The 72,089-nt window shown below is 36.4% G+C and overlaps 1 protein-coding gene and 2 long non-coding RNA genes across 4 annotated transcripts; 2 read left to right on the top strand and 1 right to left on the bottom strand.

The window, feature by feature from the left end:
• Window positions 1–19,622: 19,622 nt before the first annotated feature.
• On the bottom strand, window positions 19,623–21,820 carry LOC135157172 (uncharacterized). The gene is made up of 3 exons (XR_010296224.1): window positions 21,722–21,820; window positions 21,383–21,484; window positions 19,623–19,838 (listed from the first exon to the last, which is right to left on the bottom strand). It is a non-coding gene; the product is annotated as an uncharacterized LOC135157172 (long non-coding RNA).
• A 15,563-nt stretch (window positions 21,821–37,383) lies between these two features.
• LOC135157183 (antizyme inhibitor 2-like) lies at window positions 37,384–52,240 on the top strand. 2 transcript variants are annotated; one of them, XM_064112050.1, is made up of 4 exons: window positions 37,384–37,891; window positions 44,974–45,070; window positions 47,514–47,590; window positions 51,096–52,240. In XM_064112050.1, the coding sequence occupies exons 1-4, from the start codon at window positions 37,763–37,765 to the stop codon at window positions 51,303–51,305; spliced, it is 513 nt and encodes a 170-aa protein (XP_063968120.1). In that variant the 5' UTR covers window positions 37,384–37,762; the 3' UTR covers window positions 51,306–52,240. The 2 variants fall into 2 exon arrangements, with proteins under 2 accessions (XP_063968120.1, XP_063968121.1); XM_064112051.1 differs by having other exon boundaries at window positions 47,514–47,603.
• A 6,422-nt stretch (window positions 52,241–58,662) lies between these two features.
• On the top strand, window positions 58,663–62,068 carry LOC135157223 (uncharacterized). Its single transcript, XR_010296258.1, has 3 exons — window positions 58,663–60,051; window positions 61,348–61,450; window positions 62,007–62,068. It is a non-coding gene; the product is annotated as an uncharacterized LOC135157223 (long non-coding RNA).
• The last annotated feature ends 10,021 nt before the right edge of the window (window positions 62,069–72,089 follow it).

Here is a 72,089-nt window from a genome sequence, read left to right as displayed (position 1 = left end):
CCATGCGCAATGCAACGGGCTTGCAAAAGTTGGGATGAGATTAACATGCTTTATCCGCGGTCATGTTACCGCACATTTTGGTAAATTACATATTTGGTAATCACTTGTATAATTTCTTGGTAGCTTTGTTTTTTGAAAGACTAGGAAAACAATTGACCGGCTAAAGCTATTAGCTAGCTTACGCACCACTAACCTGGTCGTTTAACTTTGGACCTCACGGCTGCCCATAAAAATTACCCGAAACTCACGCGCAACTATACAAGGCCTTTTATAACAAGACATTATTTGTGACTATTGTGAGGAAAAGTGATATTCAAGGAATATGAATATTGAAAAGCAAAAAGGAAAATGAACAGCATTAAACTTAACTGGATAAAATGTACACATGATTCAACGTTGCTCTGTGAATGTTAGAAAAATATGCGAGTTACTTACAATAAGTATATAGTAATTAAATCCATGAAACAGTAAATTCAGTAAACGAACTATCAATAAACATAATAAACATAAAGTATTGATTAATAAAAAGCATTTAGTAAACCAGATTGTTTTAATCTTTTATACAGTTCAATTTACAAGTTAGCATAAATTATATGTATAGATTCGATCGGTGCCTCCCAATAAATAAAACAGCGCGAATATTTTGCAATAACGTAGACAAAAAAAAACCAGAATTTTCACTTGAGTAATTGTTTATTGTTGCTCTTTTGCTTCAACAAAGAAGTCAAACATGAACTATTTTACAACATCCTAAGCTAAAACAATATTAAACACACACACATTCAAATTTACCAAAACACATCTACATGTATAATCTTCTTGCTATTAATGAATATTCATGTACTGCATGAATGAGGCGTTTTTTTACAAAAAGGTATGTTTTACGATAACCGTTTTCCCCCATTTACTGTGCACTATCCTAATGAGTGCCAAACTTGCGCGAAAAGAAATTAATAATTTCTCCCGTCAAAATTAGCTATTCATATCTAATGCATGAATGTAGACATGGTAGACCACAGTTTACACCAGAGTTCATCCGGGCTATAAGGTCTCGAACCTGAGTAGACCTAACCTATTTATTTATTTATTTATTTTATTTATTTATTTATTTATTCATTTCCTTTTTTAAGGGTGGCCCAATCAGCACAAACTCTGATTTTCGTTGGGACCCTTTTAAATACAAAGTAGATGTACACACAAATATATATATACACTGTAATAAATGAAGTGCTGACTTAGCACTTACAGTGCTTGTTTAGTGATTGCACTACGAGTGCTGATTTTCTAGTTTAAAGTAGTACTAGAAAATCAGCACTTCATTTTTACAGTGTATATATTTATGCATATGCACACACACACACTTTTTTTTGTTTTGAATACTGTTTTTATTCTGATTTCATGAACAAATAGTTACATAACATTTCAATTTAACATTTCAAATCACATATAATACTTTACATTTCATATTTTCACTTTTTTCACTAACTTAATATAATAATAAATCATATATCTTAAAAGAAATCAGCTATTATAAAAATGCTTAAACACCAAACTTCCCCCTCCCTCCCCCACCCCACCCCGCCTCAACACACACCCCCACACACACTTACATACACACCCTCACACACACACACACACACACATATATATATATATATATATATATATATATATATATATATATATATATATATATATATATATATATATATAAAGCAAACTTAAAACTACAAACTTATATATTTATGTATACATAGACTAATTGAAAATGTTACTGAATAAAATACAAAGTTTGATAATACACGTTTACAGCCTAATCAAATTAATATTTTATTCTCTAACGAGTGTGCTATGCTTGATCTTACTGTTTACATGAATATAAGCATGGTAAGTGATTAGCCGCATCAGTGCTTTTGTATAAGATTTGGAGTTGAAAAAAAAAGAATTTGTAAAATTATTTTTTATCGTCGTCATCTTAAGGCCACCGCACACCTTACGACTGTTCGCGATCCGATTTTGGAACGAATCGCATTTTGCTTATTTTCTGAAAATGTGAATGGAACATATCATTTTATTTGAGGTTGAAATCAATTGAAAGAATACTAATATAACCATTTTGAAAGATTGCAAGCTTTTATTTTTGAGTGTACGGATTTAGCGAGACTTGGATACATGAGCGAACACCCCTATCGTTATTTCATATTAATAATTATACTCTTTTTCATAGTGATAGATTGAAAAGCAAAGGTGGCGGTGTTGAGATGTTTATACATAATACTTTCAATGTTATTGAGAGACAAGATCTTCATTTATCTCTCAACCTTTGTGAATCTCTCTTTATTGAGATAAGTATACCTAAACATAAAAATATCATAGTTGCTGTCATATATAGAGACCCACATACAAACATTTATGATTTCAATATAGCTCTGAATAACAAATGAAAGTAAAGAAACCTATATAATGGGAGACTTTAACATTAATTTAATGAATTCTTTAACTGTAAATTATATAAATGACTTTGTAAATATTGTTTACGATAACTCTTTTCGCCCCCTAATCAATAGACCCACTCGAATCAATAACTCATCGATGACTCTCATTGATAATATTTTTACAAATGTGTGTGATAAAAATGTTAAAGCTGGTATCCTATATAATGACATCACTGACCATTTACCCGTTTTTTCTATGACTGAAAATAAACGCATTGAGAATGCTTTTAGATCACATCAGTCAAATTATTCTATGAAATGTATAACTTCTACAACTATCAATGCTTTGAAAAAAGAGCTCTCTGAGATTAGTTGGACTGATGTATTATTATTTGACAATGTTGACTTTGCTTATGAACGATTCTTGTATAAATTCAATGAAGCTGTAGATAAAAAGTGTCAAAAGAAATGTCGTAAAAAGAAATATGTTCCAAGGAAACCTTGGGTATCTCCTTCTATTCTAAGATGTATTAATAAGAAAAATAGACTTTATAAGATATTTTGTATAAAACGTGATGTTCAATCGCATACTAAATTCAAAAGATATCGTAATATCTTAAATAATACACTAAAGCTTGCCCGTAAGCAATATTATTGCGAATTATTACAAGCAAATAAAAATAATCTTTCTAAGGTATGGAAAATTTTAAACAACTTAATTGGCAAGGGCAAAAAGTCTGATTTCCCCTCATTCTTCATAAAAGATGGGAATAAAATAGATAGAGATGAAGACATTGTTGAAGAGTTTAATACATATTTTTCTAATATTGCTTTATTAGCTCGTTCAAAGTTGGACAAATCAGTCATTTCTAAATTTACTTCATATTTAAAGAATCCTTGTAGTAAATCGTTATTTTTAAATCCAACAAATGCTAATGAAATAATAAATATTGTAACTAAGCTCAAAAGTACTAATAGTACAGGTTTTGATGATGTTTGTACTAATTTAGTCAAAAAGGTTATCCAACTTATAGCTGATCCACTAGTTCATATCATAAACTTGTCTTTTTGTTCCGGTAAAGTCCCTAACAAAATGAAGATAGGTAAAATAATCCCTGTACACAAAAAAGGTGATAAATATCTCTTTTCGAATTACAGACCAATAACTTTACTACCTTGTTTTTCGAAAATATTGGAAAAGATTGTATACAATAGAACACTTTGTTATTTAAACAAAAACGAATTACTAAATAATGCCCAATATGGTTTCAGACCAGGACACTCATGTGAACATGCTCTTATTGATTTACATAATGTACTTATTAACTCCGTTGAAAATAATCTACACTCTTTTGGCATTTTCCTTGATTTAAGCAAAGCATTCGACGTTATTGATCATAAAATTCTTCTGTATAAATTAAAACATTTTGGTATTCGGGGCATAGCATGGGATTGGTTTTTTAGTTACTTAAACGATAGATATCAATTCACCTTTTTTAATAACTGTCAATCTTCTTATTATTAAGTTCAATGCGGAGTACCGCAAGGTTCAATATTGGGGCCACTTTTATTCATTTTGTATGTCAATGATTTATGTTATGTATCTTCTTTTTTTCGCTTTATACTTTTCGCAGATGACACTAATATAATTTCTTCACATAGTAATTTTAATGAACTTTTAAATGAAACTAAGAAAGAGTTATGCAAAGTGACAGACTGGTTTGGAGCCAATAAATTAACAATAAATTATGATAAAACCAATGTTATGTATTTTTGTAAACCAAACATTTCGTCGTGTAATATATCTGCTGTTAAGTTAAAACTAGGTTCGACAATCCTGAATGTAACTAAAACAGTCAAATTTCTAGGTATAATTTTAGATGATAAATTAACATTTACTAATCATCGTTTACATATTTGTAACAAAATATCCAAAAGTGTAGGAATACTGTGTAAATTGAAATCCATATTACCTGAAAAGAATTTAATTATGCTATATAACTCTTTGATTCTACCTTATATTCAATATTGCAACATAACATGGGCCAGTGTTGGAATAACTAAATTGGATTGTATCCACAAACTCCAGAAAAAAGCACTACGCATTTGCACCAATTCTCCATATCTGACACCATCAGGGCCATTATTTTTTAGATTAAAAACAATGACAGTCTACGATATTCATAAATTTAAGATTGCTACACTTATGCACGCAGTTAGATATAGATATGCTCCTATTAATATCATCAATCTTTTTCAATATAACTACGACTTTCACCGATACAATACTCGCTCTGCTAATAGCTTTCATTACCCTAAAACAGCTTCAACCTTAATTCTGAACTCTTTTAAGTTTACCGGGCCACGAATTTGGAATAATCTCAATGTATGCCCTTTTTCATGTTCAACTGTTTCTTCGTTTAAATGCAAACTCAAAAAGATCATTATTAGTACTTATTCCTAATTTGAATTCAAACTCACCTCATTTATATATGTATTATTTTTGTTAATGAATGAACCAAGATGATGGATGTTCGGGTGTGCTTTTGTGTGTGATGATGACAATGTGTCTCGGTGGATGTGTCTGTGTGTGAATGAGCATGTTTCGCTCCCCCCCCCCCCCTCTTCATCTGATGAATACATATATTAATTACTGTATTCTTTGGAGGCTTCTTATTTTCAAGTGTAAACTTTTTGTTGCCCTCCTTTTCTTGTAATGATATTTCTATATACGAATGTACAATTTGATGATGTTTTATTATTATCAAGAATAAATTGAATTTGAATTGAAAAAATTGAAGTAAAGGCCAGATTAGTTTCAAATCGTAGTCAATCGTACGACTGCTATGACGTCATTACGACTAGATATTGAATTCGCTTTTATTCTAAGGAGGATGATAGCATAGTCACAGATTTGAACATAGGTATTCGTACGATGATTTAGAACATTACACAGTAAGATATTCCAAGTCTCAATATTAGCATCAAATTCTACTACATTTTATTCTGAAATCGAGTCGCCGACCAGTCGTAAGGTGTGCGGTCGCCTTTAAACATGTCCATACGTGGTATCGTTTACGAATGGGACGCAGCTTTCCTTTTCAGGTATTCATGAAGGTTTTACATTTTTAATTGAATCTTGCAAATGTGGGTATATCGCCAACCGCATTGCATGTCCTCCCAGAACATTACACAGTAAGATATTCCAAGTCTCAATATTAGCATCAAATTCTACTACATTTTATTCTGAAATCGAGTCGCCGACCAGTCGTAAGGTGTGCGGTCGCCTTTAAACATGTCCATACGTGGTATCGTTTACGAATGGGACGCAGCTTTCCTTTTCAGGTATTCATGAAGGTTTTACATTTTTAATTGAATCTTGCAAATGTGGGTATATCGCCAACCGCATTGCATGTCCTCCCAGTAACTCACGTCCACCATCCATGTCGCCAGACTCGGTAAGATACACATGCGTACACACGAAATACGCTTAGTATCTGGGTAGTTTTCAGCCCATGCGGTGAAATTGACTGACGTCCCATCGGACCAAATAAATGGTCCATCTTTATCGGGTCTGTACAGACCGATCCATACCTTGCAGATCAACGAATCCTTTTATAAAACGAAATAATATCGGCTGATAAGTGAAAATTTAAATAGCCGTAAGATTAACGAGATGGCAAGGCATTTTGTTTTACCATTAGTCGTCTAAACAGCTGTAGACTTATTAAAACTGTAAATAGATATGGTGGCGCATGTTGCCATGTTGACTTTTAAAAAAACATTCATATGGCATGATGGTAACTTAAGGACCCTTCCCAATTCAGATTCTAAAGGAATGTTTAGTTACCATGGCAACATTAATTATTTTCCCAGGTCGATTTACCATGACATTTCGATTTGTCGGACTTGGTGTGATTTAACATTAGAGAGTCGCCGCGCAAGATACCTTATGTCTCCGTGCTCCGTGACCATGGTGACGACATAGTCATAGAACTTTCCAGGTCTGGAGACGAATTGGATAATACTTTATAGTACTGGGGGTGTTTCACAAAGATTCAATCATCACGTAGAGTCGCACTTAAATGCCTAGTTGCATGTATTACAAAATGCATGGCCGTATTGGTGAGATCATGCAAAGAGGACGCATACTACTGCGTATCGTTCAATAAGATTGCGCGTTTCATATCGTGTACGCGTCGACATTTAAATGCGACTCTAAGGGGGTGTTGCAAGAAAATATTTGCAATCAATCGCAAATATTCTGTTGCAATTTTACAGTTGATTGATCACTTTTAACCATAGCAATTCAGATTAAACTCCTTGTTCAAAAAGCAGACCAGCAATCAATCACAAATTTACAATTGCAAGATATATGAATGATTTAGGGACTGAAAATAGACTTGCAATTGACCGCAAGTTTCTTGCAACGGCCCATAAGTCTTCCCCCCAGAAGCCAGCGGTGTTTGCCTAGCTAAAGGCTCCCTCACACCTAACCGAATTGCCTGAAATATGCCTTGTGATGGCTGGCGAAAGGCATATTTTTAAAAATCGTTTTCAATGGTAACTGAAAGTAAATTATATTTACCCTTCGTGTTTGGGTTCGTACACCTTCTGAACTAACAGCTGCGATTATTGAAATTCGCGCGGAAATTTTGAACATGTTAAAAATTTCCCGACGAATTGAAAAATCGTTGGTCATCTATTTGAATTCGCATCTCTTATTTAATCATTCGTTTATCGTTCGTGTGTAATTGTCGCGCGTAGTCCCTCATCGCACTTTTGCCAAAGTGGACCGATCTCTTAACGAAGCAACACGATGACACAAACGTACATAAACACCCAATCTATTCCCTCGTCTTCGTTTCTTATCGCACGCCATATCAAACCATTGCTCACTGTTCGTTCGTCTTATTGGTTTATATTAACCCTTCGCTCGCCTTCGGCTGCAATTTACTCAAAGAGGTGAACCGAAAAATCGATATCTGTCGCATGTCATATTTATCCTTCGCCTACTGTTCGTTGATAAGATTTGACAATAGTTACTGATCGCATGATTTGACGGAAATTTTATTTGAATTCGTTGACAATTCGTGCATTTTTCCCATTCGTCACCCTTCGTCCGCCTACATTCGGTCAGGTGTGAGGGGGCTTTAAATAGGTTATTAATTTTCATCTTCATTGCAATATAGTAGGGATACCCCGTAGTAAAGAAATGGGCGTCTGGCTGGTCGTTAGTGGTGGGTGTGGTCAGGAGGGCGTTGAAAAGGACCCCAAAATTAGGCTGGCCTTGCTGAAAAAGAAACCTCATGAACTCGCTGGGATATCGATATTGTCTTGCTTATTGTCAGGGTCATTAAAAATATGATGCTAGATATTTTGGTGGTGGGGATTAGCGGCCACACGCAACCAAAAAAAATAGCGGAATGCATTAGTCAAATAGCAATGTATTGGGTCAGATGCATAAAAAGTAGCAATTGCTTGCCAGCAATTACTTCAAGCACAAGCAATAGCAATAACCCTAACCCTAACTTTTACATGTGTACAAGCAAAATATCATGCTTCAGCAATTGCTTTATTTCATATGCATAACCCCTTGCTGGTGCTTGGACCCTTTTCTTGCCTTCCGGAAGCAATTGCTTGCGGTTTGAACAAAAGAGACGTCACGCTGGTGCAAACACGACTCACAGAAAAGGCAGGACTCGGACACAAGAGTGTGGCAGTGCAAATTACTGCTTCTTTCCTATAATATCTTTTCCTCAGACGTGGTGTCAAACTAACTCGTTTCTTTTTGATAAATTTATAAATGTGGAATTTGGTTTGCACTTATTAAGAAGAAAACAAGGACATGTGCGTAACGGTACACCTTGGCTTCGGGTTCTCTCTCAAGTGTAAAAACATGATTTTTTTTAAAAACGCGAATACCCTGATCAAGCAAACGCTCAAGCTGCTCCGACAGAGCTTGAAAAAACCCCAGTGAGTGCCTAAACTCACAAGCGAAATGCTGGCTGTATGCATACGCTCTTTAGAAGGAATTGCTAGCAGTCAGTCAGCGATTAATGTAGCAAAATAATTTGCTCGCTCATTTTTATGCATACAGAATCAAGCAAAAGCCAAGCAAGAGCTTAGCAAAAGCAATTTCTACTTTCTATGCATCTGACCCGTGATCTCCAAGTGTTTAGTGTCACACTTAGACCCTTAATATTTTGTTTGTGCCGAAACCCTGATGCACACAGACGTCTGCATGCAGTTGCAGAAATGGGCTAATGGTTGGTGGTTGGGTGGGGGTGTTGGAGGGGGAAGGGTCGGGGAGGAAGAACACATTGGGGAAATTGTATATCTAGCTTGGGGGAGGTTGGGGTTCCTTAAAAAATGACCAATATAATGCCCTACCCCCTAAAAAGGGGAGAAAAGTCTGAAAGATCGTCACATTTAGGAAATAAACCCCCGAAATTGTGCAAAGCCCTAAGCGAGGTTCTAGAATAGAACTTTTGGTGGGGGCTTCTGCCGGGGGCTTGAGATTTTGGATTGGGGTAATTAATACACACTGGTCATATCAATACAATGGAAATGGCCTATATCTTGGGCAGCAGGAGGGTACTATACCGACCATGCAGCTGATCTATTTTATCATCCCGTCTCCACTGTCCCCTGCAAAAAAACCTATTTGTTTTTTTTTGTTTGCGAGTGATCGTTGCGACCGAGCGAAAAAAAATGTGCAAATTAATGGTACTTGGAAAAAAAAAATTTCAGAACCATTTCGTTTGTGAAGTCTAAATTCAAACCCTTTTCAGCAGATATCTATTTTGTGCTGAAACCTTGATCTGATTGCAGATCGCATAAGCATTGATAAAGGGGGGAATGGTTGTGGTGGGGGTGATGTGGGTGTACTTTTAAGAGTGATTTTACTAATTTTCTACTGTTGTCATCGTTGCGTACTGTGTAGACATCTATCATTATCAAGGAACTGTATACCGATCATCTTGATTTAGCTTCCGCGGGTCTCTTACCCTCCCCCTTTTTATGTTATGATAATCTCCTTGTCCATGTTGACTCAGCCACCCGGCCACAATCATCTTACATTCAGCCCTTGTTCAAACCTAGATATGAACCTTCCTCCACATCAAAGGGATGAGGTAAAGGGAAGACTGGGTGGTATCCCGATGAGGAGGACAGTTATCAGAGGCATGTCAATTTATGGAAGGTCTGGAAAAGATGTGGAGACATTTCCAAGGAGCACAGTTATTTTATTTGAAGTTCGGCATAATGTTAGGAATAAAAAAAATAATAATAATTTTGCTTTCCGGTAAGCCCTGTGTTCGGAGTTAAGTCCAATTCGGCTTTAAGTCGCATGCGATGGAGACTTCATTCCGATTTGGAATTGATTTTGATTTTATACCTACAGGGAGGCTCGAACTTGACTGAATTATGATTTCAGTAATCCCATCACAATTCTGAATTCTGATTACTAAAATTATATTGGTTGAAATGTTCATATATATCAAGTGTCATTGCAATTTCTTTGTAAGTTCGATCGCAACGAATCGCAGTGTGCGCAGGGCTTATTAGTTAGCATCATCTTGGCCGTAAGACCGACAACCTATGTCGGAGTCCTATAGCGGTCTCTATGATCAATCGCATAATATTGAAACGAAAACAAATAGGTTTTAGCAGGGGGTCAAGGGAGAAAAATACAGATACCAAATCCCAGCTGCATGATCAGTGTAGTACCCCCTTGTTGACAAAAAGATTAGGCCCTTTCCATTGTAATTATATGACCAACGTAGGGGGTTAATTTCCTAATGGTGTTAGTTTTTTTTTTTGGCTTTTGTCATTTTTAAGGACCCCCTCCCTCCATCAAGCTAGATATACCATGGGTGACCCGACAATTGCTACGCAAAATACGACAACTGCTCCGCCGACAATTGCTCCGGACAGTTGCTCCGCCGACAGTTGCTCCGTCGACACTTGCTCCGCTGATATTTGCTCCGTCGACACTTGCTCCGCCGATATTTGCTCCGTCGACATCTGCTCCGCCGAAAATTGCTCCGCCGATATCTGCTCTGATTATACGACAATTGCTCCGCCGATATTTGCTCCACCGCCGATATCTGCTCCGCCAAAATCTGCTCCGTCAATATTTGCTCCACCGACATCTGCTCCGCCGTAAATTGCTCCGATAATGCGACGACTATTTATTTATTTATTTATTCGTACTTTCATGCGCATAACAATTGTAGCACAGGCTGAAGACGTCAATTTCCATTTTTGTATATTATAATATATTGCAAAGTAAATTTAAACAATGCTTGCATGACATACACAGGGGCCGCGGAACGGTTTTCAAAATGGGGGGCTGACCATGCTAAAACTCACAATCATATGATCTTTTTTACGTTTTTGTACACGGTTTTGGAAAAAAAAAGTGGGGGGCTTCGGCCCCTGATACATAACATAGAAAGAAATAGAATAAGAGGGATAAGCACAAAGGAGGGATAGATATTCTTATTCATGGGAGTGGCATTTTGTGTATATAAGTGTTATTACGTGACTGGTGATTAAAATGAAAAAAAATACGCGTGCTCATGTAATAATTATGACAGTACAAAAAAACTTAGATATACCCCATTCTTAGCGTCAAAATCGCTCTGGCTAAATATGCTCCGGAGTGGAAATATTTGCTCCAGGTGAAATTCAACGGTACCCCAACTTATTTGTCGAAAACCTGTACTGTAGTCATGCAAAATGTTTACTGTCGGCAAATTTTGTCCCTCACAAACATGACCAAGACATTCAGTAAGTAAAAATTAATATTCACGAAAATACCAACTTGTGAAAGGCTACATGTCGTGTCACCTTCTCGACTCACCCCTCCACTCTGGTTTCCATATCTTCTCGTATACACAGTGCTCTGGTCTCCACATCCACATCATGTCATATACACCGTAGGTTTTTAGATAAATATGATAATATATATAATAGTGAGTTGATTTTGTGTTTTATGTTGATCATGATTGTATTCTTCACTGATAGAAAAAGGATAATTAAAATATTAAATTAGCGCATCGCACTCTCATTTCTTTTACGAGATTCCCCCCCCCCCCGAGGTATGCTTCATGTTTACAATTTAAAAAAATGCGTATAAATCTCCCCTTTCTATTTCTACGCATTTTTTTATTGTAAACATGAAGCATACCTGGGGGGAGATATCTCGTAAAAGAAATGAGAGCATGATGCGCTGATTGAATATTTTGGATATATTTACCAGAAAAGGGACAATAGCGACAATATGAATATATTCTAATAAATGAATATATGTATGTATCTCTCTCATAACGTCTAAACAAATAATGTTGTTTTTAAAATACAATAATATATATTACTGGTATATATATTATTGTCTTTTAAAAACAACTTTATTTGTTTAGACGTTATGAGAGAGATTCATACATATATTCATTTATCAAAATATATTTATATTGTCGCTATTGCACAGAATAGAACAAAATACAACCGAAGTATAATTTTATAGTGACTCACCAGTAGCGTAATGAGCCAACAACAAAAAATGGAGGGGGCCAGACAAGGATGACATTTATTTTCATTTCCTTTATTCGTTTTTTCCATTGATAGGGAGAATGGGGGATCCGTGACCCCTAGAACGCCCCTCCCCCATCTGTACGCCAGTGATGATCATTGAAACAAATTGAAAGAAAAAAGGTGCAAGGGTAGATAAGGCCCAAGACGTAATAAACAATATTGATAAAAATTATAATGCTGATAATGAAAATAAATGGCGTGAAAGAACAAAACGAGAGAGAGGAGAGGGGAGCCCGCGCGAATGTATGGTGTATAAGTTGCTGGAAAGCAGAAGAGATAGTGTGTCCAGCACCCCCCCCCCCCCCCACATTCTCTCCCCGCTCAAGACCGGAGTGAAACCAATGATAATAATATATGAACAAAAATCCAGATTCACAATCTGCGTTACAATTTGTCAAGTGTCAGCGGCAGGGAGAACAATTTGTTTTTTTTTTAAGCAGAAAGCTGTGATGATGGGGGGAGAATGAAATAAATAAATAAATAAAAAATTAACGAATAATAAGAACAGAACAATTTGTAAGATGTTCGTGCAATTTTGTTATCTGAGCACATGACGGCGGAGCAATTGTCGTATAATCGGAGCAGATGTCGGCGGAGCAATTATCGGCGGAGCAGATGTCGACGGAGCAAATATCGGCGGAGCAAGTGTCGACGGAGCAAATATCGGCGGAGCAAGTGTCGACGGAGCAACTGTCGGCGGAGCAACTGTCCAGAGCAATTGTCGGCGGAGCAGTTGTCGTATTTTGCGTAGCAATTGTCGGCGGAGCAAATGTCGGCGGAGCAACTGTCCGGAGCAATTGTCGGCGGAGCAGTTGTCGTATTTTGCGTAGCAATTGTCGGCGGAGCAAATGTCGGCGGAGCAATTGCCATGGAACCATACCATGTCCCTTATGTTCTTCCATCCCCGACCCTTCCCCCTCAACCCCTGCCCTCTTACATTCTCATCCAAACCCAATCAGCAGCCCATTTCTGCATCTGCATGCAGAAGTTTTGGTGCATCGGGTTCTCAACACAAACACAATATTAAGCCGGGTCTGAAGTGTGACACTAAACACATGTAGATAATATATCGCTGTTTGACTTTTGCATTACGCTAGTATAAAGGTCAAACCCTTAAGATTGATAAACTTTTCAGTTATGTCTGGCATTATTTTTCAATGACCCTAATAATAAGCAAGACAATGTCCCACCGATTTCATGATGTTTCTTTTTCAGCTAGGCTAGCCTAATTTTTTTTTTTCTTTTTCAACGCCCTCCTGACCACACCCACCACTAACGACCAGCCAGACGTGCGTTTCCTTACTAAGGGAATACATACGTTATTGCTATATGAAGATAAAAATTGGCTCCCGGACTAATGGTGGTTCTAATAGCAATGAAATTTATAATGATTATGATACTGATAATAACTTCATATCATATAAAGAATATCGGGGGTTTTCCCCACCTTGAAACCTGGGAGATGATTGCACACCGCATCCCCCTCTCAGAAAATTGGGGATGCACTCCCACCCCCGCTGTCTACGATATGAATCATGTTTATGATTACAAACAGTCCTTAATCCCGTTAATTGTCCCCTTTTCAGGTCAGTATAAATAATTTCAGCTTGCTTTTTGCGCTTGCATCAATCGATTCCCTTTAATACGAGGTGGCAAAGTGCCGTGGCAGATGTCTAAGGCACCTGACTACATCATGAAAGTCCGGGGTTCGATTCCCTGTATGGCCCTTGACCGAGGCATTTTCTTCCCAATCACTCTTTTATCTTGCATCAAATAAGTTAAAATGTTTTATGCGTTATTGATACCAACATTTTTCAGGTCACTATACAGACAATTTCGGCTGACGCTGATGGATAAGCACCATGCTCATGATTAAAAAAAAAGGAATGTTCCCTTTTTTTCAGGTCTAATAGCGCTTTGCGCTTGTACCATCTTTTAGTCCTTATGAAATACATAATTTTGTAAACATAAAGCTAACAGCTCTTCTTCGAACAGCCGATCGCGGAAAGTGTTGAGGAAATGTTTCACTATCCTTCCACCTAATGGACCATGCTTGATCTGCATCCGAGTTATGAAACTTTCTAGTAGTCGACTTGGCAAACTATCTTATGTCACCATGACGACAAAGTCATTGTACTTCTAAGAAGTGGACATAAACTTAAAGGTTATTGGATCATATTCCGGGGGCACTTGTATTGACGAGTGGATACCATGCGTGACCCAAAAAAAAACACGTAAAAAGGATGTCCTTTTCAAGACAGGGCACGTTACGTACGTAACGTGGTGTCAAAAACACTACAATAATGAAAAGGGGTATCTATTTAGCTCGGAAAGCTACGTGTTTATGGTCAAATTTTTCGAGGGTATAAAAAAGACTAAAATCTTTAATAAAGGATGTACTTTTGCCCAACAGTCAATACTACGTGTTTAGAGTCCGATTTGCACGAGGTATGGGAGGTGGGGCCGTACTAAACCCAATGATGTAGCTAAAGGTGAAACCCACGACCGAAGTCCGTGACATGTAACAATTAAAATATCGCTGTACTTGTTTCCCGGGGGGGGGGCACTTCCATTCACGAGTGGATACCATGCGCGACCATGAGATCTCAAAAAGCACCCTAAACACGTATTTTCCAAACCCTACCCTTAACAAGTATTGGAAACAATGCGATACTATTGGGAAGTATTCCCTGATTTGAACCCATAAACAAGTACAGCGGTATGTCACGGACGTCGGTCGTCGGTTTTACCTTTACCTACATCATTGGGTTTAGAACAGCCCAACTCGCGCAAATCATATACTCTAAACACGTAGTATTGACTCCTGGAGCAAAGAGTACATCCTTTATAAAACATTTTAGTCTTGATTTTTATACCCTCGCAAATTCTAAACACGTAGCTTTCCTGGCGAAATAGATACCCTTTTTCCATTATAATGTTTTTGACACCGTTATTATCTTGAAAAAGACATATTTTTACGTGTCTTTTTGGTCGCGCATGGTATCCACTCGTCAATGTAAGTGCCCCCCCCCCGGGACTTGTTTAGGGGTTCAATTCAGAGAATACTTGCCAAGGGTATCGTTTTGCTTCCAAAACTTATTAAGGGTAGGGTTTCATACGCCAATACTTGTTAAGGGGTGCATTTTCATGGAAAATACTTGTTTAATCTAGGGTGCTTTTCGAGACCCCATGGTCGCGCATGGTATCCACTCGTCAATGGAAGTGCCCCCCTATCATGTAAAGTTACCTGTGTACAGAGACTGGCAACGAAGTTCATTTCCTCGTCGCTGTGGATAGATACGAGATCAGGTTGGCCTTTGGACTTGTCAGTGTTCCTGCAATTCGTCACGGCTTGAGTAAAGCTGACGCGCTCCCCATGATAATAACGATAACAATTACCCTGGAAAAACACCCAAGGCCTAGGACATAGGAAGGTTATCTTGCAAACGTAGGCCATAGTAGCGGAACATTCGTTATCGTTCCACTTTCCTGGTCCTATATATTGCTTCGTGAATTTTACAGCGGAGTCGTTCAAGGATTTGGGCTCACTAGAAGAAGTGAGATATTTCTTCTTCCAAATATAAGCACAGTCTTCTGAAGAATTTGGGAGATGAGGGATGTTATTATCCGGTTGCAAAGGAAACCATGCAGTGTAGTTCACCTCCGTTCCATCCGACCATTCAAAGGCACCTTCTGGGGTTGGTTGATAAAGTCCTATCCATTGATTCTGATTTTGGCAAGCCTATATATAGAAGAAATTTGCATTGACGTAGGCCTACAAAATGTCGGATTCGAGATTGCGTAGGGAAGGCGGCCAACAGACTCACCAATTTACTCTTCAAGCATAATTTTTTTTATCTTTTTAAAAAAGAAATAATGATCAGGACTCCCATCACACCTAGCCTTTCTTCAAGCAAATTCAGATGAGCAACAAAAAAGGGGATTAACACAACGCTTTTCTTGTTCAATTTCTGATCACTTTTTCTGAGCCGAGGCATTGAAAACGCATATTGATTTACACACTCTATGACAAATGCATCATAACAGAACATTCATAATTTTACATTAGAAAAAACGCAATGTGATATCATTTCGATTTTGCATACTCTGTATACCCTAGGCATCTGTTGTGTGTTTCATAAAGTGTTCGTAGGTTACTAGCGACTTAACGACGACTGGGGGTCCTTTCTTGTGGTACGTGATACAACACAAGATTTCCCTTGGAGTTGATTTGCTACTTATTTTATTTTATTTATTTTGTTATATTTAATTGATATATTCATATTCCACAAATCCTCAAAGTACATTTCGTAATAAATCATTTTTACAATGAAATGAAAAAAGTGGAGGGGCCTACTGAAAAGCAAAGCTTGTAAGATGTAGACCCCCTATCAAAATCTTATACACGGGTAATATGATATAAGTAGAGTAAAATAATCAGCAAAATCCTATAAATTTATAAAGATATAAACACTGTAACACAAATGTATATACACTATATACAAAATTAAATATTGACTTTTAAATAATCAACACTACCGTGGATAAGTATGAAGTTCACAAAATATTCTTAAAGGTCAAGTCCACCCCAAAAAAATTGTTGATTTGAGTCGATAGAGAAAAATCAAACAAACATATGCTGCAAATTTCATCGAAATCGGATGTAAAATAAGAAAGTTATGACATTTTAAAGTTTTGCTTATATTTCACAAAACAGTTAAATGCACAACTCAGCAATATGCAAATGAGAGAGTCGATGATGTCCATCACTCACTATTTTTTTTTTTGAATTATACAATATTTCAATTTTTACACAGATTTGACAAGAAAGGACCAACTTAACTTAACCATAAACTGTTAAAATAATGGTAATTCTACATGTTCAGGGAGAAATAAAACTTTGTTTCACTTGACAAGGAGGAGAAAATAAGAATATTTCATATTTCATTTAATAAAATACAAAAGAAATAGTGAGTGGATGACGTCATCAGTCTGCCAATTTGCATACCTACGAGGATGTGCATATAACTGTTTTGTGAAATTAAGCGAAACTTTGAAATGTCATAACTTTCTTATTTTACATCCAATTTTGATGAAGTTTTCAGTGTTTTGCTTATTGGATTTTTCTCCTTTTTTTCAAATCAACTTTTTGTTGGGGTGGACTTGTCCTTTAAGAAAGGATCACCCGTAGTTCTTAAAGTCACTCGAAACTTAAACCTAGATTTGTGAAACACCCACGCACCATTGGCACGTTGCAGAAGAATTGCAATCTAACACAACTCCTAAAACGAATCGCAGCGGGATTATCAACCAATCAGACGGGCACATTTTTAACGTGCGTTTGTTTGTTGTTGTTGGGGGTGCCTCAAGCGCAAATTTTGCGTCCGAAGGGTGCTATGGGATTGGTTGATGGTCAATGCACACCATACGCATTTTTAACTTGCATTTGTTTGTTGTTGTTTGGGGCAGGGGCCGCGGAACGATTTTCTAAGTGGGGGGGGGGGGGGGCTGAGCCAAAAGTGGGGGGGAGCTGATCATGCAAAAAATCACAATCCTATGGTCATTTTTACGTTTTTGTACACGGTTTTGGAAAAAAGTGGGAGAGGGGGGGCTGAAGCCCCCCCCCCCGCTTCCGCGTCCGCGTCAAACGCAATATCTTCCGGAGGGTGCGACGGAATTGGTTGATGGACAATGCACACTATGCGCTTTTGTAACTTGCGTTTGTTTGTCGTTGTTTTGGGGGTGCGTCAAACGCAATTGCTTCCGGAGGGTGCTACGGAATTGGTTGATGGTCAATGCACACTATGCGCATTTGTAACTGGCGTTTGTTTGTTATTTTGGGAGTGCGTCAAACGCAATTGCTTCAGGAGGGTGCTACGGAATTGGTTGATGGTCAATGCACACCATGATACGCATTTGTAACTTGCGTTTGTTTGTTGTTGTTTTGGGGGTGTGGCAAACGCAATTGCTTCAGGAGGGTGCTACGGAATTGGTTGATGGTCAATGCACACTATGCGCATTTGTAACTGGCGATTGTTTAATGTTGTTTTGGGAGTGCTTTCAAACGCAATTACTTCCAAAGGGCCATACAGGATTGGTTGATGGTCAATGCACACCATACGCATTTGTCACTTGCGTTTGTATGTTGTTGTTTTGGGTGTGTGTCAAACGCCATTGCTTCAGGAGGGTGCTACGGAATTGGTTGATGGTCAATGCACACTATGCGCATTTGTAACTTGCGTTTGTTTGTTGTTGTTTTGGGGGTGCGTCAAACGGAATTACTTCCAAAGGGCCATACGGGATTGGTTGATGGTAAGTGCACACCATACGCATTTGTAACTTGCGTTTGTTTGTTGTTGTTTTGGGGGTGCGTCAAACGCAATTGCTTCCGGAGGGTGCTACGCCATTGGTTGATGGTCAATGCACACTATGCGCATTTGTAACTGGCGATCGTTTGTTGTTTTGGGAGTGCGTCAAACGCAATTACTTCCAAAGGGCCATACAGGATTGGTTGATGGTCAATGCACACCATACGCATTTGTCATTTGCGTTTGTATGTTGTTGTTTTGGGGGTGTGTCAAACGCCATTGCTTCAGGAGGGTGCTACGGAATTGGTTGATGGTCAATGCACACTATGCGCATTTGTAACTGGCGAGTGTTTGTTGTTTTGGGAGTGCGTCAAACGCAATTACTTCCAAAGGGCCATACAGTATTGGTTGATGGTCAGTGCACACCATACGCATTTGTAACTTGCGTTTGTTTGTTGTTGTTTTGGGGGTGCGTCAAACGGAATTACTTCCAAAGGGCCATACGGGATTGGTTGATGGTCAATGCAGACCATACACATTTGTAACTTGTTTGTTGTTGTTTGGGCCGCAGGGGCCGCGGAACGGTTTTCAAAGTGGGGGGCTGAGCCAAAAGTGGGGGGCTGATCATGCAAAAAATCACAATCCTATGGTCATTTTTACGTTTTTGTACACGGTTTTGGAAAAAAAAGTTGGGGGGGCTGAAGCCCCCCCCCCCAGCCCCCCGCTTCCGCGGCCCCTGTGGGGGTGCGTCAAACGCAATTGCTTCCGGAGGGTGCTACGGGATTGGTTGATGGTCAATACACACCACAAACTTAGACTTTGTTTAAAAATACTAATGGAAATCTAATGAATTCAATTCAAATTTTTCTATCAATATGATTAAACGTTACGACTCCCGAATACACATGAGATAGACAGGAAATACATACAAATATAATAATAATGATAATATGCATTTTGTATAGCGCCATCTATCTATCTATTCTTACTATTACTGTTAGTATTGTTACTATTATTATTACACCGGATTTAGTTCGAGCTGCCTTTCAGTGCTCGTGCATTCAATGAATTAATCCTGCCGGGGACCCATTCACCTCGCAAGGGTCGATTGGAGCATAGTGTCTTGCTGAAGGAAAACACGCCATGGCTAGGATTCGAACCCACGACCCTCTGTTTGAAAGGCTAGAGTCAGAACCACTCGACCACGGCGCGCCCACAATTCAAATTATCTTGAAATGAGCTTAACAATTATTTCAGGGGCGTATTGTACTTACTTTTCCTTTGCACAAGTCCAAAATAATGTTCGTCTCCCCATCACTGTGAATGGACACTAGATCGGAAAAACCAGGAGAATGATCGTCTTCCTGATCTTTCCAGTTGATGTTCCGACAGTTCGTCAGTGCTCGAGAAAAGTTGACTCTCTCATCAAAGTAACAATAAAGATTGCCTTCATACCATCCGAAAATATCTTGACAGCTCGAATTATCTGCTGTACCTGGAAAAAAAAAATCGAAGGAAACCCCACATTAATTCCTGTCATCAAATGTTTCGGTCACTGACGGATCCAGGGGGGAGGGGGCACATCCGGCTCGTGCCCCCCCCCTTGAAAGTCACAGCATATATTTTTAATTGCAATATGTCCTTCATACACAAGTGTTGCCTTTTTCTTTGTTTCTTGTCAAATTTTCTTCGGGTAAATGCTTTGAAAAATCCTGGATCCGCCCCTGGTGGCTGTTTCATAAAGCCGTTCGTAAAGTTACGAACGATTTTACGCACGACTTGAACATGTTCTTAGGTCATAGCTCAATTACATACAGGGATATCACATAGCACAAGAAAGGATCACCAGTCGTGCGTAAAGTCATTCGTATCTTACGAACAGCTTTATTGAACACCCCCCCCCCCCCCCCCAGGTTATGGTTACCAGCCATCTTGTCTCTTGATAGATCAGTAATAGGCCTACATAAACTCTTATATTTGCCAGACCCACACAAGCACAACCTCACGTCCACTGGCTCACTTACAATTAAAATGGCTAAAATAATGTTTGTACTGCATGTGCAAGTGCGTTTGTCTGTGAAGGTGAGAGTATGGGTGTGTGTTTTTGCATACGTGTTTGTTGGGTCGTTCATGTGAATGTTTGTGTGTCTTGACGATTCGTTTTATAAAACGAGAACCCCAGGGATCATGCACAATTAGAAGACAATGATTTTTTTCAACAAATACTGAACTAATAATGGATTAATTTGGCATAGGTCATCCAATTGCAATTAACGTAAATGTCTCTAAAATACTAAAAAGTTCAACCAATTGTAAAGAGATTCTTTGCTTATCTAAATTTTGAGGGATTGTGGGAATGGAGCATATTGACATTGTTAGCTTGAATGTTTTAAAGCTGTGCAAATACGGGTACGGATAATTGATTTTCCTGAATGGTGTTATGATTAGCAATGCAACTTGGAATTACTACCAAGGGTGTTTCATACCCCCAAAAAAATGTCCGTAAAGTTTTCGTGCTTTTTTTTGTCATTGTTTTGTGAGCCAACGTAATACTAGTAATACGGCAAGCATTAATTTATGGTGCGGCATGATTCGTTCTTTGTAGATTACTCGATCTTCGTGTTGCTACTTTGTATCATAAATGCCTGTTGTACTATTTTATTCATGTATATTCATCTTGTATCATGCGAAGTAATTCATGCCCGTTCTTCTTTTTCTACTTCATGCTCGCTTCTATAGCTCTTTTCTTCCCCTCTCTTCTATTTCTTTACCTTCTATGTATTAGCCCTTTCTTTTTGTATTCGTTGTTTAGTTGTATATTTTTACAGGCGTAGGCCTATCCCGGCACAGTCAAGCATCTGCTGCCTTCTGCGTTTTTTTACGCCTCCTTCCATGTGCATAGAAACTTAATTACATACATTGTTATATTACTATACAGTAGTATTGATTTATTTCATAATATGAAATTGGATGTAACCTGCGTAATGTCAATCGGAAGAAATAAATGTTTAATTGAATTGAAATATAATTTTTCCTCACGTTCATTGCAATGGGTCCCGTGGAATCCAGCAAAACAGTAACATTTGTAGCTCTCCATAGTCTCCAAACACCAGCCGTTCTCACATAAATATTCTATACAACCTAAGATAATAAATAAACGCCATAAGAAAGTTAAAATAATTTTTGAAATGACTACATATTATCCTTACATAAGTATTTACATAAAGAATTTTTTTAGGCCTAGAATGACACAAAAAATATAATTCTTGATATGAACTTCCCACTTTCTCGGTTGATCTATCACAACACTCTATATGACGGGAACCGGATCTCATTTGAAGGCCTCGATCTTCTAAAACTATGACGTTTTCATCTCACCGGATGGACTTTCAAGGGATTCCGCTAGATGTGTTGTCCTTGAGGGCGTATCACTGGTCACCAGGTCTGCTGTGCTCGTTTCTCCTGTCATCATCATTTCGTCAGTCAATAGTGATTCTGCAGCTAGAAATATGAACAAAAAATTACAATCACGATATATTATTATTTGTCCTGACATTACTTTTTTTATTTTGACAACGAAATTATATGACTAAGCACGTTAGTTTTTCAGTGATCATTGATTTTAAATCAATGACGCTAAACATCATTTTATGTAAAAAAAAAAAATATGTGAAATATATTACAATTCGTTGAATCAGTTTTATATTTTCTCACGTTCATTGCAGAGGGGTCCTTGAAATCCAGCAAAGCAGATGCATTTGTAACTTTTCATAGTCTCCAAACACCAGCCGTTTTCACAGAGATCTTCATCACAATCTGAATCAAAACCAAAATTAGAATGAAGTGATTGATATTCGTTTTCAATGCAAACGATTCAGATAGTCAGGACAAAATTATCATCTCTCTCCATTATGTTATGTACATCTACATGAGAGTAGATTTCAGAATATGTCGAGGACAGATAACAGACCATCTTGACCGTTCTGGACAGGAATACTGTGCAGGCTATCGTTTGATCTAAACAGTCCGCAGCGGGTGCAGTACGGTATTTTACGGCTATAGTGCGACAGACATACGGTCCACAACGGTCACTTAGTCTAGCTAGGCTGACGCAGGCGACCACCTAGTGTGCGAACACCTTTCGTGGATATCTTCCATGGTAATTTTTTGCAAGCTTTACTATTTCCCTAACCGAGGATCGAACCGCGGACTCTCATGTGTCTAGTCATGCACCTTGGACCACTCGGCAATTCCACCTCCGCTTGAAAAAAAGAATAGAAATCAAAGGCACCCGCTTTGTTGAGTACCTTTTCGCTTTCAAAAGAGGAATTTCTCGGCCTGTTTGTGGAGACACCCACATCATGCCAGTCGTTTGCCACCAATGAAGACTTGCAACATGACGCACAGAGCTATACTTAGATGTAAAATGTTCCATATTTGGAAGGTTTAGTGGTCCAAATGTTTTAATACAGGAAGTAATCGTTTATTCATAGGATTCGAAAACACAATAAGCATTATTCTGCAAGTTTGATAATCCGAAAAAAGTAAGGTTCCCATAGCTAATGAGCCATCTCCGTACTCCCGAGACTTACTTCATTCTCGGACAGACGAACCTTTGAAGTACGGAATGCTAATCTATTGTCATTATCAAGAACCTTCTGAATATCAAACTCAATATTATTGTCGGATTAACAAAACTTCGGGAAATGCAGCAAATCCTACTTTTCATTTTCTGACTTACCAAAATAGCGAACATTAGTGGTACATGTAATTTCTTCGTTTTTATGATTAATGACCTTTTGAAATATCGGGAGCGCTCGCATCATTTGGTTAGTGAAATACGTATGATCTTAGTGAATTCCTACAAACAAGCCTTAAAATGCCCCTCTTCAGGTCTGAATTTCCTAAATTTTCAGCTCGCGCTTCCCGCTCGCAATATTTGATTAGTGAGATGCGTATGTTAATCATGATTACAATGACTACAAGTGCTTCATGTGTAAGTCTAACAAATTTAGCAAGCGCTTGGCACTCGCATTAGATGACTATGGTGAGATATGTATTCTCTTAATGGATTCCTAAAATAGAGTCCTTAAAATCTCCCTGTTTAGGGGTCAACATAAACAAAAATGTCAGCTAGTGCTTCGCGCTCGCATCATTTGGTTAGTGAAATACGTATGGTCTTAGTGAATTCTACAAATAAGCCTTAAAATGCCCCTCTTCATGTCTGAATTTCATAGATTTTCAGCTCGCGTTCGCAATATTTCATTAGTGACATGCGTACGTTAATCATAATTACAATGACTACAAGTGCTTCATGCGTTTAGATGTAATTCTAACAAATTTAGCAAGCGCTTGGCACTCGCATTAGATTACTGGTGAGATATGTATAATGCTAATGGATTCCTAAAATATAGTCCTTAAAATCTCCGTTTTGGGTCAATATATACAACAATTTTAGCTAGCGCTGCGTGCTCGCAATGTTTAACGAGACATGCACGTATCATGATATAACAAAATTGTTATAATGTCCCTTTTTAGGTCTGAATACCAAGAATTTTCATCTCGCGCTTCGCGCTTGCATTATTTGATCAGTGGGATACATATCCGTTTAATGGCACTGTCCTTAGACTGTCTCTATTAGTGCATTCCTGGCACCTGAGCGCGCTTCGCGTGCTCACTAAGTGACTCAAATTTTTTGCAGGTGCCCCCCCCCCCCCCCCCATGCCGTGACCCACGGTACGCCACTGAACGGGAGTTTGCCGATTTGGCTTATGATTGTCGATTTTCAAAAGTTTTTGCTTTGAGTGTTTTGTTTTCAAGACGTTGATCGTGCTGCTTCATTGGTTTGAACTACTAATGTAAATGAAATAACTGTTTGTGCTTATCACCATGACCACTAGGCAAATCATTCAATTATTTGATTCTAAAGTACTTTAACCCTTTTTCCATAATGGGGTTTTGGTAAACGGAATCCATATTTGATACGAAATACGTGACATTTTGTGGCATTTTGTGGCAACTGAGAGCGCTTTGCGCGCTCACTAAGTGACTCAAAATGTTGCAGGTGCCCCCCCCCCCATGCCGTGACCCACGGTACGCCACTGAACGGGAGTTTGCCGATTTGGCTTATGATTGTCGATTTTCAAAAGTTTTTGCTTTGAGGGTTTTGTTTTCAAGACGTTGATCGTGCTGCTTCATTGGTTTGAACTACTAATGTAAATGAAATAACTGTTTGTGCTTATCACCATGACCACTAGGCAAATCATTCAATTATTTGATTCTAAAGTACTTTAACCCTTTTTCCATAATGGGGTTTTGGTAAACGGAATCCATATTTGATACGAAATACGTGACATTTTGCGGCATTTTGTGGCAACTGAGAGCGCTTTGCGCGCTCACTAAGTGACTCAAAAATGTTGCAGGTGCCCCCCCCCCCCCCCATGCCGTGACCCACGGTACGCCACTGAACGGGAGTTTGCCGATTTGGCTTATGATTGTCGATTTTCAAAGTTTTTGCTTTGAGGGTTTTGTTTTCAAGACGTTGATCGTGTTGCTTCATTGGTTTGAACTACTAATGTAAATGAAATAACTGTTTGTGCATGACCACTAGGCAAATCGATAATTATTTGATTCTAAAGTACTTTAACCCTTTTTCCATAATGGGGTTTTGGTAAACGGAATCCATATTTGATACGAAATACGTGACATTTTGTGGCAGATAGGTCCATTCATTACATGTAGGCCTATTCGCATCGCAGATACGTATGTATACAATGATAATGGAGTCAATACTGTATAATGAAATTAAACTCTGCAAACATCACAAGGCCTATACTGTACGCGACATAATACCCTTAATGATCTGTTGGGGAAAATGAAATATATTCGGATGAATGTGACTGGTGAATTTCATTCCACACATTACATAAAATTGGTAATTCTCATGAAATAAATACACCGGAAATGAATTGTAAAAAGACAAATTATGATTACATCTTCATAGATCATTGTGCTCCTTTTCACATACCTAGTCATCTAAGAAGTAAGTGCCGATAACCAAAGAAAGAAGATGTATATAAAGTCTTATAATTTACAACAACAAAAAAGTCAATTCAGAGGTAAATTGGATGTGGATTTCTTCGAAGGGACGCTGAAATTCGATGACAGATGCATGCACATCGCTGAAGAAATAGTAGTTTAACATATTATCTGAAACCAATGCAGGAATGCGGTTATTTGCTTTATATTCCACTTTGGAAACGATTTCATTTATACTGTGTAAATCCAATGAGCATGATGAGGGAGAGCAATAATTACACCTCAATGAACGTCTGAAATTATTTCATTTTCGGTATAACAATCCTTCGGATAAACGAACATTATGATGTATCTTACACTGTTAAAGCAGAAGACAAATTAAAAAACAGATTTTACAGAAAGAAATAACAAAATCTTTCTGTAAATTTTTATAACAGGAAAGACTTTCTTTAATTTTTCTACAATTTTACAAAACAGGTCTGTTTAAAAAAAGGGGGAACAGTTTTAATACAATAAATTTTGAAATTAACATACACCAAATGCCAATTTTCTGTAATTTTACACATATACATGTAAGATTACATGTGTTCTCGAGACTCTGCTGCAGGAATTTATTTTTTAAGTACAAATTTTCTATGTAAGTATCTTATTATTATCAAATACTTGACTTTCTTGATCCACTTTCTAGTCTCCTAACGTTAAAAAAACGACTGATATTTCCATGTTACACTCTGAGTACGATTCCTACTACGAAGATTATTGTAACAAGTATAATTAGACATTAACTTTCCCTCTTAACATATTTTACTTTCTCTATCCAAATGAAATTAGAGGCTGGTTTATATTTCCAAAGCTAGCTCAAAGACATGCTTTAAAGGGCGCACGAACCAACAGCCCTAATAGCCCCACCTCAATTCCTCAATGACTCCGATCTGGCAAGGTTCATTACCCACGATCCATCATTCTGAGCAATGTGGTCTCAAAATATAGCCCTACTTGAACGACAACACACCGATTTACTTCTCAATGCATTCATGTCGCAATAGATATGTTCCCAAGTAGCTTAACAAAGTAATTTTCCTCTCTAAACACTTCGGGGTTTCTCTACAAATAAAACTATAGGACAATTTATCCTCTTAATTTTTCAAAGTTATCTCGAATTGTATTTTTACGCATATTGCTGCTTTTTGTGAACCCTCGTCTTCACTGCTGTATTCCGTTCAACATATTACCTACTACCTGAACATGGCGTCATACACTGTAAAGGCCACGGACATACGTGGGCCTCAAAGTCTGTTTCGTGTTCTCAGAAAATTGAATGACATAAATGCTGTTACAATAATTTTGCAAGATACATAAACAGTGAAGATGAGGTATCAAACGATGATACTAGTCTCTATTCAGACGTAGTGCTTAAAAAATATAGGTTCCAGCCTCCCAATAGTAAATTGCCAATTCGTCCACTGCCATTATGCTCATCAACCTTCATTTAGTCTAATGCCATTTCGTCTAACAACCATTCAGTCCAGTAACCGTTTGCTCCAATCATCACGTCTTCTAATCACCAGTTCGCCTATGACCATTTCGTCTAATAACCAGTTGGTCTAGTACCCATTTTCTTTTCATTCTTTTCGCCCAATTAACACTTTTCCAATTAGAACAAATGATTTACTGACTAAATGGCTATTGGACCAACTGGTTATCAGACGAAATGGCAATTAGACCATGTGGATAGTGGACGAATTGATGATTGACCAAATGATAGTAGACGAGTTGGTAATTAGACCAATTGGCATTAGACCTATTGGAAATAAACCCTCCAAAATTAATGCTTTTTTGACAAATTTCCGAGGTTCAGAAACCGATTTTACAACTAATTAATGCAAATAAAAACCACTCTGTCCTTTAAAGCCCCCTCACACCTGACCGAATGTAGGCGGACGAAGGGTGACGAATGGTAAAATGAACGAAATGCACGCGAATTCAACGAAATTCAAATAAAATTTCCTTCAGATCATGCGATCAGTAACTGTTGACAAATTTTATCAACGAACGGTAAGCCAAGGAGAAATATGACATTCAAAGGATATCGATTTTTCGGTTCACCTCTTTGAGAAAATTGCTTCCGAAGGCGAGCGAAGTGTTGATATATCCCAATAAGACGAAGGAATAGTCACCAATGGTTTGATATGGCGTGCGATTAGAAACGAAGACGAGGGAATAGATCAGGCAAATTTGTTCGTTGTGTCATCGTGTTGCTTCGTTACGGGTTCTTTCGAGATCGGTCCACTTTGGCAAAAGCGCGAAGAGGGACTATGCGCGACAAAAACACACGAACGATAAACGAACGATTACCGCAGACTAAATAAGAGATGCGAATTCAAACAGATGACCAACGATTTTTCAATTCGTCGGGAAATTTTAAACATGTTCAAAATTTCCGCGCGAATTTGAATAATCGCAGCTGTTAGTTCAGAAGATGTACGAACCCAAACATGAAGGGTAAATATGATTTACCATTAGATACCATTGAAAACGATTTTGTAAAAAATGCCTTTCGCCAGCCATCGCAAGGCATATTTCAGGCAATTCGGTTAGACTTAAGTAAAAAGTTCGAGTTACATTTTGGTGCGCAGTTAAACGAATTCCTTGCCCAGTGGACTCAGCTCCGTTAAAATCATAAGCCCGTTTACTGAAATCTGGTTAAACTTGGACTGTGGTCTAACCATGTGCTAAATTTATGGGAAGCAAAAAATGCTATTGTAAAATTCAAATGTTTGCTGTGCTCATATGTTTCACGTTACTGCTGAAGGAAACAATTTTGGTTACTACTACTTGATAGCTCTGAATTATTTGAGTGTCAATTGAGCTGATAGATTAAAGCTGTACTGATAGACCAGGGGCACGTCTTACAAAGAGTTACGATTGATCTGATTAACCCGAACTGTAGGGTAATAATTGTTGATTGATGTCATAATTGTTTGTACAAGATCTTTGCACAATGTACTTTGTAAAAAATTACAAATAGAAGACCGTGCACTGAATTTTCAAGAAATCAATGAGTGTATATGAGTTTACAGCATATCTAGACAAATATTTCGAGCAAACATGCAATAGGCGTTGATGTTGCCGGTTTTCCATAGATATGACTGATCAGATCAACGGGGTCTAGTGTATAACTTAAACCTGAGCTCAGAATATGAGCCATGGGGTCGAAAGGGGACCAGCTTACCTGGAAATCTACAAACTCGGTGACCAAAGGTTTGTGAGTTATCATTCCTGGTGGGACACGAGTCCTCAGTAGATGAAACGCGAATGATCTTTGGAATAGTCTGCACCATACTTCCATTGGGATGAAGTTTCTTCCGGCATTCAAGAAACATTGGTAAGGTGTAATTCAGACCTAAGCCATCTGGACACGCAGTTGATCCATTCGATGAACCAAGTATAACTGAAATAATTAGTTGAAAATAAATTCAAAGTATTGCCGATACCGTCGGATTTTAATGTAATGTCTACTAGTATATTGTATTCAACCTGAATTTTACATTTTTTAAAACTTCGTTATTTAGCTGGGATTAACTCTGATTCGATATAAAGTACCTGGAAATCTTAATTCATGTCACTCAGAATATGTTGCATTCGGGCTGATGATTGAGCCAATTCCATTCCAGTTACTCAAAACGGTAGGATAAAAGTGACATTGATTAGCATGAAGTTGACACGACATTTGCTCCTGCGACAATTTATCCGGGTTGGGGTTGCAATATGGTCATATGTTAGGGTTAGTTTTAGGGTAGGGTATAATGTTAAACCCAGGGTTTAAAGGGATGGTCCGGGCTGAAAGTATGTATAGCTTAATAAATAGAGTAGAATTCACTGAGCAAAATGCCGAAAATTTTATCAAAATCGGATAACAAATAACAAAGTTATTGAATTTTAAAGTTAAGCAATATTTTGTGAAAACAGTCGTCATGAATATTCATTAGGTGGGCTGATGATGTCACATCTCCACTTGTTCTTTTGTATTTTATTATATGAAATGAGGTTTATTCAAATTTTTTCCTCCAAGAATGAGAAAAATTGGATTGACAACTGATTTAGTGCATTATATATTTATTGCTGCAACTTATTTCATTATAAGGGAGACATATTATTTACACAAGTATGAAATAATGAAAAAAATTATGATTTCATGTAATGACATAAGAAAACGGAAAGTGGAGATGTGACATCATCAGCCCACCTAATGAATATTCATGACGACTGTTTCCACAAAATATTGCTTAACTTTAAACTTCGATAACTTTATTATTTGTTATCCGATTTTGATGAAATTTTCGGCATTTTGTTCAGTGACTGTATTAAGATATAAATATTTTCAGCCCGGACCATCCCTTTAAGTTCGTCATTCGATCAGTGTTTGGGATTTAAAGCGGACTAATTGTCGCCGGAGTAAATGTCATGGAACCCTAGCCGAACAAACCATGTAATGTGCATAGTACAGTCCCCATCACGAGTTCAATGCTTAGATGATTTTAACTTGGGAGGAATCAAACTGGGACGCACAATATATGCATAACGGACATTTCAATTAATCTATCTATCTACATGTCTTCCCGAATACAACGTGTGTAATATTATAAGGGAGGATTCATCATTCATACCAAAGTTCCGTCATTGGGTTTCGAGCCAGTTATTCATGTTCCACAGTCTTGCATTTTCATCACATATTTTTAAAACGAAGCAGGCCTATTTGTCATGAAATTAATTCAAGTGTTAATACTTAGCTCAAGAAAAATTCTTTTTCACTAGATTCCTTCATAAAGATCATGCAAGAATCGAAATAATATGTTTGAAAAGCCTACCTGGTAACAAACATGCTGCGAGTCCGTACTTGAATAGCGAACACATAATCTGTTAAAATTCGATATAAAACGACGAGAGTGAAAGTAAAATATTGTGACGTGCCAATCTCACCATCATTATAGTCAATATCAACATAGAAATCTCCCGTTTCAAACACCATCAATGGTTATATCATATCATCATCACGACCAAGTGGGGCCTAGTCGCCGGTATGACCACCTCCAACATGTCAAATGTCATCATTCAGTTTGATAATCATCATCAAGATCATATAATTTACCTCATCATCATCACCATCAGCGTCACTATCATCATCATAACCAGCATCATCACCATGAATACCACCATCACCGTCATCATATATACCCTCTTTTTTAATTTGATGTTCTTGTTTGTTTTTTCTCAGGCAGTGTATAATGGTCAATAATTTGGTATACACAATCATAATTTGACTTTATAACTAAATTGAATTCAATCACAGAGGTACTTATCATTTCAAGCTCTGTTTCTTTTCAGAGCCTAATTTTGATGTTGTCTACATCATGTGTAAACACGCTATAGATTTTGTAAAATTATGCATCAAAGTTTTATTGCCAATTTAACTCGATCCTTGTGTAATTTTTATATATATATTGTATGGTTACAGACAACGTTTAACTGTCCTTTTTACACATGAAAAGTAAACGCTTGAAATTGAAACGTCTTTCAAAGTTACCATAAAAAATCAATATAGATCGTTATGTCCAATTATCATATAGTCATTTGATCTTAGAAGGGTAATAATTCTTGCAGAAATATATTAAATGTACGATTGTGACATAAAAGCTTTATGCAAAAATGGGTGACGCTACATAATCAAAAAGTCATGCGTGGGTATGAGAATCTTAACCATAATTATCAACTGGCAATATTTATTTATTATTTATTTATTTATTTTGTTTTATTTATTTTATACTGCAGGGTAGGCCTGTTCAGTTCTTAAAACTGCTTTACAAAGGCGCCCTGCAGTTTAAAATACATGTCAAGATAACTATGAACAACAACAACAAACAACATCAAAAATACAAAATACAAAATATCTAACATCAGAAACAATTAACACCAAAATATAGAGTGGGAAGTGACAATTTAAACATACATAGCATTGTAAATCAAAGGAATATCATTTCGCTCTTTATCAATTCGTATGAAAGGCATACGAAGGCATTATGTCTACATTCTCCGAGTAGGTCTTAGAGTATACTTGCCATTTTTGTAGATCTAGCGGCAACTGAATGCTGAGACAAATATGCGAGATTGGCAATATTTTGCTATAGTAGGACTAAAGGTTCATCGCGTGAGCAAAACTTTCTGATGATTTAAGGAGAGGTATTTTGTAAAAACGTTCTGCACAGAACGTCGACTTAATTCGTCCCGAAGTTACCAAGCCCGCTCGCTGATGTAGTTATAGAGCATGCAGAGTGAAATAAAATGCATCGTTTTTCCACAACGGATTCTGATTGGCCTTTTTGTCTTTGGACAAACTTCTGACATGTGGCGCCTAGCTGTATGCGTGATTGTGAGAAATGGCTAAATAAAGGTGGAGGTCTCCTTTCTTTGATCTCTGCTGATTGGCTGGCGAACACCAAGGCGGTATCGACACAACCAATGAAAATGGTGAAAGCTATGGCTCCGGTGTCTTGGATGTCGAGAAGCGAAAGCATATCCCATTAACCCAGTACATATCCTCCATAAGTGTGGTGGAGAAAATAATGATTTATGAGTTTACATTTTCATACATGGAATCATTCTGACGGAATCATTCTAATCAATGTTTTTATTGTCTTTTTTTTTAATATCATAATGTGTGTTTGCGAGGGTGGGAGGGCACGTGCGCGTGTATGATTTGTACACACTGTCGAAATGATTAATGCTTTCATTCTTCGTTGAAATCTTGTGTGAAGAGGGAAAGGAAAAGTAAAGAAAAGGCAGACACATGACTGGTAGAAAAGGAGTAAAGTCGGAAAAGGGAGGAAAGGAAGGACATAACAAAAAAAAGAAGGGGAAAGCGGAAGGAAAGGGGACGAAAATGAAGAAAAGAACAGGTGATAAAGATTATTGTTCCGAAATACTAATAAATGAGTGAGATAGATGACATAGATTAAGAGATGGCAAATTGGAACTCGATTTTATGGCGGGAAATAGAAAAAAGGCAAAAAGAATTGGAAAATGAGGTAGAATGAAATTGGCTAAAAAGCTAAAGGGGAAAAGTTGAATTATGAAGAAAAAAGAAAATGAAAAAGACAAGAATTTAGGTACACACTCGGGCTGCCGAGGTTTGAAAATAAAGAAGGTGAAGAAAGAATAGGATGGCGTATAAAGTCCATAAAAGCTTGCTAAATTTCAAGCAATAACATTCCCAATCAGGAAATTATCAAACTTTGAGAGGTTCCTGACCTACCGCCCAAGAATTGCGCAAGGCTACACATGCCCTGTAATTATATTTTTAAAATTCACAACAACGATTTTCTCGTTCGCTTCGCTCGCTCGTGCCGCTTTCCCCCCTCATTTCCCATGTTGTGCCCTTTCTGAAGTAATATGTTTTGTAATTATATACCCGCGATTTCATTGAAAATAACGGCAAGTTTTGATAATGGCTGAATGAATCTCGAGAGGTAATGAGAGAGGCTCCGCCCCGGACTCCACATACGTGGCACTGGCGTACAAATGGAATGGTTTTGGGCCCTGGCCCCCAAAAGTTCTACGACCAAGAACCAAAAATAAGATAAAGGGACTGGGAAAATGTAAGGTATAAGGTTATTTTCTGAATAACATTTTAATTAATGCTCTGAAAAGAGGAAAGCTCATTCTTGCTGCTCATCTCTTTCAAAAATTTACAATTTGAAGTCGAATTTGGACGTATTTTTTCTACTTTCTAATTTCACAGAATAATAATGATAATAATAATAATAGGCATTTATATAGCGCCATCTATCTAGAAACATTCTATTCCGAAGCGCCATGGGCGGAAATCCCAGGGGGGACGTGTTTCAACAGGACAATGCAAGACCCCACACAGCACGGTTCATCACCAACTTCCTTCAGGAGCAGGACATTGACGTCATCCCATGGTGTGCATGCTCTCCTGACCTCAATCCCATTGAGCATCTGTGGGATGAACTTGGCAGACGGGTGAGGTCATCTACTATTTGTGGTCTTTTATGATGGTAAGAAATACATCATTGAAAAACGAAATAAAACATGTATTTTAGGACGAGATGACCTTACTTTTGGGATGATAACCCTTTTTTTTTTTTTTTCTTTTCAAATTTTCCAGCCCCTTGTCCCCCCTACCTTTTGGGAGAGATTTCCGCCCCTGCGAGGCGCACAAGAAAAGAAAAAATAAGAAAGTTTGGATGGGTGTCAAAGTGCCATTCTATCCAGGAGTAAAATGCCTTGATTTCTCAAAAATTGCCATTTTCAGCATTTCAATACCCTCTTTTTCTTGTTGAGATATCATTTCAGAGTACAATAATGATAACTGCATGTCTTTAGCCAAGTCATCAATACGGGATTGTTTTAGCATGCTTTTATCCAAATCCTGACATTAATAATTGGCCTGCTTCTATTCCACTCCACTTCCTGACATTGTAATGTATTGTTTTTATTTTCCATCAATCAAAAATGATAACAATGATAAATATATATATTGACCATAACAAAGATGATCAGTAAAAAGACGGAGGGATTGCCCTACTCAGCAATGATAACATACCAACGCTGTTTTACAAAGGGTCCCTTATAGAGATGCACGTGTAAACATATAAAGCAGAAAAGGAAAATACTTAGTTGACTTGCGTTAACAAAATGTAAAAAAAAAATCAGGGATCTGAGCAGAAAGTTACAAAAAGTCTGGGGAAATGACTTAAAGGCTTTCCATCAAATGTGTCAGTCCATCTGGGTATCAACGTTGGTATTGCAATGTATACTATGAAAAACAAAAGATGGCAAAGTTGAGATACTTGTGATAGATCCGGGTACATATACCGGCAGACATCCAGAATGGTTTAAATCTCTATAACTAAGGATAATGCAGGTAAAAAAGGCATGAAAGGGGGGAGTGGCGGACCCTGACCCGGAGGAGACAAAGCATTGGAGGGGCACTATTTGTAAACAATGCTGTGCCCCTCCAATGCTTTGTCTCCTCTGCATGGGTCACGGTCCGCCACTGCAGGTAGGGGAATAGAAATGTATCGAACACCATGAACACCACATGAAATCATTTACAAGGCATGCTTTGGAGAAGAGGCTGGAATTTATTTGCCCTCTCTGTTCTTTTTTTTTACATACCGTTGTTTTCCTTCGATGACGTCGACATTGATAAGCAACTTGATAACAGTGGTTCGTATTAGAAATTTTCTTCATTTCTGATTATTCAAACTGCACTTTTATTTATTTTATTTTACTTTACATTTTGATGTTACTTGCTTTATTGCACCTTCCTTCTCGTCATTTCACTCCATTTTACTTTTCTTCACATTAGATTGATTTAATTTACCATGTTTACTGACTTTGTGTCACTTTCTTTACTCCTAACTTTACTCCTCATCACTTCTAATCTGCATGCACAGACCCTTGTCTTTCACAATACGCACAGTGCAGAGTCTGAAGTAGGGAGACTAGATTAACTGTGTTCTAGATTAACTATGTACTCTATACACATACAGAGTCTTCGGGTTCTAGTCTTTACTCTAGACCGGTTATTGGTTAAAGTGTCATATATGAGTCTGTTCTTGCAGACTACTTCACTCTCATTTAAGTTCACTGCAATTCGCTTCACTACACTTTAGTTCACTCCAATTAACCGCATTTCTATACCTTGTACTTTCCTTTACACTTCTTTATTTATACACACTTCATTTTGATTAATATTAAAGTATGTTACTTCAAATCACTAACTTCAATTCGCCATGCTCAGTTCACTTCACTATGCTTCACTTATTTTTACTTTTACTGGACTTTTACTTAACTTCACTTACCTCAACCTTACTTCACGTCACCTCACTTGGCTTTACTTCAGTTTTATTTTACGTCGCTTTATCTTACTTCACTTTACTTTCTTCACTTCGCTTCAGTTAGATTCACTTTACTTTACTTTACTTCATTTCACTTCATCTAACTTCACATAACTTCACTTCACAGCTTCACTCAACTTTACTCTGATTTACTTAACTTTACATAATTTTACTTGGCTTTGCTTTACTTCAGTCATGTCGGTGATTAACAATCCATGATTATTATTCAACAAAAAAAATACCACCTGTCTGAATTCCCTTTTCAAATCACTTCACTTCTTCTCATTTTTCTTTTTACTCTGAGTCACTTTACTTTAATACACTATTTTTAATTTTATTTACTTTACTCTTCCCACTAAATATCTAAACGTTCATACTTTCTATTTCGTGACATCATTTTATCGAATTATATTTATAACCTATTACGGTTCCCATGTTGCCCTCCCTCATGGCTGCTATTGTTTCAAGCAATTACCTGCTTATAGCTGGCCCTGCATTTTTACCCACCTTACTATTTTACACGCTTCATTTATGTAGTTTTTAGTCTTATACATTATTTTACTTTTAGATTGTCATGCAAATATGTACTAATTTATGTCATTGTCATTTTATCAATTTTTTTTATTTGTTATTGATTTATGAATAAAATGCAGAAACTCCTGCAAAAAAAACTTTACGTTGTTATACTTCCATGTCGCACTGTCCATGCCATTTGAGAAAATACCCACTTGTCTTCATCCTTATCTCACGTTATACTTTACTTTATATTCCTTTACTTTACTTAAATCTAATTCAATTTACGTTCATGGTACAAGATCCACGAAGTTTTTAAATGTTCAGTAAGTATATCAAATGATTTAATCAAGATACAAATGGAGACACATGTATTCTGAGAATAGGGTAAAAATTCGCAAACACCAACTCTCGATGAATATGCCTTTGAATGGGGATTTGTTTATAATCAGCAGTTGGAAGGTTTGTATTTTCGAAGGTCATATCAACATTAACAAGATCATTTGAACAAACGGCTGAACGTAAAACATGCAATTTGATCGCAATTTTAGGTTACAATAATGATAATGACATATGTTCTTCAAACACATTGAGAAAAACATTTGAATATTTCCTACATCATATATAAAAAAAACATTTATTGTATAATAGTGTGTGATTGACCCATTTACATTATCGCCTTTATTTTGCATATAACTGTTTTTATCAAACTAAATAAAAAATTGCTCATGATAAAATATGTTGTAAGAGTATATGAGAGTGCTTCCTTTTCTGTAGTAGCTCCATGCTTTTATCAATGGAATATTTCAATTTTACACTAACTATACAGACAGCCCTCTTCTTCTACAAAAATTTATGCCCGAATAAAATTTAATTTATTATGTTTATGAGATTTGCTGGTCGTGGGCAGTGGTATAAAGTTGATGTTTTTCGTAAACTTCAGGACAGCTATAGTGATTTACGTATATCAAAATCATATCTAATGACTATTTTCCCATGTAGGTTCCACGCGCTCATCTACAAAACTGAACATATATTATTGTTTCGGTGTGACGGATCCAGGGTTTCTGCTCTCAAGGGGAGGGGGAGCACGTTCCGGATGTGCACCCCTCCCCCCTCCCCCCTCTGGATCCGCCACCGGCCGATACGGAGTTTTCTGGGCCTTCCTAATCTCTAAACTGCCACTGTTAAGAACAAATTACGCCCTTTTCTGCCCCCTAATTTTTGTATTTCACTGCACCATTGGTAAGAACTATTGCAAGGTAATTTTACAACTTATACAAATTGTATGATTTGTTCGTTTCCTGTAATCCTCTCAGTAGACGTCATCTACCCATAATAATTTGACGGAAATAGGTGACGGTATTTCCAACTGTCTACTAGACATGAAGGATTAATGGGCATGTCAATTTTTAATCAATTAACAGGGTTAATTGCGACATGGATACCTTACCCTCGCCTCGTCCTCATTTATGTCAATTCAAATTTACGATCCGGTTTTTATCTTTCCGCTGGTATATCCTATGTTTTTATGTCATCGGGGATTCGAGCCTGGCCAGTTTACATAAGAACAGACTGCGCGGCCGTAAGAGTGCCATATTTTCGCAAGATTTAGATTTTTTTTCAAACAAGAGTGGAAACGCCGGCAACACGAATTGCGAATGCCTCCTCTAAAAAATACATTTGCATGCCACAGCGAGTTCAACTCGAGTGATTCAGTCAGTCGGCAGGCCGTACAAAAAACGCCTAGTGTATTCTGAAGCACAGCACTGTGACTTTGGAATAACCTCTTCAACCGTGCGCGAGGATTGTTTGAAGAAGAAAACGACAAAACTCTATTTCGACGCCACTCAAACTTTTCCGGGAATGGTAGGAGAAGTTACAAGCAGGGGTGTGCCCTCGGTGACACTTTGGGGTTGATTATTTCGTTAAATAATCTTCAGTTATGGGATTAAACATCTCGGCTGGGCGGACATTGCAAGAGGAAGGATCACTGGATGCCAGAAATGATGATAAGATTGTTAAATACATGAAGGATGTGATAAATGGGGACAATGTTCATGTATCCAGAGAGGTAAGCCCATTTTTTTATGTGCGTGTTTTTTTTTTTGGTAATTATTTTACAATAATAAATAGGCTTTCTTTAATATACCACTGATGCCATTTTCGACACCAAGCAAGCCTCTCATAATGATTGTTCTTGTTCCCTTCGTTCGGATAGTGCATTGTTTAAAGGACAAGTCCATATCCCAATAAAAAAAAATGATTTAATGAATAAAAAAAAGAAAAATCCAACAAGCATAACACTAACAACTTCATCAAAATCGGATGTAAAATAAGAAAGACATTTTAAAGTTTTGCTTAATTTCACAAAACAGTTTATGCACATCCTGATCGGTATGCAAATGAGGAGACTGATGACCACTGACAATTCTGTGCACACACAGTAACAACATACTGATCCTCCATGGCCCCTTGACAAAAGTGATTTGAACCCGATCCGGGATCCCAGGCAGTATATTCGGACTTTTTAATATAGATGTATCAGAATAATTATGTTGAAGTTGAAGGTTATATAGCATTAAGCTGACTTAAAAACGATTGATCGTGGTTATTCATTGCATGCTCTCTCATTTCAGGTTCTTCAATTGCTCATGAAGAACCTCCAACCAATGTTCAATTTAATGCTATTTTGGATGTCGAACCTTAGCTGAGCATCTGTCTCATCAATTCGATTTTATTATCGTTTAGCACTAGACTATTTTCATCTGCGTTGCCATGCGAACATTTCACTTCCCCCAAATAAAAGAACAAACATGAGGAAAAGCGATTGGAAAAGAAAATCAGTGTGGAAAAGGGAAGGCATTTTCTCCATCTTCTCTATAATAAAGGAATAAAGACCAAAGCGGGGCGCCTTTTCTTTTTCTTGCGCTTCACGCAGAAAATAATGATAATAATGATAATAGTAATGTCTTTCCTATTGGCCCAGCGTCCTTTCCCTGCCCCGCTTCTCCTTCCTTCTAAAATAATAATAGTCTTCTTAATACCCCTTTTCCACTAGGGCTAGGACAGCGTCAGGACAAGGCGCGGAATGTAATAATTGCAATCCGCGAACCTTCCGCAACCTGTCCGGACATTCCTGGGAGTGTCCGCACGCTGTCCTAAACCCTTCCTGGTGTTCGGGAAATCAAAATTTGTCCGCATCTAAATTTTGGTCTCGACCAAAATTTCGACGCGGATATTGAATTCCTGACACCTTCGGGACCTTGTCCTAACGATGTCCTGATGATGTCCCGCCCTTCCTAAACCCTTCCGCGTCTTCCGGAAACCATCCGCGATCAGGTCAGCTTCAGGTAGCAAAGAAGAAGCCATGCGGAATGTTTCAGGAACTTGCGGATTGGAATAAGAAGGCAAGCGGACAGTTTCCGGAACGTGCGGACAGGAATAAGAAGGCAAGCGGACTGTTTCAGGAACGTTCGGATTGGAATAGGAAGGCAAGAGGAGTGATTCAGGAATGTGTGCATCCAATGTAATATTTATGGAACGAGTACACAAGTAGCAAAAGCCATTTGTGGTCGAAAAAAAAAGGGACAGTATAGGCAGCGCTTGACTTTACGAATAGGACAAATATCATAACAAAATTAATAATACAGGTAAAGATTTCAAATTGAAATTCAAGTTTATATTCCTAATGCATTTTAAGCACTTTGTTTGATCGTGAATGAGATTTTATTGATAAGAAATAATAATAAATGATAGCAAGTTTATAAATATCGCTTTTCTCAGAACGGCTCAAAACGATTTACAGCATATTATTACCCCATGATTCATTTCAATCCCGCATAAAAAGTGCACAACTTCCACACCCTGGGAAGCATTCCTTGCATTCATCGCAGCCTCGAAGTGGCACTTGCAAATTCAAGCAGACAATAACTTTCGCATCCAACCGGGTACCCATTTAGCACCTGGGTCGAGAGTGGCAAGGTGTGCAAAATACGTCTTGCCAAAGGACGGTATATAGACCGCGGTGGGAATCGAACATACGACTCTCCGTTTACAAGGCGGGAGTCAGAACCACTACACCACGACTCTTAAAAAAAGACCTTCCTGAAAAAAGTCGTGCACAGAACATGTTTCTCATAAACATAAAATATGAGCGCGAAGCGCGAACTTCTTTCAAACATCAAGGACGAAAAAGAAAAGACGAAAAGACCTAGGTATTTTTCGTAAAAATGAATAGCGTGCACAATCTTCTTAATTAAACTATTAAAAGCATCAAGCGAAATGAACCATTAATTTTTTACAAAATTGACCTAGCTGAAACACTGATATTCTCTCCGTCTGTCAATTTCTTCACTCTTCTTCCTCTTTTCCACTCTTCTTTGCATTTATTCAATTTTTCCTTTTTACGCAGCCAATAGGGCGTAGCGATCGCATTCGGTCTCCTGGAATTGCCCATTTACATTTTCTTTTTTAGTTTATATTTTAATTGGTACAAGAGGAGGCAAAGGCGATTAGACACTGGATTCACAATTTCGTCCAAAAATTAAAACTGATATTTCTAATCTTACACATTCACAATCTTGGCCAATTATTTTCTGTTCATTATCGCGATTTTTTTTCCTACTTGATTCTATTTCACCTCATTTCATTCATCTCCTTTGTTTATTCCTATTTCTTTTGTGCTGTTTGTATATCTCTTTAATACTGGGAGGGGTAAGCCAGCAGCAGGGAGAGGAGGGCCGTATTAGCACGGCATCTCCCCCTTGTTTTTCTTTTCCACCATATTATTTTTTAAGTTTCCCTTTCCATTTCACTTATATTTCTTCTGTTTGTACTTTTTTAAAGGGGGAAGCAAGACCACCTCGCCCCTTGGTCTGCATGTGCCTGTCTCACTTCCCGTTTTCTTCCTCTTTTGTAAGATATGTATTAATTTGTGGAAAAACTATTAGAAAGTAATGTTATAAAGGGAGCCTCGACTTTTCTATTAACATATGCAGTCTTTTTTAAGTTATCTTAGATCCGAGACAATTTATTGTCATGTATAAAAATGCACAAAATCTGCTTTCAAAAAGTGAATACTATTACACCGACAAACACAATTGTTTTTAGCCTACATATTTCAACAATCAAAAAATGTGAGCGCGAAGCGCGAGCTGAATATTTTTTACATTCCCAGCTAAATACAGGGCATTCTAAGCACCTTTTAAAATCACGAACAGGATAGGGGTATGACTATTCACTTGATGTGAGCGCGAAGCGCGAGCCGAAACGAAACGAAATTCGACATCTCACGTTTTGTAAATCAGGAAAAGGATGGATAAGTGGATAACATTCCTACATTAATAATTTGATAATCTGATCTGAAACTGGAACAAGATTCGTATCAAAATAAACATGCGTGCGTGTGTTTAGATTCAAACCTAGAATCAGGACATTCTAATTACATTCTTTATCATAATATCAACAATAAGAGCGCGATGCGCGAGCTAAAGATATTTGATTTTCCGATCTAAAAAAAAGTTTAATTTAAGCGCAATTACGAATTGGATATGGGTCGCACTTAATAAATGATGCGAGTGCGACGCGCAAGTTGATATTTTTATCAATACATATATTTCCAGTTGCGACCGGGACATTTTAAGAACATTTTTGTTTTTGTCGAGAGATGAAACTTGTCGATATTCCGTTCTGAAAAAAAAAACGGACAATGATTATTAGGAAATAATGAAAATATTATTATCTCACTTATTAATCTAATAAGCCCAATGAGGTCGCGAAATTGATATCAGGGTCAGAAAACTGGACATTTTGTAATCATGAATAGGATGGGTTAATATACTTAAAAAAATACTTTAAAAATAATGCGAGCGCAAATTGCGAGCCGAAAATATTGATAAACTGTCATGAAAGAGGAATTAAAAATAATTTGTTACAATTGATATTGGTATACATAACTCCCCAATCAAAATGCAAGTGCGCAGCTTTAGCTAATACTATTCAGAATCAGACCAGCCTAAAAAGGGATATTTTTCAAAAAATTATGGAATACACGAAGAGAATAGTTACTAGACGAATTAAATAATGCTAGTGCGCAGTGCGAGCGGAAAATGTTGATATTTAGACCATAAAATATAGTCATTTACAGAAAACTATAAAATATATTTGTAAATCAAACATTTTAAGCTCAATATAAGCCTATATTGAGCAAGTTATGTATCTCATAGATTAGGCAATGCGAGCACAAAGCGAGCAAAAATTTAAAATAGTGACATGAAATCCCCCCCCCCCCCTCATCTTATTTTATTCACTCGTCTTACTCCTCTTATTTTCCCTTTTCATTTTCTATTCTCTTTTCTCTTCCTTTTCCTCTCTTTCCATTTTTTCTTGTTTGTTCGTTCCAAAAAGTGGGGGGGGGGGCGGGCATTTGATATCAAATGCCCCCCCCCCCCCTTTCCAAAAGTGAGGGGAAGCATTTGCCTGTCCCCCTGGGATTTCCATCAATGTATGCAATCTGATTTGAAATAAAAGAAAATCCTATGTAGTCTTTGTAGTCGAATTTTTTTTTTAGATAGCGTACTTTCATGACGAATTACTTCATTCTCGCCTGCTCCTAAATCGGATTTAATAACAAAATTAATGTTTCTTAAAAAAAAAACGCACCCCAAACCCCAAATAACACCCCTAAATTAAAAAGAAAAAAGAACACGATACTTTTCTTGGAGTATTCGCAAATTGTCCGAAAATTATTATTATTGTCCTCGTCCTTGAATTTACCACTCGTGACGTTGTCCTAAATGTCTCCGGTTCTGTCCTAATACGATCTGCATGCTGTCCGCGCCGAACGGCGGTAAATTTATTTAGATAATCTTGTCCCAGGACAGTCCTAGGACCGTCCTACGACAATACGCAGACAGTCCTGGTCGTGTCCTAGGACAAGATCATTTGCATAATCTTTTACGGAATTTGGTTGCGGACAGCATGCCGAAATGACAGTTTTCCACTAGGGCGCGGACAAGACCAGGAAGGGTTGCGGAAGCAACTTTTGTCATTTCGGCATGCTGTCCGCAACCAGATTCCGTAAAAGATTATGAAAATGATCTTGTCCTAGGACACGACCAGGGCTGTCCGCGTTTTGTCCTACGACATTCATGGGACTGTCCTGGGACAAGATTATCTAAATAAATTTGTCGGCGTTCGGCGCGGACAGCATGCAGATCGTATTAGGACAGAACCGGAGACATTTAGGACAACGTCAGGAAGGACTAGGGCAATCAGGATAATTTTCGGACAACTTGCGAATACTCCAAGAAAATTATCGTTCATATATGTTTTTGTGAATTTAGGGGTGTTATTTGGGGTTTGGGGTGCGGTTTTTTCAAGAAACCTTGATTTGGTTATTAAATCCGATATGGGAGCAGGCGAGAATAAAATAATTTGTCATGAAAGTACGCTATTTTTAACCATTTTTCGACTACAAAGACTATATAGGATTTTCTTTTGATATCAAATGCCCCCCCCCCCACTTTTTGGAACGAGCAAAAAGAAAAAAATGAAAAGAGAGGAAAAAGAAAAAGAAGGGAAAAGAGAAGAGAAGAGAAAATGGAGAGGAAAAATAAGAGGAAAAAGACGAGTGAATAAAATAATATGGGGTGGGGGGAATTTCATGTCACTATGTTAAATTTTCGCTCACGCTTTTTGCTCGCATTGCCTAATCTATGAGATACATAACTTGCTCAATAGACTTATATTGAACTTAAAATATCAAGTTTTGAAGTTAATAAACAAAACATTTCTCGGACATTGAGTTTTCAATTTGTTTGATTTACAAATAGATTTTATAGTTTTCTGTAAAATGACTATATTTTATGGTCTAAATATCAAAATTTTTCGCTCGCGCTGCGCACTAGCATTATTTGATTTGTCAAGTAAATATTCTCCTTGTGTATTCCATATTTTTTTTTTAAATATCCCTTATTCGGCTGGTCTGATTGTGAATAGTATCAGCTAAAGCTGCGCGCTTGCATTTTGATTGGGGAGTTATGTATACCTATATCAATTGTAACGAATTATTTTAAATTCCTCTTTCATGACAGTTTATCAGAATTTTCTGCTCGCAATTTGCGCTCGCATTATTTTTGTTAAAAATATATTAACCCATGCATCCTATTCATGATTACAAAATGTCCAGTTTTTTCTGACCTTAATATCAATCTCGCTCCCTCATTTGGGCTTCTTAGTATATAAGTAAGATAGTAATATTTTCATGATTTCCTAATAATCATTGTCCGTTTTTTCAGAATGGAATATCGACAAGTTTCATCTCTCGGTTAGTAAGATCATAGTCATATGAAGACAAAAATGTCCTTTAAATGTCCCGGTCACAACTCAAAATATATGTAATGATAAAAATATCAATTTGCACTTCGCACTCGCATCATTTATTAAGCGTGATCCATATCCAATTCGTAATTGCGCTTAAATTAATTTTTTTTAGATCTGAAAATCAAACATTTTTAGCTCGCGCTTCGCGCTCTTATTATTGATATTATAATTAAGAATGTAATTAGAATGTCCAGATTCTAGGTCTGAATCTAAACACACGCACGCATGTTTATCTAGATACGAATCTTGTTCTAGTTTCAGATCAGATTATCAAATCATTAATGTAGGAATATTATCCATTTATCCAATTATCCTTCCTTTTCCTGATTTACAAAACATGAGATGTCGAATTTCGTTTCGGCTCGCGCTTACATCAAGTGTATAGTCATACCCCTATGCTGTTCATGATTTTAAAAGGTGCTTAGAATGCTCAGTATTTAGGTCGGAATGTAAAAAAATGTTCAGCTTGCGCTTCGCGCTCGCATTATTTGATCGTTGAAATATGTAGGCTAAAGGAAAGTGTGTTTGTCGGTGTAATATAGTATTCACTTTTTGAAAGCAGATTTTGTGCATAGTTTAAGCCCTGAATGATGTGAACAAAGACCACGCATTCATTGACACCCCCCTCAAATCTCTAAAATTTTAGCTTCCCCCACTCCCCCCCCCCCCCCTCTACCCCTCGCTCTCTCTCTCTCTCTCTCACTCTCTCTCTCAATTCCTCTTACTAGACATCTGCAATGTTCCATAAATGATCTTTCTGTTTGATCTCAGGATGACGAAGACCCTTTCTTTGTCTTAGATCTGAAGGATGTGGAGAAGAAGCACCACCTATGGAAGCAGGAGTTTCCAAATGTGCAACCATTCTATGGTAAGTCTGAGCCACACCGACGAAAATTACTGCCTCCAGTCCGACCAAAGTTATTACGTTAATATTATTATGTTTTTGATAACATATTTCGAAAGATCTTGATGAAATACCTCTACAAGTAAAATTTTGTTAGAATCGGTCCCTGAGACCCCAAGATATGATATCATAAATACATAATCAGCCCAATAAAAGTCAATGTACATGTATTATTGGCCTGTTTCCTTACAAATGTTAAAACCAGGCCAATGATACATTGATTTCAATGGGGCTAATTATGTATTCATGAGGTCATGGTTTTTTTTAGACTTTCGCAAGGCCTTCGATTCCGTAGACCATGAACTTCTGATGCAAAAATTATCTAAATACGGAATACGAGGCACTGAGCTTACCTGGTTTACTAACTACCTAGCCAATCGCAAACAGAGAACAATTGTAAGGGATGCCGAGTCCACATGGGGTACTAAAGTAACTGGGGTACCGCAGGGATCAATACTCGGACCCCTCCTATTCTCGATTATGGTGAACGACCTTCCTAAAGTTACCTCAAAAAGTATTGTGATGATGTACGCTGACGATACTATTATCTTTTACAGTGCAAAGAAAATTGAAGATCTCGAAACTGTACTTAATGAAGATTTGAAACACATCAGTAACTGGGTTAATAATAATGGACTAAGGTTAAACCCCACTAAGACACAATTTATGATTTTTGGAACACCCCAGAAATTAGCAAGTACGAACAGAACCCTTTCATTACATTTGGACAATCATGTAGTACTGCAAGTAGACAGCTACAAATACTTAGGTGTAATCTTAGATCCTGCCCTAAATTGGAAGGATCACTTACAACATGTTAGTAAAAAAAATTGGACCTAGATTAGCTCTATTTAGAAGATTGAAACAATTTTTACCACTAGATAGTATCAAGATGCTAGCAAATGCTCTTGTATTGCCATTGTTCGACTACTCCAGCACTGCTTGGTCAAATTGTGCAATTGCGACCAAAGAGTCGCTTGTGAAACAACATAAAAGAATGCCACGAATTGTCCTTGGAGTTGGTACACGTACTTCCCGGCCCGGGGGGGGGGGGCACTCGACCAAAAAAGTGGTAGGGGTGTGCCGCGGGCGAGGCAAAAAACGGGGGCCTTGGAGCGGGCTTATTGTAAAAAGGAGGGTCCTCGGAACGGGCTTCGGAACTACAAATGTTTGTGAAAACGGGGGTCCTCGGAACGGATCTCCGTATCTCTGTGAGTGCGTATGCATCCCTATGGAACGGGCAATCGTGCATGACGCAGCTAGCGCGGCCTCCGCCGGGTGCGCTCTCGCTTAGGCGATGGTTGAAAAGCGCTCTACGGCCGCTTTTCACCAAATTGCAGCTCCTTGTAGCAAATCAATGCGACCGGAACGGCGTAACGAAAAATATGCAAAGCTTTGGAACGGATTTCTTTCTTCTTTTTTCTCGATAAGAAGGAAATGCTCTGCCTTGGAGCGGCTTTCTTTGTTCTTTTTCTCAAAAAGACAAAAATGCTATGCCTTGGAACGGAAATTTGAGTGTAAAAATGGGGGTCCCCTCCGCGGCACATACCCACTATGCATTATATACTGAGTGCCCCCCCCCCCCCGGGCGTACTTCCACAGATTATGTTTTGAGTCAGTTGAACTGGACATCAATTGAAAATCGGTGGAAAATGCAAAGATGTAAGCTGGTATACAACGCTATAAATGGACAGGCACCAAAACACCTGACCAATTTATTTGACAAAGCGAATTCTATTCATGGTTACAGAACCAGAGCTGCAATAACTGATGGACTTTTGATACCAAAAGCAAGGAAAAATTCTGGCAAACAAGCTTTTTCCCATGTTGGTGCAGTGGAGTGGAATCGTTTACCGCATGATGTAAGGCAGGCACCCTCTAAACACACATTTACTGAAAGATTCTGGAAAGTGACCCAAAACTAGGTAACGCCCCTCATGAAATTCCTTTAGTAAATGACTAACTCACCTGATACAGTAAAATATATCTTACATATCTATATTTCAAACCAATTTTAGTATACCAATAAACAATTTCACGTGCCTGACACCATGTGGTTGTTGATTCCACTCCACTGAACTAAATGTAGATGACAATAGGTTTTATGTGCATGTTCTGTAATTGTTTTCTAATGTATTTTTTGTTATTGTATCCCAGGGCCTCTAAGTATAACAGTGTTTGAACCACTGACAGAGTCACCCTGGTAAAATAAGACGTAATAAATAAAATAAATAAATATCTAAGGCTCCCATGGACCGATTCCCAACAAATTTGATTTGTGGAGGTATTTCATCATGATCTTTCGAAATATGTTATAAAAAATGCTCAAATGCAAAAAAAAAAACATTGTGATGTCATCACTTCTATACTCTATAACTTATTGTGTACGTTAAAACGTTTCTTTCAGCTGTTAAATGCAACTCCAACAGAAGAGTACTAGAAATGTTAGCTATACTTGGAGCTGGTTTTGATTGTGCGAGCAAGGTAGGCATGAACGGTAATAAATATGTGTGTTCATTCTCTATTCATTTGGGATTGTTGTGTTGCTACGAGAAAACACTGGGATGTGTTGGTATTCCATTTCTTTATCACATCTTTCAATTTCAGGGATCGAAGCCCCTGCCCAGCCAACATTATATATATATATGTAAAGCAGGCATCTGGCTTGAATGGGACTACCCTGCTTTTATAAAAAAAACATGAATAAATAAATAAATATATGTGTGCGTGTGTTTGTGTGTGCTATCATCGTGAATATTTCAGCTACAGTGTACATGTATATAACATTCGGTGGGTCATTCACTTTTAATACTTAATCTTCTGAAGCAGTTGTCAAATAGCTCGAATATTCATAATCTTGGTATATATTTCATTTCTCTTCTTATGATCTGTGCATCCTTGTCATGCTAATATTTCATTTCATGGAAATGTTTCAACATTTGAAATTGACGTATTCTTCGTTTAATTTTCCTTTCTATTTCTTTTTTTTAATATGTTAATATAATTCTTTCCTCTATGACAACTGATGTTTGCTATGATAAAAGACAATTACTAAAAAATAATTATTTACTTGTAAGCGGGAAATAATGTCACTAATACCACGATTAAACAATCAAAGCGTTAACCGATACTTACCCCGATCTAAGACGAACACTTGGCCTCATTACGATTTATGATTTTCGCAATAAACCTGAAAATATGCGTCACCCCACGCCCATAAATCTGGATGATAACTGGTTGATCATTGGTTGTCTCCGGTCTCAGCAATATAAGAAAACTTGTAATTTTGTTGCCACTGCTCTGTTAATTAACCAAACACGATCTATTGAATATTATTGATTTTAACCTTCTATTTACACAGTAAAATACTGTATGAAATTTCATACAACGCTATTTACCATGTTTACTATATGAATCTTACAGTAGTTGCTTGAATTATTGAGAGTTCAATACTTAGAATCAAACTTTGTTGTTCAAGAAATTAAACACGTGTTTGAACTGTTTAAGAATTACTGTGAGATTCATATAGTGAACAGCATTGCATAATTTTTATACAACGTTTTTACTGTGTAGAATATTACTTACATGCAATATAGTTTAGTAATTCTCTCAGAAAATTTATTTATTTTCTTTGAGACTAGAAAATGTTGTTAAAAGTTTTTCCCTATTCAAATGCTATTTCCATTCTCTCGTACTGAACAAATCCCATGGAACGACTATTATTTCTTTTCATTTCATTTTATTTATGTTTATGTTTCTCGTTTGACATTTTGTTTCACGTTAAAAGAAAGCAACAACGATAATACAAAATATAAAATTATAGACAATTGGAAAATATATAAGCAACATGATTAATCAGTTATTGATTTACGTGTAAGTCAAAGAAATATGATGGGACCTACATAAAAGCAAGCTTCTATAACTGAGGGTCCGATGAATAATTTGTATGTAATACAGACAGACATATAAAATCTAATGACATTAAAACGGATAGAAATTAATGTAATGACATTAAAGTGTAAATGCACCCTGACAAACAAAGAGATTATTGTAAAAATAGCAGAAAAAATAACAAAAAATACTGGTAAAGGTTTGAGGAAATTATATCAAAGATTTTTTTTTTAAGTTATTCAATTTATATTTTTTATTTGTGACGTCATATGTGAGCAACCTCCCATGTATCGTAAATTAAATGGGTTTTATTGTATCTTTAGTATACCAACAGACAAATTCATTCAAATCCGCTCCTGAAAAAAAGTCATCACGAGCCATTTAAAAAATAATTTATTCATTTTATGTTACACAACAAAATAGGGCAGCTGCTCGTATATGACGTCACAAATCAAATCTTAAAAATCAAGTAGCTTTCTCAATCTTTAATGGATTTTTCCTCAAACGTTCACCAATGTTGTTCATTATATTTTCTGCTATTTTTTAATAAACTTTTCGTCAGACTGTCTTTCCCTTTATACCAGTTTGATGTTCGTTTAAATACAGAATTTGAAAACAGGAGGACGCTCAACATGCATGAAATCACATTTTGATGGCAATTTTTACGTTTTTGGACACCATTGCCATGTGAAAGGAGGGATAATTAGGGATAAAGCACTTTCAACCAGGTTCCACGGCCCCTGTGGAACAGGAACATTACTATACATGCATATTGTTGAAAATGATCTCTATAATCGTAGGGGCTGTGTTTTACTGTTTATCACCATGCGGGTACTTATAATTTTTCATGAAGATCATACATCTATTTGCTTGTCTGTCTTTACTCTTTTTATGTTTTTATTATTTTACCGCATCATCATTATTGATGACATCGCGAGGAAGGCCTACATATTCACCAGTACATGGATGACATGTGGAATGAATGAAATAAAAAAGAATTAAGATACCATCCCTTTAGGGTAAAATGTTTACCACCACGAGGGTAAATATGTGTCCAATCAATTTTGGGCTGTATTTTACCCAAATGTGGGAAGCATATTGCCCAGTAAGGTAAAAAAAAAAAGAAGCAGAAATTACTTTTGAATGGGCAAAATTTTCATCACACTGGAAAAATAAAAATGCCTAAAAGAAATGCCCAATGTTGCTTGGACACATAGTTACCCTCATAGAGCACTTTTACCCAATATTTTTAGAGAGCACTTCTATTATCAATATAACTAATATAATATATATCATCATTTTGTTATTATCGATATTATCTCTACTGTTATTGTCATGTTTGTTAAAATAATCTTCATCTTGATCATCATTATCATTTATTATCCATATTATCACAATTGTTATTATTATTACACTCTTAAAATAGTTGGGCAAAAGAATGCCCAACTTTTAACCAACCCTGGACAACATACTGTCCACACAACTATTAGTTAAAATCTGCCCAAATTTGGTGATAAAAACTGATAATTGGGTAACAGATTTGCTCAATTGGATAATAATTGCTCAGAATATATAAATTTTTTGCCAACATACATAACGCAATACAGTGGACAGTATGTTGCCCAACATTTTAAGTGTGTACCATTATTATTGTTATTATTATCATTATTATTTAAATTATTGTTCTAATCATTAAGTATTCTTATAATAACTATTATTATTACTATTTTTATTATGTATTTTGTTATTGTTGTTATCATTGCTTTCATTATCATTATCATTAGGATAGAAGTAATAGAAGTAGTTGTAGTAGTAGTAGTAGTAGTAGTAGTAGTAGTAGTAGTAGTAGTAGTAGTAGTATAGGTATTATTATTAAGTATTATTGTAATTAGTATTGTTATGATTATTATTATGATCATCAAATAATTGATTTTGAGGCTTCTTAGAGTGTCAGTGAGAAAAAAAAAAGTCCTACAATCACTGACTTTTACTCTTTCTATTTCTCCCCCCCCCCCTTCTTCTTCTTCTCTCTCTCTCCCTCTCTCTCTTTCTTTCCAAAATGTTACCTTCATTTTTTAACACCCCCCCCCCCTTCCAGGCGGAGTTACAGCAGGTGCTTGATCTAGGCGTTCAGCCTAATAGGATCATATATGCACACCCATGCAAAGCCAAATCACACCTCATGTTCGCCAAGGAGAACGATGTCCGACTCATGACGTTCGACAACGAGGACGAGCTCGTCAAAATAAAGGAAGTCTTTCCAAATGCGAGGTTAGATCGACAAAAGATGTTACGTTATCACATTTAGGTGCACTTCTTTCAGGTTTTTTTTTTAAACTTGCTTCTTAGTTTTAATTTTGAAAAGGAAAATTCCTTTTTGTTTGTTTCGAATTACCACCATTTAATATACCTGCCATATGCTGTTATACTAACTACCACCATGATTACGGCCATGACAAGGCAGATTTGTAAAATAAGGAGGACAATAAACTGATAAACATTTATTGACAGATCTTCTCTTGGTCTTACTGGTGGTTTCAGAAATATGCTGGCAAGATGACATCATTTTAATCTGTTAAAAGAAATGCCTTACATCTAAGTTTAATTTGCACTTGTCAATTGATAAGAGTTCAAATCAATCAAATTAGGTTCATGTAAATTTTCAACAAAACTGGATGAATATTGACGAGGAATGGTGGTATTGGAATAATTATAGTACTTATTTTCAAGGGACTCATGGGAGATGACGTCATCCGTTTTCTCATTGCTAATCCATGATGGCGTATATCATATCATCGGGGTCCCCGATCCCGATTTTTTTCTTAAAAAATGTATTTTCTTTTATCTGACTGTATACCTAGTACGTCAATTGAGGACTTTCCAATTAGCCTACAATATACGATAATTCTTCGGAATATTTTTTTACGTTTTTTGTGTAAGATTTTTTTAGGGTTTATCAAGTGTGCTAAACAAGTTGATTTAGTACCGTACAGATGCTGATAATAAATAATGGTGATAAATGTGTTCAGATGTTTATAAAGCAATCTATAGCAATTCATTCATAATTAGTGTTCGTATTCATACTCAAGTTTACTTTTTAAATTTACAAGTAGGCTTATCCCACTCACATGACCTGTATATAGATTAGCTGTTTGAATTATAATGCCGGGATCATATGTCAATGAAATTCAGTATATATTATATATATATATATATATTGTGAAAGAAATGGACGAAGAGAAAAATGGTAGGCGTAGCTTAAATCAAGGATCCCCAGAGCTATCTGCCCTTTGGAAAATTGGTAATGCCGAAAAAATGTCTCTGCCGGGAATCGAACCCGGGTCCCCAGCTTTGAACGCCGGTGCCTTAACCACTAGACCACAGAGACGGGTTAATGGCTAGGCCGACCCCGATCCGATTGACCGGCAGATAAACAGATTTTCGACACTATACCAATTATAATTTTCTTTGTCGGGAGTAGGTGGGTTTTGAACAATGACAAGCCGCCATGCCTCAGCTGGATCAAAGCTATTCCTTTGATACAGTACACGTATGGGAGAAAGTATACAAATGTGTGAAGTTATACATCATGGTACAACAGCTTTGGCAACTCTTTTTTATTTTAAATATTGTGAAAGAAAATTATAATTGGTATAGTGTCGAAAATCTGTCTATCTGACGGTCAATCAGATCGGGGTCGGCCTAGCCACTAACCCGTCTAGCCGCGGCGTTCAAAGCTGGGGGCCCGGGTTCGATTCCCGGCAGAGACATTTTTTCGGCATTACCAATTTTTCCAAAAGGCAGATAGCTTTGGGGAACCTTGATATAAGCAACGCCAACCATTGTTCACTTCATCCATTTCTTTCACAATATATATATATATATATATATATATATATATATATAACCAAAAAAACAATTCAAAATAGTTCAAATTGGTGAAGCTTTTTTCAGTACTTTTTATTCAATGTTTATACTTTACATATTTCAATAAAAAGAAAAAAAAACAAGAATAGCACCGCGAAAAGTACATTTAAGCAAAATAGCGCCATGGAAATAAAGTGAAAGTAAAGAAAATTAACAGTTGAATGAAATATCAAAGAGAAAATACGAGAAAATGAAAATATAAAGGAAGTTAAAAGAAAACAATAGTGTTTGTATCTTTATACATGTAATATACATGTAATAAGTATCCTTGTTTGGCGTCACCTATGCCACGTGGAAGTCGAAAAACAATATCCTTGATGACGGTTTAGTAGTTCATCTGGCAAATTTTTTTATCTTCATCAAGACCATGAAAAATAAAAAAATGAAAGTGATCCTTTTTACAGTGTCTTCATTCCGAAGATACAAGTCACTTTTGATTGAAATTTGAAATTGCTCAAACTAGGCAAACTGCATGATCGAATGGCATATTGGCCAACACATCACCAGCATAAAATCATAATTTAACGATTTTCTTTAAAAAAAAACGGTTACAAATTTGTATCAATAAACACAGAATTTACTTCCGCGTATTAATTTTTTTTCGAATTGCCCCCCCCCCCAAAAAAAAAAATACGCGAATATAATAAATTTAGTTTGTTATGTTATTGAATACAATTGCGCAGTAACGACAGATTTCAATACTTAAAAATGCAATTTATTCTCCATCGCCATGCTTTCTCGTAAATAGGAAGGTATTTTCAGCAGCAAAGTTATTCAAAGTCATTCAATATGCTCAATAAAATTGTATACATTATTGTATACCATGTTCATGATGTTATAGATTTAACTACTAATTTTCCATCTAAAGCATACTTATAAAAAAGCTACGCTCCTTTGCATGCAAATGATCATCGAGGATCGCGGAATCGCAATAAATTGTATAGTTCATGTGTATCATGTTCATGATTTTAAGTATTTTGCTTTGTTTCATTGTTCCTTTTGAATGAGTATTTATCATTAGAAGAAAGTAATGGTACCGATTTGTATGTCTGTTCTAACATCAGTTTATACTCGTACCAAATGAACAAGTGAGGGTCTTTAAACCGAAAGAAATTCATTTCAACATTTCTTAATGTCTTACGCTGTTTGGGAGTAATCCCACTACCCCACCCCCCCCCCCCCGCGCCGGTGTACCGGCGGATCCTGCGCCTGGCAGATACTGTTCTAGGCACCAAATCCGCCGGCGGATCGTGTTCTACTCTGGCGGATTCAGTACCACTCTCTTCGGAAGATATCGTTCTTGCGCTATCGCGATATCCTTCATTCACATACGTCACGTGGTACGAGAAAACTAGTCAAAAGCGGTAGATTTCATCAATTAAAGCTTGCAGAAAAAGATATTTATGTTATCTCTATGTGATATGAGTGAAAAAATAAAATGCGTAATCTGAAAGGGGAAAATAACGCATTTTCTTGTTACAACTCTATGGAATTACACCACTTCTAACATTGCGAGGCCGGTGAAAGCATTTTCGAAACCCGATATATTCAGCTGTAAGCGATGACTGCATGAAACTTGCATTTCTGTTTTTAGTTTAAATTAATAGCTTTCGATTTGTCTGATTTATCAATTAAATTTTGGGGTCTGGTCTGGGTCTTTAAATAGTCCACACTTAGTCTTCATTCAACTGTCAATGTCTGCTGCACTACTAGTATACAAAGAATTTTCCCCCAAGATAATGCTTGTATTCAAATAACATGCATTTGTTAATTTATTTCATACCTATTAATTTATTGCAGTATGAAAAATCCTTCTTATCACAATTTTAGGGATAAATTGGGCACAATATGCATCGATTAATACACTGAGTACAGGGCCGTAGCCAGAAGCATTTTGTTGGGGGGGTGTACCAGCTAAATTTGCCAACTAAATTTGGAGTGACAGCGCCAACGTGAGCACAGGGGGAGTCTGGTGAGGATGTTCCCCCCCCCCCTACAATAATCACATGCTAAAAGATTTTGAATTATTAGAATTGAATTTGTTATTTTTAATGGACCTTCTGTGCAAGATGTCTCAACTAAAATTTTAAGAGTGCTACTGCTAACAGTGGCGTACCGTGGGTCACGGCATGGGGGGGGGCACCAGCAAAAATTTTGAGTCATTAAGTGGGCGCGCGAAGCGCGCTCAATTGCCAGGTATACTGACCTAATAGAGACATTTTAAGGACTGTGCCATTAAACGGATATGTATCTTAGTGATCAAATAATGCGAGCGCGAAGCGCGAGCTGAAAATGTTTGATATTTAGTCGTAAGGGACATTATACGCAAGTTTTGTAATCATGATACGTACCTGTCTCACAAAACAAACAATGCGAGCGCGAAGCGCGAGCTGAATTTTTTTGTATAACTTAACCCTAAAAAGAGACATTTTAAGGACTATCTTTTGGAATTTATGAAGTGCGTACGTATCTCATCATAGTCATCTAATGCGAGCGCCAAGCGCTTGCTGATTTTGTTAGAATTACACTGGCACATGAAGCACTTTTTGTGGTCATTGTAATCATGAACATGATACGTATTTCACTAATGAAATATTGCGGGCGAGAAGCGCGAGCTGACAATTTTTTAAATTCAGACCTGAAGAGGGGCATTCTATGGCTTGTTTGTAGGAATTTATTATTTCACTAATTAAGTGATGCGAGCGCGAAGCGCGAGCTGAAAATTTGTTATAATTAGATCAGAAAAGGGGACCTTTTAAGGACTGTCTTTAGGAATTCGTGCACTGCAAAAACGCCGGTGTTTAACACCAGCCTAACTGTATCTATATCGGTCCACACTAATGCGAACGTAAGCACAGACTGGAAATGTTTTATGAAGGCCTTAAAAGGGGGCAATCACCTTAAGTATATAGTCATGAAAAAAGCATATGTCACTACATAAAACAATAATAACTTGAAGTGCGAGGAGATAATTTGGTGCATAATTTGTATGGTCTTAAAATATAACAGGACTATATATCTCACTAGTCAGACAATGCGAGCACCAGGAATGATGCAACCCCAACCTGCCCCCACTCCCACCCATCCCCACCCCAAGCACATTCTGACACCATAAATTAAAAAAAAATCTTTGGCGACAGAATTTAGTAAAAATAACTAAGAACATTTTTGTGTTTTTTGCCAACTGCAAACTTGTAGACAAGTCTACAAGTTGTAGACTTGTCTTCATGAATTTGCCAACTGCAGAGTTACCAGTTTTTACAAGTCTTGTGTTCTGTTCTTTTCAGATCTGAAACGGGGCAGTACTTCACTTTGCTGACCGGTAGAGCGTATAGTGTTCTGCCACTTTAAAAGGCCCACTTTATAATTTGCCAACTATCTTTGGCTTTGATTATTCAACTTAAACCTTGGAAATTCATCCCACCCCATATTAATTTACCTAGTCTTACCTCTAATTTTACAAAACTAATGTGTTTGTTAAATCGTCAATAATCGTGGTATAATTTGCAAACTCACAAGCTTGATATTGGGGGAGGACCGGGGGCTTACTTAGTGTGTTATTATAGCTCCATCTGCTTTGTCCTTTGTATTTCGCTGACTAGTAGGGCTCTAAGCCTGGCTACAAGGACTTGGATTTGCCAACTGGTTGTCTTTACTCTATAAGACGTAACCTTCTTCGAAGTTAGTACCCCTATTTTTCTTTCCTTCTTTCCTTCTTTCTTCCTTTCTTTCTTTCTTTCTTTCTTTCTTTCTTTCTTTCTTTCTTTCTTTCTTTCTTTCTTTCTTTCTTTCTTTCTTTCTTTCTTTCTTTCTTTCTTTCTTTCTTTCTTTCTTTCTCCCCCTCTCTCTCTCTCTCTCTCCTTCTTTCTTTTTTCTCTTCCCTTCTTTCCCTCTTTTTCTCCCCTATCCTCCATTTTGCCAACTGGTACATGATTTTGCCGACTGCCATGAATGTTGGGGGGGGGGTGTCACACCCCCCATACCCCCCTCTAGCTACGGCCCTGACTGAGTATTAAATGAAGGCAAACAATGGCAGTTTCGATAATTAAAATCAGTATTTTGTATTAAAGGGATGGTCCGGGCTGAAAATATTCATATCTTAATACATAGAGTAGAATTCACTGAGCAAAATGCTGAAAATTTCATCAAAATCGGATAACAAATAATAAAGTTATTGAAGTTTAAAGTTTAGCAATATTTTGTGAAAACAGTCGTCATGAATATTCATTAGATGGGCTGATGATGTCACATCTCCACTTTCCGTTTTCTTATGTTATTGCATAAAATCATATTTTTTTCATTATTTCATACTTGTGTGAACAATATGTCTCTTTTATAATGAAATAAGTTGCAGCAATAAATATCTAATGCACTAGATCAATTGTCAATTCAATTTTCTAGTTCTTAGAGGAAAAAATTTGAATAAACCTAATTTCATATAATGAAATACAAAAGAACAAGTGGAGATGTGACATCATCAGCCCACCTAATGAATATTCATGACGACTGTTTTCACAAAATATTGCTAAACTTTAAAATTCAATAACTTTGTTATTTGTTATCCGATTTTGATGAAATTTTCGGCATTTTGCTCAGTGAATTCTACTCTATTTGTTAAGCTATAAATACTTTCAGCCCGGACCATCCCTTTAAGCTTTCTAAAGGGAAGTATAAATAATGATCACTGCAAATGAAATTCTTGATTTACGAAATTCCAATGTATTACTATTATTTCCTCCACATTTTCTCGTATATATTTTTTTATTTTCTCTCCCTCCCCTTCCTCTTTCTGTTTCTTCTTTTTGGTGCTATATTACCCACGCGTATACGCCCCAGATATTATTATTCATAACGTGCCAGGAAGGTTACGAAACTGGAAAAGAGGCAAAAGGGGCGAAATGAGCAGGGATAGAAAGAAAGGCAAAACAAATAAAGAAATGAAAACCAGGAGGGTATAGTGAAAAACAAAAGATATAAAGGAGAAATTATATTTCACTAAAGATCCCATATTGATCTTAAAATTAGATGACTGAGAGGTAAATTAGGGAGCACCAAACAGTACGTGGCGTATCTAACTTTTGTCCGGGTGAACTTCCGGTCCCCTTTAATTAATTCAGATTCCTTAACATTGAAAAAAAAAGAATGTTTTTTTTTAATTCTTTTTTTAATTACATGAAAAATTAAAAATAGGCTTACAATTAACTACATAAGAAGTTGATCACGTTTTGACATTCTTTTTTGATGTTTGTTAGAAATATCAAATTTATGTTTTTACCAAAAATTAGCATTCTACAAGCAATAATATTATGAGCAAACAGCAAAACATAATTGTTTTCATACATAATTTGCATCATTTATTTTGAAATATGAAGTTTTAACTTGTTGAAATTTTTCTAAACATTTGTAGTTTAAAAAACCTATAGGCCTATATGGGGTGCAAATTTTCGCCAAACAGTCTGGCAAACTGACACTAAACATGGTGTGAAAAAGCACAGTTAAAGAGGTCGATGCATACTGCGGACTGAAAAAAGGAATAAAAATTCACAAAATAGAATGATGAAAATTTCATCAAAATCTTATAATAAATAGCATAGTTTTGGCGTATGTGCCAGGTCTATGTAATACATGAAATATCGAGACATCATTTCTCCTATTAATCCTCATCCCCATCGAGCCCTTTGTCAAAAGCTGTATGGATCCGCCCCTGAATAAGAATTCACTAAAGGCGGACGAAACCCCCCCCCCCCCCCCCATTGCGATCGAGCTGCAGAGCCGCGCATGCGCGCGCTGCCGAGGTTGTCTGTCCAAATCAACATTAAACGTATAGTCAATAGAACCAAATCCGCCGAGGAACCAAATCTGCAAACATCAATCCGCGTCAAACCCGGCGGATATGGTTCCGATTAAAAACGATATCGGCCATTTAGAACCATATCTGCCGGCGGATACGGTATCCGCCGGTGGAACCAAATCCGCCGCTACACCGGCGGCGCGTTTCCGTTTTACACCCTGGCGAAGGCAATCTCCGCAAAAATAGCTACAAAGCGACTAGTGAAGAGTCTAAAGTTTGTTTACATTATCAGCTGGGCGCGCGATGCAAAAGTCCGCATCGAAGATATCTGCAGAACATGTGCAAATGCAGCTAAGCTTATTACTATTGTAAAGATGGAAAGGGATAACGATGGTAGATACCTTACATTCGACTGTGAATTAGATGGAGTTAGAATGATATTAGGAAATGTTTATTTCCAACTAGGAACAAGGCAAATGAGCAAATAGAAGAGTCCTGCAAAAGATCAATATCATTATAAATAAAAATTCTCTCAGTCATGTTATTATATTAGGTGGTGATTTTAATATGATATTAGATGATAAATTAGATGATAAGGGGTCAACCATACAGGTGAAATCTAGATTTAATACAGAATTTTTGGAGTTCATGGACAAATTTCAATTAATAGATATTTGGAGGAAAATATATCCAGGAAAACAACAGTTTACTTTAAGACAGAAGACACTACCTATTCAAAGTAGGCTAGATTATTGGATAATATCAAAAGAAGTTGAAACATTGGTGCTGGAATATGACATTTTACCGTAACTCCAGACCATTCTGGAATCTTGCTTACCTGTAGTAGTGGAAAAAAAGAAGTGAAGCGAGGTCCTTCATATTGGAAATTCAATTATTATGATAAAGAATATATGTTCTGCTATGAAAAATGAGATTCTTAGTTCAGTGGAAAAAGCAACACAGAAATGTCTTTTCTAATTACTCATTGCTTTGGGGCTTTATTAGATTAAAGATTAGAGAGTGTACTCGAAAATATTCTAAAGAAAAGGCACGAGAAAGAAATAAGCTGATTTTAGAGTCCAAAGTGAAAGACTTATGAGGCGTTGCAAGAAAGTTATGTTGCAATTGATTGCAAATCGACTGCAACTTTGCAGCCGATTCCGATCGACTGCAACTAGCAATCAATCGCCAATTTGCGTTGCAAGAAAAAGGCTTGCGATTGAACGCAAGTTGCAGCTGACCTGCAGACGATTTGCAGCTGTAAACAGGGTCTGCAGCACAAGACTAGCCGAAAAAGCAAAATAATGGCTTGCAACAATCCTGTTTGTGGAAGAGAGTAAGTAGAAAATATTCATTTTTCAGACAATTCTTTCTCCATTATGTATGTTTTTAGAGAATTTATATATTTTAGACCTATGCCAGGGAAAAAAATTATTCTGAAAAAAGTGAAAATGTATCTTTATCGCCGGTCGAAATTTCACGTTCAACAAATTTTCTACCGTACAATTTCAATCCCAGTCCCACACTTGACTTTTTGTGTCGGTAATGCAATGTTGTATCAACAACACGGCATGTCTTGTATTGTACATATGTTTATTATCATCATGTTTGATTCTTGTTACCTTGGTATTTTTTTCTTATGCCTATTATTGCCATTGTTGTAAGTTGTTATATTTCTTCTATGCCCCCAGGAGGGGCCGTCAAAGAAATAAAATCATTGTCATTGTCATTGTCATTGTCAATTGTCATTGCCGGTGCAGTGCTGTTAAAAATCACCCAGAAGCAAGTAAATGTGCAGGCTCTAATTATGTATGAAACATCGAAAATGACCTTTAAAGATTATTTTTGTTCCTATTTGAAATGATTTTTAAAGTTATATATCGGTTTCAACGGCGAATAGCCATCCAGTAAATAGAAATTAAAGACTTCCATTACACTCTAGACATTTCCAAAAAAAAAGATTCCTCCTATGGCATATGGTCCCCCTTGACATTTTTCAGAATAAATCTGCCACTCAAAATTTTATTTCCGCACCGCTGACTGACGTTTTACTTTCAAGTCTCACACAACTTTTGATACTAAATTTGCCTTTCCCAGGTACAGGGTCAGGAAATTTTGCATCATTATGTTTGTTTAAGTACATGTCAGACAGAATTATGATTACATCTAAAAAGTCAATATTCATAACTGGGTAATTTTTTTTTATTGACAATAGTAATTTAATGTCACTGATGAACTTTGTCTTGAAAATAATTTAAAAAAAAATTTAAGAAGTTAAGAAAAAATATTTATAAAAAAAACATGAATTGAAAGGAATTTATTTTGATACCAGATTTTTTAAAGTAAAGTTGTTAGGATTGCTCTAGAAAAGAATATGTACACCAAAGTTTGGCATTCTATTACGAGCTTTTTTTAGTAAATTAAAGCAAAAGGTAGGATTTCATAATTTTTTTGATTGCGCCGCCAATGGCTGAGGAACCATAGTGCCCCTCCCCAGGCCAGAAGTGACTTTAATCAAAATACCCTTGGACTACTATTATGATTAACACACTGGCAACTGAGCTTAACTTGTATATTAATTTCATGAATATGTTTTATCTCTTTGCTTTTTGCTTTTAATTGCTTACTACAGTTATGACAAAGAAGTCTGGAACCTCAGAACCACCATAACTGTGTCTGCTACAATGTGTGTTCTTGCAACCAGCTGATTGATTCATTTTATCAACTCTTGAATGGTAGGTTACATGTAAACTGTATTATTATTAATAATTCACCATGATCGTAATGGGGATGAGGGTGAAATCTGTACACATTGACCCAAGGATAATGCAAAATGAAAAAGGCTAACACAAATCTCTATCTTGACTGGACTTCTCAGCAATGAAGACATCCCATTGATGGGGGGAGGGGAGGGGGTGGTTGTGCTCATCCAAGGTGTACTGTATGAAAGTGTGTATTTTGCTTTCATTGATTTAATTTATTGCATATTTTAATTTCCATGATTCTTTTATTTGGGGAAAAACAATCAGTTCACACTTTTTAAGATTACTTCATGGCAAATTGCCAATTACTATGGTCTCAGGAGTAAGCCACTATCCCTCTATCATATCATCATTTGGGTGCAAACAACGCCCTTACCAGCAGACATAGGGGCATTTCTGCACCGATGGGTGCACACAAATGTTTTGCTAAGGGCGTTCTTGCACTGAAAGGACAAAATTTGAACTAACCCAAGCTATGTATAGTTATGGGCTTGCATTATTTCCCATATTATTATTTTTTTATGAACAGGTTGATTATCAGAACTGAATTCAGAGCTGCTCCTGTCTGTAGCAGGGGCCGCGGAACCGGGGGGGGGGGGGGCTGGGGGGGCTTCAGCCCCCCCCCCCCCCACTTTTTTCCAAAACCGTGTACAAAAACATAAAAATGACCATATGATTGTGATTTTTAGCATGGTCAGCCCCCCCCCCCCCCCCACTTTGAAAACCGTTCCGCGGCCCCTGTGTAGTAACATCATTATAAGAGTGGACTACAGAATGAGGGCGTTGCTTGTTTAAAAACTTCACTCCATGGAGCTCTCCAAATTCATCTCAAATTAGACTGCTTCTGGAAACCAGATTTGTTCCTTCAAGCAGAGACGCTTGTGGCTTTCCTGACTGGACTTCTATGGATTCTTCATGCCAACCTTAAGAACTGTGGTCTTCTGCATGATACACATCAATTTCAAACAAGACATTCTGTGGTGAAACACTTGATGTAGATGATATGAAATTTAACTGAATATAACTGAATCTCAGAAGTAATTCCTCGGGAGCAAGAAACATTGAAAAATGAAAATAAAAGGTCCATCAATAATGAATGTCTTGAGCAGTGTTCTTTTTTGTGCACAGATCAATGGATCTTTTCAAGTCCAAGCAGGGATGTAGTCAATGCTGACCTCGAGGCAACATTTTGCTGGCCTTGGTCCGAGTCACTGTACAGAATCTATGGGAAGTTCTCTCAAGCTGCCTCATGACTCGGAAGAATCAGCCTCGACCTCATCCCTGTATGCAAGTGTGATATATATCTACGATGCAATCTCATGATTAAAGAGAGAGAAACAAGAGAGCTTCAGATTTTGAAGTGTAGCAATCTCCTGAAATGCATGTTTTATTTGAAAATCAAACTAAAATAACTTAATTGGGCATGTTATTCATTATGATATGTATGAATGAAAGCATTTAAGCAATTTAGTGCTCTTGCAAAACATATTCTGAGTTGTATTTACTGCAAACGCTCAGAAATATTGATAAGCATTTGCCAGTGCATGAAGTGTTTTAATAAAGAGTGGCTTTTGTGCCTATGGAGAGTTATTATTTTTTCAACATTTCTTCATACAAATTATTTCAGAAATCACAATTTGAATATTCCATGACCTCTGATAACAAGAGCAGAATATTTTTGGTGATTGACACACTTTAAAATGATATTAGGAGAGAATGTACTGAAAGTGTGTGAAAATAATGGCATGATTGCTGAAGAGGCCTATAAAGATTGAAAATAACATTATTTCAAGTTTTTCTTGAAAAAAAACCCATGGAAAATTGAAAATGGCATAATTTACACAAGTTTTCAAAACAAAATACAAAAAAAAAATTTTGCAGAATTTTTAGTACACAAGCCTATGGACAATCAATTGAACGTAAATCGAACGCAAATTTTGCGCATCCTTCAAAATCTTACATAAGTTACGTTCGATTTGCAATCAATTGCAAAGCTTGCGCTTGATCTACGTTTAATTGATCAAACGCAACTTCTTCTTGCAACAGGATTGAACGTAACTTGCGTTCAATTGCAGATTTGCGTTTAATCGGAGGACTTACGCTCAATTTTGGGAGTTGCGTTCGATTTGCGTTCAATCGCAAGTTTCTTGCAACACCCCATTAGAACAGCAAATTGCTGTGAATAACTGATGTTTTGCGGAAGAATTTGGAGGAAAAAAGAGAACTCCTTAAGAAGTTATCTGACTTTGGCCTTGATGGTCTCAAAGTAAGGTCACGCGGGGCCTGGAGTGAAAAAGGGGGAAAGAATTTTGCATTTTTGAACAACTTGTGTTATCAAACAAACGTAAATCTGAGATTCATAAATTAATAGGTGAAGATAATCAGATACATAGCGACAAAGATGAAATTCTAAGAATCATCAAATTATTCTACAGTTCCTTATATTCTTGTAAGAGTTTGCAATGATGTTGAAAATTTACTGAAAAAAATCCCTTTCATCCAAGGTATTACTTAATTATCAGAAGACAATAAAAAATAGATGTGAAGGTAAATTAAGCAAAAGTGAATGTTTTGAGGCTTTGAAAAGCATGCAACTTAATGAATCCCCAAACAGAATTCTACTCCACGTTTTGGTGTGTAATTGATGACCTATTGGTTGATTGTTTAAATGAAACTTTTGAAAAAGGTGAATTGTCTGCATCACAGAAATGGAGAAATCACTCTAATTGAAAAAGTAGGTAATTAAAAACCTATAGTTCTTGCCAAAAGAATTAAAGAGATTCTCCCCGAAATTATACAGGTTGACCAGGTTTATGGATACATTAATAATCGAAATATAGGCGAAGCAGTTCGTCTTTATATTGATGATATTTTGTTTCAGGCTTTGAATAACAATATAAAAGGCTCTTTATTAGCGGTGGATTTTGAAAAAGCATTTGACTCTGTATCGCATGAGTTTATATGAAATGTATTAGAAATGTTTGGATTTGGTGTATCTTTTAGACAGTGGATCAAAACTTTGTATAGTGGAGCATGTAGTTGTGTTATGAATGGTGGCTTCACAACTGGTTATTTTGATATACAGAGGGAAGTAAGACAGGGAGATCCCCTCTCGCCTTACATTTTTATTTTATCTATTGAATTACTTGCAAATGTTATAACAAATTATACAGGGGTTATGGGTATTTTATTGGCTCAGAATGAAGTTAAACAAGTGCTGTATGCTGATGATGTGTCGATTTTTGTACGAGATGAACGGTCCTTAGAAAGACTTGAATTACTTTTTGATGTTTTTGGTAAATTAAGTGGTCTCATATTAAACAAGGATAAAAGAAATTTAATGAGATTAGGAATTAACCAGTACAAACCAGGACTCTGTCCCAAAAGGATGGAATATGGTTAAAGAAGTGAAGATTTTGGGAATATATTTTGCCATGGATGTGAAGGTCAAAGAAGAAATGAACTACAAAGAAATATTAAGCAAAATAAAATAGCTATTGAGTTTGTGGAAGCAAAGAGATTTGACCATATTAGGGAAAATTCATCTTCTAAAAACGTATGCACTTTCAAAACTGATTTATGTCTCATCTTTGATTGTGGCCCCGAAGTGGGTTTATGTGGAAATAGAAAGAATCACATTCTAATTCATTTGGAATGGACAAGATAAAATAAAAAAGAAGCACAATGTATCAAAACTATGAAAATGGAGGTTTACGAGTAACAAATTTTGAAGTTTTTATTTAAGTACAACGTGTAATGTGGATGAAAAGATTAACATATTGTAACAATCAGATGAAATGGAAAACGCTGTTCAATAGTTTATGTAAATCAATTGGTGGTGTGTTCATTTTTCAATGTAATTATAATACCGCGAAGATCAGAGCAAAGTTACCAACATTCTATGTTGAAATGTTAAGAGTTTGGCAATGAATGGAAGAATGTAGGACAAAGGAGAAGGATTGTGTTTCAAACACTACAAAATTTAATAACAAACATGTATTTATTGATAGCAAAATGGTATTTGATATAAAACTCTATACTCATAACATATTTAAACTTATTTATTTGATTGATGGAAACGGCCACTTAAGGCCAGTATCTTACTTTTCAAACCGCGGTTTGGACTCTAATGATATTTTAAAAATATCATGGTATTATGATGCTCTGCCAATTGGATGGTAACGTTCATTCAGGATTAATCCATTACAAAGTAATCAGTCCCATGACGACCATATCTCTTTACAACAGTACTATTGGGAAAAATGTATCTCTAGACAAGATTAGTTCAAAACAAATATATATATATATATTATTAACGGTTTAAAAAAGACGGATGACATGCATAAATCAATCGTATTTTTTCAAGTTTAAACGTAAATCAAATTCGGCATATTTTCATGAGACCGCGTTTTTCTACAGTGCATTGTAAATTTAGGAAATTTCAGTTTAAACAGCTGCACGGGGTTATTTACACAAATGATAAACTTCATACAATAGGTTATATTTCATCTAACAAATGTTCGTTTTGTTACCAAGAAGTTGAAACTCTTGATCACTTATTTAAAAGTTGCCCGAATGTTCAAGCACTTTGGAAAAATATTGGACATAAATTAAGGTTAAAAGAATTGGAGAATCTCTCCATGGAATACACTTTGTTAGGGACTCAAGTTCAAATAGGATAAAATGTTTAAATACAGTAATTTTAATAGTAAAAAAAAAAGAGATTTATTCTGCAAGGCAGGAAGCTGTTTTGCCAGCTGTTGGAATCATAATAAAACATTGTAGAAAATATAGGGTAGAGGAATATAGGATTGCACAAGAGAGGAATACCTTGGCAATTCATCTCCAGAAATGGGAACAGGTTGATTTAGAGTAACGAATGGATGCGTATATTTCATTTTTATTATAACTTTTTTTTCTTTTCCAAGTATGTACATGTATTAAACAATGTTTTGTCATATTAGTCTTATGTTATGTAATTTTCAGTAAGTGTGATCAAAATAATGTTACCTTCAATAATTATTTGCAATATTTATTTCGTCTTGTAATGTTTTGTAATACATGTATGATATGTTTGATTATGAATATATTGAAATTAAAAAAATTGTTTCAAAACAAAAAACTATACAGGTTCAACACGAATGTCATGGAAGAAGAGGATGACATTCCGTCACCGTTGTTGGTCGCCGTCGTCGTCGTAGTAGTAGTCGTCATAGCCATGTAGTAGTTAATGTAGTTATATATACATTTATTATTTTTATTGCTATTTTTATTATTATCATATTTTTATCATGATGATTAGTAGTAGTAGTAGTATACTATATTATTAGCATATCATTTTGAAACTTTTATAAGATTGTTAATCATAATTTGCATAGTTTGTTATCAATATTATTTTCATTACTATTATTATTGTAACTAGTATTACTATTATTATCATTATTATTATTGATAGCGTCATTGTTATGAACAGTATTAGTAGTAGTAGCAGTAGTAGTAGTAGTGGTAGTAGTAGTAGTAGTAGTAGTAGTTATAGTATTATTAATCATTTAAGTATTATATTTTTTGTTCTTCTCATTCGGTCTTCTTCTTCATCTTTTTCTTCTTCTTATCATCATCACTAGTATCAATATTACATTATTATTATTAGTGAGTAGTATATAGTAGTAGTAGTAGTTGTTGTTGTTGTAGTAGTATCGGTGGTAGTAGGAGTAGTAGCTAGAACTAGTATATTTTAATTCATCGTTTAGAATCATTTTGAAACAATTATGAGTGGAAACAACTGGACTTCTAGATGATGTAGATTCTCCTTCGTTTTGTATTATTTTCTTGTCTTATAATTATTATTACCGCTAACTAAATTAATTTTGGCTATTGCCCGAATTCTAGGTTTTTCACCTCCTTGTGTATGACGCCACTGTAAAACATGTTCGTATATATAATTTGTACGACTGCTCTCTAGCTAGCTCTGTACATGAACATGATGAAGGGTATACCTAGCCACTGAACAGTGGCTGTAGTTTGCACGCGGTGGTGGGCCGTGGGTATGGGCGGCCATAAGGGCCAAAATTAACGTCATCTTAAACAAACAAAACACAGTAAAAACAGACAAAGGACATAAACAAACAAACAAAACTTCGTACGGTGAAAGGTCTATGTCAAACAAACAAAGGACGATCACAAACGAACAAAGGACGATCACAAACGAACAAAGGACGATCACAAACGAACAAAGGACGATTACAAACGAACACAGGATGATTACAAACGAACAAAGGACGATCACAGATAAACAAAGGACAATTAAAAACAAACAAAGGATACTTGCAAACAAACAAACAAACAAACAAAGGATGATTAAAAACAAACAAAGGACGACCAAAAACAAACGAGAAACAAGTTAAAACAAAGGACGATTGGGCCGGGCAATCAAAGCACAATCACAAAGAATTTATCAATACTGATTCAAAATAAAGAAAGGATGTTTCGAAAATCGTATAAGGATGATGAGAAATGAACAAAGGATGTTTAGAAAAGGACGAAGGACGATCAGAAAAGAACTGGACATAATAGGACAGTAGAGGGTGTCCTACTCGACACCATACAGCTTATATAGCGCTAGCTGCAGATATGAGCGCTTTATTTCTGTTTTCGATTGTTAATGCCAATGAAGCCAATCCAGTGGAATAAAAATGAGAATCGAGCTTAGTCTTTTCTCCAGACCCAGTTAATTAAAACTGGTGGAATATATGTCTTTGTAGTTGTTTTAACTTATGCGGTGCTTATTGTGAATATATGCCCTAAGAGTAAATTGAGAATCAAAGGTAGTCTTTTCTCCAGACCCGGCTTCTTATAACTAAAAACTAAAACCTTATTCATATAGCACAAAAGTGCAAAGTCTTTTTTCCAGACCCAGTTAATTCAAAGATTATAATATAAGTCCAAAGTCTTTTTTCAGACCCGGTTGTTTCAAAAATTATAATATAAGTCCAAAGTTATTTTTCCAGACCCGGTTGTTTCAAAAGTTATAATATAAGTCCAAAGTCTTTTTTTCCAGACCCGGTTGTTTCAAAAATTATAATTTAATTCCAAAGTCTTTTTTTTTCCAGACCCGGTTATTAAAAAATTATAGGTCCAAACTAAGATACCATAATGATAATCCAGTGGAATAAAAATGAAAATCGAGCTTAGTCTTTTCTCCAAACCCTTTATTCAAAAATTATAAATAACAATACAACAACAACAAAACAGTATAGAGACCCCATAATCGTATTAATGGTGGATAACATGGACATATAGCGTAGCCTTTCAGCCAATTATTTTTTTTTTCAAAATAACACATTTATAGTATTAATTAAAAAAAATCAAAATCTAAGACCAAACAATCCTTCAACCTAAGAACCTGTTTTAAAAAGAGGTGTAGAGCGTTGTCTTTATTCCAGACCTCATCATTAAAAAAAATACAAAAAAACTTCTAATGTAAGACCCTATCATATTCTTTTTCTTGTGGAATAACACGGGTTTTAAAACGTACTCTTTCCTCTAGACCCGGTTATTTAAAAGAATGAATCTAAAAAAATTCAAATCTAAGACCAATCTTCAAAAGTAACACCCAGTAAAAAAAAAATGTTTTTACCCCACACCCATTTTTTTTTGTAAATAATACTGAGATCCCTTCAAAACATTGTAATAATGCATGGGTAAAGCAAACATCCTTTCTCCAGACTCGGTTATTATTTGAAAAAAAAAATAGTTTTTACAAATATTCTAAAACGAATACCCAATAATCTCATTACCGTGGAATAACATGAAGATCGACTGTAGACTTTCCTCCAGACACAGTTATTTCAAGAATAAAAAAGCAATAAAACCCAACCCCAACAACGAATCTAAAGGCGACCGCACACCTTACGACTGGTCTGCGACCCGATTTTAGAATAAAATGTAGTGGAATTTGATGCTAATACTGAGACTTGGAATATCTTACTCTGTAATGTTCTAAATCATCTTACGAATACCTATGATCAAATTTGTGACTATATTATCATTCTTCTTAGAATAAAAGCGAATTTAATATCTAGTCGTAATGACGTCATAGCAGTCGTACGATTGGCTACGATTTGAAACTAATTTGGACTTTACTCCAAAACAAGGGCTTGTAATCTTTCAAAATGGCTATAATATTAATATTTCAATTAATTTTAACCTCAAATAAAATTATATGTTCCATTCACATCTTCAGAAAATGAGCAAAAAGCGATTTTTTCCAAAATCGGGTCGCAGACCAGTCGTAAGGTGTGCGGTCGCCTTTAGAACCAACAATCATCCAAATTAAGACCATGTAGAAAAGCACATGTTAAGAACGTTGTCTTTATCGAGACCCAGTCATTTAAAAAATAATTTAAACAATCTTAAAAAAATTAGTCTTTGTCATATTCTTATTCCTGTGGAATAACATGAGTATTATTGTTAGTCTTTTGTCTAGACCCGGTTATTTAAAAGATAAACAAAAAATGAAAAAAAATCAAAGCTAAGATCAATCTTTAAAATTTAACCCAGTTAAAATGGTTGGGTTTAGAGTGTTGTCTTTACCCCACACCCAGTTCTCTTAAAAATACAAATTACGCGAAACAATTAATCTTAAAACTTGGACCCCAGCATCTTCCAAACTACAAAAACCCTGTGATAACGTGTACTACAAAAAACGAAAAAATATTGATAGGCGTAATTATTCATATTTGAAGGAAACGTGCTTTATAACCCAAGATAATTCAACATCGTTATTCTACATCAAGGATAATCTGGGTCTTTGTCAATATTGTCTGTTTGTTCTTTTTGTTTCCTATAATTTCCTTCTTTGAAATAACTGGGTCTGGTGGAAAGATTACACCATATTTCCATGTCATTCAACATGAATAAGATTGTGGGCCTTTGTTTTACTATTAATATATATCTTTTTCATGATTTGTTGTTTTTAAATAACTGGGTCTTGAAGAAAGACTACGCTATATTTTCAAGTTATTCAACATCAATGAGATTGTTGGGTCTTTGTTAATACTGTTCTTTATGATTTTCTATTTTAAAATATCGGGGCTGGAACAAAGACTACACCATATTTCGATGCTATTCAATGTTGAAAAGATTGCGGTGTCTGTTCTTGGTTGTTGTTATTTTGATTTTGAATGATTTTTTTTTTTAACTGGGTCTGGTGGAAAGTTTATGCTATATTTACATTTTGTTCAACATTAATAAGATCGTATATTGTAATTTTTAACCGGGTCTGGAAAAACGACTTTGCACTTTTGTTATAATTTTTTAAACAACCGGGTCTCGAAAAAAAACTTTGGACTTATATTATAATTTTTGAAATAAACGGGTCGACTTATATTATAAGTTTGGAATTAACAGGGTCTGGAAAAATATACTTTGGACTTATATTATAATTTTTGAATTAACCGGGTCTGGAAAAAAGACTTTGGACTTGTATCATATTTTTTTAACAACCGGGTCTGGAAAAAAGACTTTTAACTTTTGTGCCATATGAACGCATTACTATAGGGTTTTTAGTTTTTAGTTTTAAGTAACTGGATCTGGAGAAAAGACTACGCTTGATTCTCAATTTACTTTTAGCGCATATATTCACAATAAGCACCGTATAAGTTAAAACAACAACAAAGACATTTATTCTACCAGTTTCAATTATCCGGGTCTGGAAAAAAGACTTTGGACTTATATTGTCATCTTTATCTCTGCCATCTTGTAAAGCTGAAATAAGTATGGCAGTACGTTTTCTATAATGTTGCTTGTGATGATGGCCTCCATTGGCATTAACAATCGAAAACACTTAACAGAATACAGCGCTCATATCTGCAGCTAGCGCTTATCGTGTAGGACACCCTCTACTGTCCTAATATGTCCAGTTCTTTTCTGATCGTCCTTTGTCCTTTTCTCAACGTCCTTTGTTCATTTCTCATCATCCTTATTCGATGTTTCGAAACATCCTTTCTTTATTTGGAATCGGTATATTCTTTGTTGCCCGGCCCAATCGTCGTTTTTTTCAAACTTGTTTCTCGTTTCTTTTTGGTCGTCCTTTGTTTGTTTTTAATCATCATTTGTTTGTTTGTTTGCAAGTATCGGTTGTTTGTTTTTAATTGTCCTTTGTTTGTCTGTGATCGTCCTTTGTTCGTTTGTAATCGTCCTTTGTTCGTTTGTAATCGTCCTTTGTTCGTTTGTGATCGTCCTTTGTTCGTTTGTAATCGTCCTTTGTTCGTTTGTGATCGTCCTTTGTTTGTTTGACATAGAGCTTTCACCATACGAAGTTTTTGTTTGTTTGTTTATGTCCTTTGTAAGTTTTTACTGTGTTTTGTTTGTTTAAGATGACGTTAATTTTGGCCCTTATGGCCGCCCATACAACATGGCCAAAGTTTGTTGATCCTAAATGACCTTTGACCTTAATCATGTGACGTGAAACTCAGGCAGGATATTTAGTGATACAGTAGCTTTGTACACAATTAGTCGTCCATGGATAATGATTCAATTTATTATACATCAATTTATTCCATCAATTTTACTTGCTAGAACTTACAAAGATAATCAAATTAACAATAGATAG

The sequence above is a fragment of the Lytechinus pictus genome, chromosome 17 (genome assembly GCF_037042905.1).
Source record: "Lytechinus pictus isolate F3 Inbred chromosome 17, Lp3.0, whole genome shotgun sequence".
Taxonomy (NCBI): Eukaryota; Metazoa; Echinodermata; class Echinoidea; order Temnopleuroida; family Toxopneustidae; genus Lytechinus; species Lytechinus pictus.
The sequence above is the reverse complement of the archived record's forward strand: the minus strand, read 5'-3'. Positions and strand labels throughout refer to the sequence as shown.

Coding starts and splice junctions, on each gene's coding strand:
- LOC135157183 (XM_064112050.1), top strand. CDS start 37,763: ATGGGATTAAACATCTCGGCTGGGCGGACATTGCAAGAGGAAGGATCA. Junction 37,892..44,973: donor ATGTTCATGTATCCAGAGAG/GTAAGCCCATTT, acceptor GTTTGATCTCAG/GATGACGAAGACCCTTTCTT. Junction 45,071..47,513: donor AAATGTGCAACCATTCTATG/GTAAGTCTGAGC, acceptor CGTTTCTTTCAG/CTGTTAAATGCAACTCCAAC.